The sequence below is a fragment of the Theropithecus gelada genome, chromosome 10 (assembly GCF_003255815.1).
Source record: "Theropithecus gelada isolate Dixy chromosome 10, Tgel_1.0, whole genome shotgun sequence".
Lineage (NCBI taxonomy): Eukaryota > Metazoa > Chordata > Mammalia > Primates > Cercopithecidae > Theropithecus > Theropithecus gelada.
In genome coordinates this window covers 17995709-18056656 of record NC_037678.1, presented here as the reverse complement: position 1 = coordinate 18056656, position 60948 = coordinate 17995709, and the positions used below count along the sequence as shown (strand labels likewise).

The window sequence follows — 60948 nt, the reverse complement described above, 5'->3', positions numbered from 1 at the left end:
CTACTACTGCTCCTTGGCAAGAGCTTTGACTGACTCTGGAGAAACTGATTAAGGGAGTAATGAATGAGTAAAATGTAGCCTTCAAAACAGAGGCGCAGGTTGAAAAATTAAGTTTGACAGGTTTAAAGAAGTCTAGACGAGAAGGGTATTCCAACATATTGGTTAAGACAAAATGACTGTACCTAAGAAGTCTAAATCGATAGGTCCGGAATATGGGCGGAATATTTCAAGGGATCCAGTCCTCACATCGAGTTTTATAGCAACATCTCTAATGACAAGGACCTTGAGAATTCACACCACATCTTTTCCCCAAAGCTCTGTGCCTAACACCAACAAGTCCAACAGTCCAGGCAAGTGGGTGGCTAGTTTTGCTCTGGCAGGATCTAGGTCACTGATGTGCTTTAAGACCTGCCTTGAAAACACAGAGATTATAACAACTCCTTAGTCCTAACCATGCTGATTTTGAGAGACAAGATAGAATTTTCTGCCACTGTGCTGGGTTCCCCACTGAAATGGAGACAAAAATAAGTCCAGATCACTGACCAACCTTCTTAACCTCGTTCCACAATACAAAACTAAGTAGGTGGTTTAAACCAACTCTTTTCTCTTTCTTATGGCTGTTTAGTTTTCACTAAAGCTTTTTGCCTAAGAAGCCTCCAGGTGGGACATCACACAAACAAACAAAGATACAGAAAATTCTAGGCAGACAATAATAATAACCCAGGATATATGGTAGCTGCCTGTTTAAAGTGTCCTACCAAATCTGGGACATCTCCAGTTTGGAGATCGTGGCTGGCAGAGACACGAAGTTTGTTCATGATTCTTACCTCAAGCCGAGGAAGTATCCAAAGCTGGAGAGCACCTTCAATTCCCTCTGCCTTTGAAGCTGATGTGTTCTCCACCTTGTGCCTTAAACTCAGCTGCTGTTAGATAATTAAGTCTGACTCATCTCAGTGGTGAATTTTTTTAATGCCTCTTTCAAAATGTGATACATAATTGCTTCACTACAATTACCCAATGGCATGAATGAACACTACAGTATCTACCTAGATGAACAGACAATGCCACCTATGCAATAATTATCTTCCTGCAAAATACACACACACACACACACACACACACAGCTTGTGAAATTGTGATGGCTACTTTACCAAAATGATTGCAAACGGTGTTAAACTGAATTGGAAGAGGAAGAATTTTCCTGTCTGGAATCATAAGCTGGTTCCTTCCGGTCAGGGTGCCTGCAGTGGATGGCTCTGCTACTGCCCAGAATACCTTTGGGACTTGTGGTGGATCATCAGATTCAGTCTGAAAGCATGAGGCTTGACAATCAGGCTGACCTAGTTACCATCTTTATCATTCAGGGTAGGACCTCAGTTGGCATCTCTCAGTGTCCGTCCGCTCCTTTTCAGAATGCTCTTAATGACTTCCTGTTCCAGCACTCCTTAAACGTAAGTTGGGTGGATGGGTTCATCAACTATTATGCAACTTAACATTTTTAGATTCCAAACCCCAACCCTACTCTCATCTCCGATAAATGCATTTTAGTTAATGTGTTTTATTTATTTTTATTTTTATTTATTTATTTTTTGAGATAGAGTCTCGCTCTGTCACCCAGGCTGGAGTGCAGTGGAGTGATCTTGGCTCACTGCAACCTCTGCCCCCTGGGTTCAAACAATTCTCCTGCCTCAGCCTCCCTAGTAGCTGGGATTACAGGAGTGCGCTACCACGCCCAGCTAATTTTTTGTATTTTTAGTACAGACAGAGTTTCGCCATATTGGTCAGGCTAGTCTCCAACTCCTGACCTCAAGTGATCCACCCGCATTGGCCTCATAAGTGCTGGGATTACAGATGTGAGCTATCATGCCCGGCCATTAATGTATTTTAATGGCCAGGGATTTGATTGTATGAAGTTCTTTTTTTTTTTTTTAGACAGTCTCACCCAGGCTAGAGTGCAGCGGCGTGATCTTGGCTCACTACAACCTCTGCCTCCAGGCTTGTGCCTTAGACCCCTGAGTAGCTGGAATTACAGGTGTACACCACCAAGCTTGGCTAATTTTTGTATTGTTAGTAGTGACAGGGTTTCACCATGTTGGCCAGGCTGGTCTCGAACTCCTGACCTCAAGTGATCAGCCTGCCTCCGCCTCCAAAAGTGCTGGGAATACAGGCATGAGCCACCGCACCCAGCCTGATTGCATGAAGTTCTTATGACTTATCTACACTTTTCTGGGTAAGACAGGGTGACTAACTGTCCTGGTTTCCCCCAGAATGCAGGATTTTCAGTACTAAAACCAGGACAGTCCTGGGAAAATCAGGATGATAAGTCAGTCTGGAAGGAACCACAGATGCTTTCACTTGGCATTGTCCATACCTCTCACAGCTTTTCAGAGGAGTTATACCTTGAGTTATATTTACTGATTTGAACTGAGTTTCCTTAGGGTAAAGTGGGTATAGAAATAGTAACTTCCTTGATAGGTTCTGGTGAAGAAAAACATAGTAACATGTGAGAATGTGCTATTAAAACTGTCAACTGCGTGAAATTCTACTCATTAGCATGTGGCCGTATCAATAATGATAAAGTGTAGAGACACTCTGCATGGAATCATTTATTGTCATTCATCATAGATGAATCCATTCATTCAATCAACAGATTTACTGAGCACCTAACAATGTGCAAAGTTCTCTTCAGCAAAACAGACGAAATCTTTGTCTACAAGGAGTTTATGTTTTAGTCGATGGAGACAAAATAAGTAAGCAAACAATAAAATAAACAAAAATGTATAAATTGTGACATGTACTATGAAGGAAATAAGGGAATGTCGTTGGTAAGGTGGTTTTGTAATTGGCAGAGCAATGCAACTGGGGGAGATGGGCTTATTTTATCAGGATGCTCTGGTGGGCGTCTCTGAGGAGGTGATATTTGAGCTGAGATCTGACCCTTGGAAACCAGGCAGGCAAAGTGCTGAAAGGAAAAGGTGGAGGGAACTGCAAAGGTGAGCCAGTTTGTCTGAAATGGAGTGGGGCAGAAGTTATGGTATTCGACATCTAAATGGTGATGTCAGGTGGGCAGAGTTCAGGGACGAGGTCAACTGGAAATACGAATGTCTAAGTCATCATCCAAAAGGTGGAGTTAAAGCCATAGAAATGAATGAGATCATCAGAGGCAGCTTCCCACGTGCATGTGCTACTGAAGGTGTGGAAGATGACTTCAGGTGCTATGCAGAGAAACTCTTGAAATTGTACTGTGCCTTAGAAAAAATACAGAGCTAGACATGGAAGACAAAGGACAATATGGAAGACCAAGGACAACATCACAAGCACTACATGGAAAAAAAAAAAAAGAAATCACAAAACACCTCTGCATCTTTCTACCTTTTCCTCACTATTTTCTCGAGTGGCAACATCAATTTCCTCCCCCGCCGCCTCTCTCTCTGTCTTTCTCCAGGATCCTAGGTCTCCCCTTTCATTTCTCTCCTCTCCAAAGCAGCTTCTTGGCTCCATCTTCTTCCCCAGCTACCACCTTCACTGTCTGGTCCCTGCCCGGCCCATCCCCTGCTCATTCTCAATTCCTTTTCTCTGTTATAGAAAGAAGCCAACAACTGGCCGGGCGCGGCGGCTCAGGCCTGGAATCCCAGCACTTTGGGAGGCCGAAGCGGGCAGATCACGAGGTCAAGAGATCGAGACCATCCTGGCTAACATGGTGAAGCCCCGTTTCTACTAAAAACACAAAAAATTAGCCAGGCGTGGTGGCAGGTGCCTGTAGTCCCAGCTACTCGGGAGGCTGAGGCAGGAGAGTGGCATGAGTCCGGGAGGAGGAGCTGGCATTGAGCCGAGATCACGCCACTGCACTCCAGCCTGGACCACAGAGTGTCTGTCTCAAAAACAAAACAAAACAAAACAAAACAAAAACAAAAAACCCAACAACTGTAAAATAACAGTATCTTTCCTGATGCAGATACTTTTTCTTCCTGTTACAAAAGACCTGAAAGTCTAACTATATCTTTGGTGAAAACCCCAGAATCATTGCAGTGTATTCCAGGAGTCTGCCACAAGATAGAAGAGGGAAGACGGCTTGGATGAGAATGATGAGGAGAGACAGTGCAAGGTGTAGAGATTCACCCTGCAGTCCTGAGGACTCTCGCCTGCCCTGGACCTGGACCTGCGCTACCCATTCCAACTCTGGGTCCTTGAACAATTTACTTCACTTCCAGGTCTCACAGCCATCACCTCTAAAAGTGGAGCTCACATTTACTTTGAAGAGCCACTGTGAGAATTAAATTAGACGAGGCGGCACCTACGCTTTTTTCACACAGTGTCAATAAATTAGATGCATTTCATCTATTTTTATTTGAAGTCAATAATTACAAAGGTATCTTAAACCAGTTTTGTTTTTAAGAAGTATACAAAGTTCAGTTTTCATGGTATTTACTTTTTACAGTTACCCTCTATTTGGACATTTAAAAAGTTTCCCCTTTATATAACTTTTCCGTTTTAAATGAGTTTATATACATTTTAGGAAGTGGGTTGATTTATGGGGAAAAATAGTAAATAATAGTACAGCTCACATGGGACATAGAATACTTTTTTTTTTTTTGAAACGGAGTCTCACTCTGTTGTCCAGGCTGGAGTGCAGTGGCACGATCTCGGCTCACTGCAACCTCTTCCTCCTGGGTTCAAGCAATTCTCCTGCCTCAAATCTGTTTAAAAGGAAACCCTAAAGAAGGATATCTAGGGTAGAGAAAAATAAGAGCTAACATTTATTGAGTGTTTGTTATGTTTTGGGCACCATCCATGTATGAATTCACTAAATCCTGAGTAACTGGGATTACAGGTGCCAGCACCACGCCTGGCTAATTTTTTAATTTTTGGTAGAGATGGCGTTTTGCAATGTTGGCCAGGCTGTTCTCCAATTCCTGACCTGATCCACCCGACTTGGCCTCCCAAAGTGCTGGGATTACAGGCATGAGCCACCGTACCCAGCCTTAGGACAGAATAATTTTTGAAAAAGGGGCTCAAATAATTAAAGCCTAGGAAACAAAGATCTAAGAAGAGAGTGTAGCTAGTCTGTTGTCTTTTATTTGGAAGAGGCCTTAGAAATCAGCTAATTAGCCTTCCTAATTAGCTGTTTAGGGCACTTTTGCCAAATTCATCTTTAAAAACATCAACAGCAAAAGCCAGCAGCACCCTATCCAGTTTCACTGTTTATTTTAGCTTTCCATATTTCACATAAGATTTGCTGGGAATGCCTGCTTCTTCAGCCTACTCACGATGGCAATCTAAAATGCAAGATTAATTATTACACTGTCAAATAGCTGACAGTGTGTTTGTCTTTGTAGATCGGGGAACACTCTTAATTAAGACTCCAAAAGAAAAATCATAAATAACTAGGTAGAAATACTGGTTCATTAAAGCGAGATGTCAAGAGACAGTGTTAGGGAACTGAGCATCCCCGTTCTTGATTTCTAGAATGTCTGAGCTATAACCATATAGAAAGAGCTAACTGAAGATCAAACATTTTTGAAATTGGAGGACAAATTATATTATTCTTGGTAGGAGACAAAAGTGGGAGGGAAGAGGGATTATGTGGATATGGAGGGAGGCGCCACATAAGGCAGTCTTGGGGCAAAAGACATTGTGAGTTCCAATCCCTTATTGCCCCCAATATTTGTGTTGGTGAAATCTAGTTAAAAGGAAACCCTAAAGAAGGATATATAGGGTAGAGAAAAATAAGAGCTAACATTTATTGAGTGTTTGTTTTGTTCTGGGCACCATCCATATACCAATTCACTAAATACTCTTCAAGACTGTATAAGGAACTAATGTTATTTCCATTTGCTAGGTGGGACAACTTGCCTAAGCTTAGACATTACAGCTGGTAAGTTGTGGAGCTAGGATTCAGGACCCAGGTGTTCCGTTTTCAAGGATCTGCCTTTTTACCACTATACTATGCTGCCCTTTTAGGAAGGTCACTAAAGGGCAACCCACAACCCAGGGTATGCAGAAGGTGGGAAGAGGGAAGGATGCTGTTGCTAGGCAACCCATCTGGTTTTCTGAGCTGCTAATTGAATCTGCACAGCACAGATTTATGTGTTTGTTTGAAATAACTAGTTGATTTCTAACCAGAAGCAGCTGCCTGGAGTTCATGTGGCTCTGGAGGTAATGAGTCATCCTACAGTTCACCCTGGGAGGGCTGGGGAGAAGTCTGGCAGAATCATCCTATCACCCAGCAGTAGCTCCTCCTCTTGTCCCCGCTCTGTCCCAGGCCACACACTCCATTGATGTCTGTGTAATGATATTTCTGGGTGGACATCAATGACTGATGCAGACTGTGACTCCTCACACCAGCCACGCTCTGGAACCATTTAGAGCGGCGATGCTCTCTTGGTTTTGACAAATGAACCTACTCACGTCGGTTCCTTCCATTGTTACTAGTTATCTAGAAGGGAGTCACATTATATTATTGCAGTTCAAAATGAATTTAAATTCATGCTAAAATTTAAATGCATATATGTATGACTTTTTGAGATATGAAGGGTATTATGGAACCAAACAAACAAGATAGTGTGATATTACTCTGAAACATTTGGGAATCAGTGGTGTGAGTCCAATTCAGGTAGACCAGGATTTCCCTACTTCGGTCCTGCTGGCATTTTGAGCTACATAATTCTTGGTTGTAGGGGGCTGTCCTGTCTATTATATAATGTTTAGCACGCCAGGCGCAGTGGCTCATGCCTGTAATCCCAGCACTTTGAGAGGCTAAGGCAGGTGGATCACTTGAGGTCAGGAATTCGAGACAAGGCTGGCCAATGAGGTAAAGACTTGTCTCTACTACAAATCCAAAAATGAGCCGGGCATGGTGGCACACACCTGTAATCCCAGCTACTTGGGAGGCTGAGGCAGGAGAATGGCTTGTACCCTGGAGGTGGAGGTTGCAGTGAGCTGAGACTGTGCCACCACACTCCAGCCTGGGCAACAGAGCAAGACTCCGCCTCAAAAATAAATAAATAAATAAATAAATAAATAAATAAATAAATAAATAAACGAACGTTTAGCAGCATCCCTACCACTACCTATTAGATGCCAGTAGCACCACAACTTCCTACCCTAGTTGTGACAAAACGTTTCTAGACTATGTCAAATGTCTCCTGTCAGGCAGTTGCCACAGTTGAGAGCCACCGAAATAAAGTATATTCAAGTATTCTATCTAGCCCTTGCAGCAGAAAACAGCATTTCTCACTATGATCAGATGCTAATATTCCTAATAACATTTTTCTTAAGTATCCAATAAATACGTGAACACATTCTTGTGATAAAAGATTCAAATAATTACTGAAGTTTACAGATCAAATTGGGAAAATTCTTACTGCACCCCCCACCCAAACTTTGTCCCTCTCTCTCCCTCTTTTTATTTCTAATTTTAATTTTTTGAGATAGGGTCTCACTCTGTCACCCAAGCTGGAGTGTAGTGGTGTGATCACGGCTCACTGCAGCCTCAACCTCCCAGGCTCCAGCATTCTCCCGCCTCAGCCTCCCTAGTTAGCTGGGACCACCATGCTCGGATGATTTTTTAAAAAATCTTCTATAGAGACAGAGCTGGTCTCTAATCCAGTGGTTCTCAAGGTGGTTTTTCCTCCCAGGGAATATTTGGCATCTTTGGTTCTTACAACTGGGGAGGGAGAGTGTTCTACCTGCATTTTGTGGATAGAGACCATGGATGCTGCTAAACATTCTACGCACAGAACCGCCTCTTGCAACGAAGACTTAAGTGATCCAAAATGTCAATAGTGCTGAGGTTGAGAAACCCTAATCTATCCCCCACATCCTATCATAATCTCTAGTGATAGATTCACATTACAGATCTGAGCCTGCCCCTAGTAGTTAGTGTACACCTGTCAGATTCAAGGCTTCCTACCATCTTTTGAATAGCCTTCCCTTTTTCGGGAGGAAATTCCAATATTCTACGTCTTGCCTCCCCGAGGAAGGAGTTCAGACCCCAAATTCCCAGTCTCCTTTGTAGCCAGGACTCAGGTGTGGGGCTCAGACTTCCTCAATCAGACACCCCTATGAGTTTTTGATGTGGAAGTGAGCGAGGGGAAGAAACAGGCTCTTTTGGAAGTTTAGCATTATGTAGGAGGCTGCAAAAGCATATGGGATTTGATGTTAACAGCGGCAGGGGCAGCCATTCCCTAGTGCGTCCCAGCAGTTGTGATGGCGGTTTCCTCCAGTAGCAATCCCGGTCATAGTAGTTTCCTTATCAGGCCAGTTTTCAGCTTGGTTCTGAGCTTCATTCTTGGAAGCTTAGCCTGGGGCCACTTCTGCATCCTCCCTAGAATTCCCTGAGCTATACAGCATCCTTTTAATACCTTTTCTGCTGAGCCAGAGTCAGCTTCTACCTAAGAACCCTGATAGTAAAGACCCCCTGCTACAAACTGTCTAGCGGCTTCCCATACATTCTAGAATGTGTCCCCAACCCTGTGCTTAGCCCAAGGCTCTTCTTTATCTGGGATGTACCTGTGCTGTCCATCACTCTGTTCACACAGAGTCATCCTGGTCCTGGCACCATTCCTCATTGCTCACTACTAAAGAATTCTATGGGCACGGCAAACCTCTATGTACACTCTTAAAACCAAAATTTATTCAAAGACCTGTGGTAACATTCTTAAATATCTGCTAGCCATAATAAAAAAGTCAATGCACTTTATGTTCTGAACTCCCACAATTTAGCCTAAATATTTGCCCTAACATACTTACACTAGTCCAAACAAACATTAAGTCACAGCCTGTTCCTCTTCCTTATTTAAAGGGGTTTTTACCTTTCTCAACATTCCACAAGTTACTTCCTCCTTCTTTTGTTCTCCTCTGCCTTTGCCTCTTTTAAACAGTTCTAAATTACTAGCCAATCAAGACAAATACAAAATATAAAGTCCCGTTCCAGCCAATAAAAACCAGACACAGCAGTGAAGTGGATGCGTCAGGTTATAAACGACCCTGTCTCCTTTGTTCAGTGTGCTCTCGTGACAAAACTGGTGAGTATACCCTTTCCACAAAAAGTAAAAATGGCCTTGCTAAAAAAATTAAATTTATATTCAAGTGCTGTTTCTTTACGACATCAAAAAAACAAACATTTCTAACAACCCCAATCCTCAGGTCTGTATGTCTATCATAAAGCAGACACTTTTTACACTCTACTGCAAGAGCTGATTCACTCAACTGTAAACTTTGCATGGACAGAAACGTGTCTTTTTGGTCTCTGAGTCTCCGGCATGTGCGGTATCTGTCAAAAAGTAGGCAATCAATACATATTTACTTGCAGAATCAAGGGCAGGATGTGGACAAGTGCTGCCACCTATTGGGAGAAACTTTATTTGACTCTAAGGATTTGGACTATGGTTATCATACAAGGATGAAACTTGATACTCTCTCATCTAAGTTATCATTAATTAGACCCTCTCTGGTAGCCAGCCTCCAGGATGGCCTGCAGCGATCCCTGTCTGTTGGCATTCATACCTTCGGGTGGATCCTCTCACACAGAGGGTTGGTTTGTAAATATGACAAAAGCCATATGTGACCTCTGGAGCTAGGTCATAAAAGACATTGTGGCTTATGCCTTGGTCTCTCTGGGATCACCTGCTCTGAGGGAGACCAGCTGCCATGTCATGGGGACACTCAAACAGCCCTATGGGGAGGTTCACGTGGTGAAAAACAGGTCTCCGGCCAACAGTCATGAGTGTGCCATCCTGGAGGCCGATCCTCCGGCCCTAATCAATAACTGCTGCCCTGGGCTACACTTTGACTGTAATCTCATGGCAGACCTGGAGACAGAACCACCCAGCCACGTATCCCCAAATCCCTGACCTCTAAAACCTGTGGGACAACAAATGTTTATTGCGTTAAACTTTGGGGTGATTGTTACGCAGCAACAGAGTTCTAATAAACTGTCGAACATAGATTACTGGCTACAAATAGTTCTACTTTTTTTTTTGAGACAGGGTCTTGTTCTGTGGAACTAGGCTGAGGTGCAGTGGTGCCATCACAGCTCACTGAGGCCTCGACCTCCGGGCTCAATCGGCCCTCCTGCCTCAGCCACCCAAATAGCTGGGATCACAGGCAGGCGCTACCACGCCTGCGGAATTTCTTGTCTTTTTTGTAGAGATGGGGGTCTCACCATGTTGCCCAGGCTGATCTCCAACTCCTGGGCTCAAGCGATCCACCTGCCTCGGCCTCCCAAAGTGCTGGGATTACAAGCGTGAACCACCGCGCCCGGCCAAGCCTAAAGATTAACCTAAGGCTTCTCAGAGCAGATGCCGCTGGAGCTGGGGGCCACAGAAGAAATGGGGTGACACTTGGTCCTGGGGAGTGGCGACTGTATTGTCTGTCTGCAGCATCCCTGTCTGCGCTACCGTTGTTCCATGCACACAGGGAACAAATACAGGCAGTCCCAGTTACCGCCGAGGCAAGACCGGGACGCCACCGAGCGGCCGCATCTCGGCGCCTGCGCACTGCGCCCGCGCTCTCAGGCAGCGCCGTTGCGAGCCGAGTCATCGATCGGCCGACCCCGAGAGGCCTGGCTCCTTTAGGCCGCCTGCCCGCCTCCAGCTCTCGGGGTCCGCTCCAGGCGGCGCCCTCAGGAGTTGGGCGGGCGCTCATATTCCAGAGCCCGACCGGCAGGGCGGCCACGGTGGCGGGGCTGTTTCCTCGTTTCGCCTCAGCAACCCCTCAGCTCCGGTAGTCGCCGGTCCGGGGTTGTAGCCGTTTGGGGCGAGAGCTGCTCGGCCCCGCCGCTGTCCCCGTCGCCGCCTCCGGGTCCAGGCCCCACGGGCCGCCTGCCGCCGTCATGAGGCTGCGGGTGCGGCTTCTGAAGCGGACCTGGCCGCTGGAGGTGCCCGAGGCAGAGCCGACGCTGGGGCAGCTGCGCGCGCACCTGAGCCAGGCCCTGCTGTGCACCTGGGGGTACAGGTACGCGGGGGCCGGGGCTGGGCGGCCTGCGGGGAGTGGGGAGTGCTGGGGGTGGGTGCAGGGCGGGTTGGCGTCATCTGTGGGCTGCAGGCGCGGGCGTGGCCTGGCGCTAGGCCAGGTGCGGGGACGCCGGGGGTGGGGGGACCTTCACTGGAGGCCTCGGCTCTTCCGGGCGTCGCGGAGCCGGGGGGTGCCGGCGACTCGACGCGCGGGTGGTCGGCTGGGGTCCCGCTCCTGGAGAACATGGCGCGGCCTCCCGGGGGCTCCGGTCCCCTCCTGGGTGAGTCATGGCCTCTGGTCTTGCAGTAAACGAAACCGGGGAGAGGAGGGAACGCAAAATTCCCACAACTGGTTAGATTTCAAGTTGGAAATGATGAGCTTGGCTTGGGTTAAACCTTTCTGGACTGTCAGGGGTCCGAGTTAATTTCTTCAGCTGTTGGGAGTATTTCAATGAAAAAGTTTGGAAATTGCTGGAAGTTAAAAATCTGCCCTCCATCCGAGGCCACCGGTAGCTTGTATGGCTGCTGTGAAGCGGCAGCAATTTTAGATTGTTATGTTCATGCGCCAGGCATCGCGGCGAGCGCTTGGACTTAGCCGCTGAAAAGTTTTAGAAAGTACAGCGTGTAGGCGTGTTTCAGCCCTTTGATTTTCTTGGGCGAAATGTTGCTTTTTTGCTAAAACTGAGGCAAACGTTGATCTTGAGAGCTTGCAGTTCGGGGGCAGTAAAGTTGAGAAAGGATCATATTCTGTTATTGGTTTATGGGACTGCAGATGAAGCTGCTTTGTTTCCCTAAAAGATACTTTTTGGGGAACAACAATTTGGGAGTAAAGCGGCACGGTAAGAGTGGTCCTCTTCAAATACTGAGCTAGTGGATTTGAAACTTGAGTGTGCTAAGGAAAAATAAAAATGATGTTCCCCGAGGATTTTTAGGTGAATTTTTCAAAAACAAAAACCTTCCTACATTTTCACCTTATTTTTAGGGAATTGGGTAAAATGATACCGTTATTCTGAACTTCTCGCCCTTTCATTTTTCTGGATAAAACATTATTAGATTGAAAGTAAGCCTGTTTTTTTCCTGATTAAAAAAATAAACCCTAAATAAGATGCTGACATAACTCCTTTTAAACATTATGGTAAGTGACATGCCTACTGTTATTTCTTGTTGTTAAACCTGTGTGTTTCACATACTGGCATCATTACCAGTAGGTTATGAGTAGAAGATTGAATAAATCTTCAGACTTAATCTTTTAAAGGTATTACCATGTGTGTATATATATATATATATTATTATTTTTAAATTAGGCAGTCTTGAAAGGATGTGAAACTCAGTATGACTGTTTGCATAAAAGGGCCCGTTGGTTTCTCTTTCAGATTTGTTTTTACGGTTGAGGCTGGTTACCTGGACAGAATGTAAACTTCAGCTTGTGAAAGTAAACTCATTTTTTCTGAAAATATTCTCATTTTCTAATAAATGTGCAGTTTTAAAATACGTCCATATGATATTATTTTTAAAATATCTTTACTGAGCAAGTGGAGCTAGGATTCTCATGAAATGCTTCTGTTTTGTTTTTGTTTTTTTTTTTACGAGAAAAGTGAAAGCAAGTTTATTAAAAAAGTAAAGGAATAAAAGAATGGCTACTCCATAGACAGAGTAGCCATGAAATACTTTTGAAAAGCCTGGAGTTTCTAGAATTTCATTTCCTGGAATTAAATACTTCTCTTAACTCCCCAATATCAGAGGTAGAATCCTGGAAAACTACATATTGCTTTAGAAATAGCTTTTCCCTTTTTCTAAAGTGGGAGGAAAAGCTGGTATATTTATTGAGCGGACCATGACCTTTTCTACAAACAGATATTTGAACGTACATTGTACTAGATACTGTTTTAAAAAGCAGCCTTTTGCTGTGACAGATGACCCATAAACACATAGTTCTTTGGAGGTGTTTTTCCTTTTTCTGCCAAAGTTGGGGTGGTGTTTTTGTGGGCAGATGGCAGATTTTCAACATTTTGTTTATCAAAGCATTTTGAAAACAGAAGCAGGGCCACTGTTTTCTAACAAACAGGAATAGCTTCTATTTCAGTAATTTTAATTTCTCTACCAAGGACACTTAGAAAAAATATATTTACGAGTGAAATAAAAACATGAATTATTTGGAGCACTTTTCAAAATGCAGCATTGTGAGAATAAACAATATAATTGTTAAAGGAGTTCGTCTTTTGTTAACGTCTCAAAAAAGTAATGAAATTAGTATTGCTGAGTGTAAATGTTTTTAAAAATGTTTTATAATGTTTTGTTATTCCTCACCACTGTGTGATGAAAAACATTTTATTCTTCTAATGTCAAATAATCTGTGATGCAGAAAGAATGGGAGTTTGTTGCTTCAGGCTTATTTGAATTCTGAGCTTGTTTAGCAGTGAGCTTTTGGGTTTGTGCTGTGTTCCACTAAAAGGCCTCATAACTAACAGTCAGTAGAAGGGTGAATTTAGCTTGTCATCATCAGTAAGAGAGATGAATTTATACTCAGTCATATACATATACTCCCCTAACTTTTTGTGATTATGAATATATGGATCTGGTTTTTTGGGACCATTGTGAGTAAACTGTCCTGTAAGGATATTGAATAGACATCCTTGATTTCACACTCATCTTGATCTTTCCAACTAATGTTTGGTGGTTGCATTTATTTCACAAATACTTTATTTGCCAGTGTTGAAGATATGGTTTGAACTGTTCAGACATGATCCCTGATCTTATGAAACTGAAGTTCTAGTGGCAGGGGTAGGGTAGACAAATAATAGATCAGTAGATAACGATGTTTTCAAGTAGAGCATAGCAGAATAGAGAGTGCTGGAGTCTGAATGAAAGGCATCTCTGAAGAGGTGACATTTGGGCTGAGACTGGAATGATGAGGAGGAGTCAGTCATTTGAAGATCTGGAAGAGCAAATGCAGAGGCCCGAAAGCTGCAATAAAGTTGATCTACTTTTTGGAACTGATGGAAAGCTCATGTGAATAGAGAACAGTGAGAGAGGACGGATGGCATAGGATGCAGTAGGAGAAATGGGAAGAGATCAAACGTTGAGCTTTGGAAGTTATGTTAAGGATTCCAAATAGAAGCTATTAGAAGATTTTAAGTGAAGGAATGATGTGATCTAATTTGCATTTTAAAGGTATTTCATTGAATCTTACATGCTGTCACTTGGAAGACACATTGTTTTATGTAACAGCAGGGGAAAAATGCTGTCAGTTGATATGTGATTGATTCTAGGAAGCATCTTAATTCCAAAAATGTCAAAATACAAAAAAGTACATCTTAGAATTGAGGAAAGCATGGATTAATGATAGAGAATAACTGTATCCTGTCCCCCAGGTGGAGAGTTTTGGCCATTAGAAATCTATAGATTAGGCATTCATTGATAAATAATTTTGATAATTTTCTCAAAACTTTAAGCTTGGTAGGGTCATTTGTGCCTATAGTCCTAGCTCGTCTGGAGGCTGAGGTGAGAGGATTGCTTGAGCCCAGGAATTTGAGGCTGCCATGAGCTGTGATTGTGCCACTGTGCCACTGCACTCCAGCCTGGGCAACAGAGTGAGACCCTGTCTCTAAAAAACAAACAAAAACAAAAATGTAACTGGACATGGTGGCTTATGCCTGTAATCCCAGCAACTCAGGAGGCTGAGGCAGGAGGCTTGCCTGAGGCCAGGAGCTTGAGACCAGCCTGGACAACATAGTGAGACCTTGTCTCTTCATGACTTAGTTCTTCTAGGGTCATACTGTGTGCTTATGTATGCTTCAGATGTGCTGTTGAAGGTAACAGAAGTAGGTAGCTCTTACTGTGCTTATCCGTCTTTCTTGGCAGTTCTGATACCCGATTTACAATTACATTGAACTACAAGGATGCCCTCACTGGAGATGAAGAGACCTTGGCTTCCTATGGGATTGTTTCTGGGGACTTGATATGTTTGATTCTTCAAGATGACATTCCAGCGCCTAATTTACCTTCATCCACAGATTCAGAGCATTCTTCACTCCAGAATAATGACCAACCCTCTTTGGCCACCAGCTCCAATCAGACTAGCATACAGGATGAACAACTGAGTGATTCATTCCAAGGACAGGCAGCCCAGTCTGATGTTTGGAATGACGACAGTACGGTGGGTATTAAAGACCAATATATCAAATAGAGTAGGTGATAAGTCATATTGAACACCTCAGTTGAATTCTGTTCCAGTCAGGATAATTATCATCAATAGATTGCACATTGTTTTTCATATATATATATATATATATATATATATATATATATATCACCTACTCTATTTTTTTTTTTTTTATATCTCGCTTTTAGACGGAGTCTTGCTCTGTCACCAGGCTGCAGTGCAGTGGCACAGTCTCGGCTCACTGCAACCTCTGCCTCCCAGTTCAAGCGATTCTCCTGCCTCAGCCTCCCAAGTAGCTGGGCGTAGAGGTGCACGCCACCACTCCCAGCTAGTTTTTGTATTTTTAGTAGAAACGAGGTTTCAGCATGTTGGTGTGGATGGTCTTGATCTCTTGACCTTGTGATCCTCCTGCCTTGACCTCCCAAAGTGCTGGGATTACAGGCATGAGCCACCGCGCCTGGCTGCAGATTATATTTTTATAGAATATATTTTTTTAACTACTAAATGACTATACCAGTATGGGGCTGGCATCCCAAAGTACCTAGTTTCTGCCTGTTTTGTTCACATACTGTCCATGAATTATCCCTTGACTTCTATTACTGTTCCTAAGCTCATGATTCCTAGCCTTGCTTCTCTGATCTGGTCTACTCATTAAGGCTATGGATGTGGTCCAATTATTTCCAAATGACTTGCAGGATATTTATACTTGCATTTTTAAATTGTCATTGCAGACTTTATATGTTCAACATAAATTTGGAAATATGTGTGCTCATGTTCCCTTCTTTGTCAGTGGCACTGCTGGTTTTCTGTGATTTTTGACTGCTTAAATCTAGCCCATTAATAAGCTTTGTCAGTTTTTCTTTTCCATTTCGGGTTCCAATGGCTTTATTCCTCAGTCTGTTTTCTGGGTTTGCCTTCTTCCTACATGGTTCTGATGCTATTGTTCCCTTGCTGTCTTTCATTAACTCTTTCTCATAAACTTGTGCTCAGAATTTTTTAGCTGAAAAATACCATGTATCTCTAGTTCAACCCTGTCATTTTACAGAAGAGGAGAATGACGTCTGTCCTCCTGTACCTGGTGCTCAAGGCTTTCTGGAAAGTTACTCCACTCAACTTTTTTAGGGGTAGTTTCTGTTCTTCCCTCCTTTAAACTGTCATCTCCAATCAGAACAGACCATCATTTCCCCCCACCCCCACCAGCCAGCACATGCACCTGCTTGCATGCATGTGCACACATACAACCTAGTGACTGCTTTTGTGACTTTGCTCTTACTGTTCACCCAGACTGGAACCTGTTACCTTTCCTCCCTCTCTTGTCTATATTTCTACCCATCTTCCTAAGCCCTTGCCAACCATAGCCCAATAGTTTTCTTTAATTTCTTTGTATTGATTATCTGATTATCTTTATTGCCTTGTACATGCCTCATCATTTTTCCCACTTTTTTTGTGTGTGTGTGTGACAGTGTACCACTCTCTCACCCAGGCTGGAGTATAGGGCACAATCTCAGCTCACTGCAACCTTACCCTTCTGGGGTCAAGCGATTCTCCCACCTCAGCCTCCCGAGTAGCTGGGACCACAGACACCACCACGCCTGGCTAATTTTTGTGTTTTTGGTAGAGATGGGGTTTCACCGTGTTGCTCAGGCTGGTCTTGAACTCCTGACCTCAAGTGACCCGCCCACCTTGGCCACCCAAAGTAATGGGATTACAGACATGAGCCACCATGCCCAGCCTTTATCCGACCTTTTAATTTTTTGAATGGTGCAAATGATCACCTTTATTTTTTTAATACCAATACACGTGCCATCTTGTTGATTGTTTTTTGTATGTACACTTATCACCTCAACTTAATTGCTGGCCTTAAACATTTTTGAGTATAAGTATTCATGGTAACTTGTCATGGCATTAAGTATAGACATATTAAAAAATACTTTTTAATAGATTGGTAAGTTGTGAAAATTATGTCCAGATATGTGGATTTCAATTTATTTTTAAAATTATTGTTGTATCAGTGTATTTCTGCCTCACAGAGGTAAACTGGGGAATGAGTAAGAATATTTTGCTGTATATTTAAATTATGTTTCTGAGTCTTTTTTGCTAATAGGCTTGTTCTGGGATAACTTAGTAGGGCCCATTACTTTTACTTCTGTGTACTTTAAAATTGTCTAGTAAGATGAAACTTTTCATAGTATTTGTGATAGTTGGCTAGTTTCCTTTTGGAAAATTTTGAGAAATTAATGTTGCTTAAAGTTACTAATTTCAGTTCTAAGATTTTGCATATTGTTTTGTATTCCAAGACTTGTAAAGGGTGACAGGAAAACCTTAAGAGTATGGAAACTGAGCTCGAGATCTCATAAATAATGCTTTTAAGTACATTACACTCTCTAATGTAGAATGGAGCATTAGAAAAGGAAAATAGATGCGTAAAACTTGATACCGTAGGAGGTAAATTTTACTCTTGTAATTAAATATCAATTTTCTTATTTCATCATATTTGGGAATTCATCCAGTACCTCTTAAGTCTTGAATGAGAAACGGGTAGCAGGTATCAGAATCTAATATTAGCTCTCATGCATCTTAGTCACTTGTTTTAGTCTTTTGTAAATGACATATGGCAAAATGATCTGTTCAGAGAGGTGTGGTGCTCACCATTTTTTTTTCATTTTCACACATGTGAAGAATTTGATAAATACTCATATCAGAATAGCTCAGAGAATGTCAGTAGATTCCCATAGAGTAGGAGTAAGGTTTGACAAGCCCAGCAGGGGATTTTGATATCTCCTTCTCATGTACTTCAGCCTAGGGTAGCTCTTTTTCATTTTTCCACATATGTTCTGTCCCACACAACTGCCAATAAGTAGTAAATGGCTAAAAGTTAGACATAGTGGTAAAGAAGCAAAACCTATTGTTTCATAGTTTAGCTTGATGTTAAGTGGTTTTTAATATAGTTGTTTCTATTTTCTCAGGAAATACGGAAATATTTTTGTGCCATACCTCATTTTTGGGTAGTGTGACTTCTCATTGGCCTCTAGGTTTTTACAAGTGACTTTGGATCTTTTCCATAAGCCATAGGGCTTAGGTCCTCAGAGATTTTGGAAGAACAGCTGTCACCTCTGGCTCCCTTACATTCCTCCAACCTTTTACATATACTGTGTAATTTTAATTTCCTTTTCCCCTTCTTTAATGGAAATGCAAACCCTAAAAAGAAGAAACTTATGCTTTGCATTAAGAGTTGGGCATATGCCTAGGAAACAAACTTTCTGAGCAAACTTAATATAGGTAACTTAGTTGTTTTTTTTTTTTCATCTCAAAGTCCTGAGCTGCAAGTTTGGAGATCTGAGTTCATTTCAAATTTTTATTAGTTGATAATCTGCATTATGTTATTTAATCTTTCAGATTTATAATTACAGGATCTATAAAAAGTGCAATACCTGCCATGCCTATTTTACAGGATTGTTATAAGGTACAAATAAGAAAACATTTTGAAAATAAAGACATTATGAAGTTGTAAGGTATTATCCTTCAGCATTTGTTCAGCAGACATTGAATACCTGCTTTGTGCTAGGTACTTTACTGGGGTTACAAAAATGAGTAACATGTAGTCTGTTTTTTTTATAAGCTTGTAGTCATGGAAGGACGCAGATATGTAATCAGAAAATTGCAGTACAGTGCGGTGTGATAAGGTTAAATAATCGAGGCCGTTGTAAGGCAGAGTTGTGGTCTGTGTTACCTCTTTTGAAGAAGTGGAGAAGATTGGGGTAAGAAGGCACTGGCAGAAAGTGAACTTGGTAATGAGTCAGAGATCAGGTGATGAAGGACTTCGTATGCTAAGGGATTTAGAAGTTTGGGCTTCATTTGTAGGCCTGCATTTCTCCGTGTCCTCTGAAAATCTAGTTTCGTGAGATGGTGTTACAGGGATGCTGACTGTTGAAGATGGAGTTTTTTGGTAAAGTGTTATGCACACACTATTATTACTGTTATTAGACTCCTCAGTGCTTTTATAATGCCAATAGAGTATTTTGTGACTATGGAGGGTGAAGTTAGGTGGCTGCAGCATGTAGCATTTTCCACACTTATTCCATGTGGACCACCTTTTTTCCTAAGAACATCTAAGGCACAATTGAGGGAAATGCTGTTGTCTGTGTTGGGGAGGTACTGGTGAATTTTAAGCTGGGACATAGTACATGATCGGAGTTTTAATTGTCAAGAAAACTGGCAGCAGGGGATGGGATGTATTGGAAGACAAGAAAGTTGAAGAAGGGATACTTGCAAGGGAAGCTCTTGTTGGATGTCAGGAAATACATGATGAGAGTCTGAAGTACCAATGGAGCAGGAAGGGGCAAATTTTAGACATGTTTAGGAGTTAGTTTCAGTGGAACTTTGAAGACTGATCAGATTTGGGACAAGGTTTAGTTAGGTAGAGGGAGGAGTCTAGGACGATTTCCAGGTTTTTGACATATCGGCTAGAATTAACAGGTGAGGAATTGAGGATGGAAGAGTAGGTCGCAGGCTTATTTATTTATAAGGACTCACTTAAAATGTCTCCCATTTCTGACCCCAATGATGTACTTTGACTTTCAGCACTTAGTTCACGTTAGGATACAAAAAATGTATTGTGTAAAAATAAGTCTTTTTAATTAATTCATTGTTTTGTTTTCCTTTTTCAGTTAGGGCCTAGTCAAAATTTTGAAGCTGAATCAATTCAAGATATTGAGGATATGGCAGAGGGCACAGGTTTCTATCCCTCAGAACCCATGCTCTGTAGTGAATCGGTGGAAGGGCAAGTGCCACATTCATTAGAGACCTTGTATCAATCAGCTGACTGTTCTGATGCCAATGATGCCTTGATAGTGTTGATACACCTTCTCATGTTGGAGTCAGGTTACATGCCTCAGGTAAGTACTGCAAGCAAAACACAAACATCTTATAATTGCTCATACATGTGGATGGTTCCTGCTCTCAAATTGCCCATAGTCTGAGAGTGGCAGAGATAGACAGAAATATAAAGCACTGTGCTATATTGGTGAAGTTCTGGGAGACACATATTCATATGTAGGATGCCAGGAATTCATGGAGGAGAACATTTAGAATATTGCTTTTCAAACTTTAATGTGCTTTGGAATACCTGGGGACCTTATTAAAATGCAGATTCTGATTTAGTAACTGTAGAATGGACCGTGTACTTCTTCATACTCCTGCATAATACCAATGTTGCTGGTCTGCGAGCCATGTTATAAGTTACAAAGATATAGAGTAATTTGGTGATCAGTGCACACCTGCAGCATGCCATGCACTGACCCAGAAATTAGGATATAAAAACATGGGGATATTTCCTGTCCTCAAGGAGTCCATACATAAATAGAGGAGAGAGACAAATAAAAAGATAATCAGAAATAATACAAGTAAACATAGATAATAATACAGTTGAAGTGTAACGGAAATATGGATAGAATGTTAGGGGACGAAAGGAAATGGCAAACAATTTTTCTTTGAAAAAGGCTTTACAGAGGAAGTGATATTTGATTATTTTGGAGTTTTAAATAATCATGTGGTTTTGCTAGGCAGAGAAGTGAGTCTTTGAAGAGAGAGATCAATCCCTGTTTCCATGACGCAATTTTACCTGTTTGAACAAAAATTTTGATTAAAAGTGTTGTAATATATTATCCTACAATATAAAATATAATGGCAATATTAATGATTTGATGCATTGTATTAAGAGGACTATGTGGAATGATTATTTCAAACAAGTTAGGAGTCTTTTGGATTTTTAATCTTTTTGAGAGTAACCCCTTTCTTCATTATTTGTTTCCCTTTCATTTCGTTCCCCAGGGCATCGAAGCCAAAGCACTGTCCATGCCGGAGAAGTGGAAGTTGAGCGGGGTGTATAAGCTGCAGTACATGCATCCTCTCTGCGAGGGCAGCTCCGCTACTCTCACCTGTGTGCCTCTGGGAAACCTGATTGTTGTAAATGGTAATTGAATAGCATAGTCATGGTTGCTCGTTTATGGATTCTTAGACGTTTCTTTCCAAATGTTTTATAGCCACTTCAGTGATTGGCTATCATGATACAGTTGTGAGTCCTTCTCAACTTTATTGAATTCCTAGACCACTGATAACATGTGTCTGGAAGATTATAGAGTAAGAGGTTGTTGGGTTGTTTAGGCCAGCACCCTTCACTCTTAGGGCATCCATTTTCTTGATGTCTTAATCTTTGTAATATTTTGCTCTGGGGGGTAATATTTAATATTATCCAATATAATATTATCCAATATTATAATATTAAATATTTAATATTATCCAATATTATCAGTATTTGATAATATGAGTGAAATGAGCCTATTATACATGAACTCTTTGGAGAATACTTTTTCTTTATGCCTGTGGATGGCTTTATTTTTTTAACGAAGGTCTTGAACTGAGACATGGGGAACTAGAGCTGGGGTCACCATTTATCCAAGTTCGCATCTCTGTGGCCAGCAATGCACAACAACAATGCTAAGTTTACTGAGGCCTTAGTAAGTGTGTGTTTTATTTGCTGGGCCTCCCCCAACAAATGTCACTCTGCATAAATAACTTTTCCTGTCTCCTTTTTCATGTTAAGAAATTTCACTGGAATAGCAAGGCATTCCATCTTTGTGTTTTAGTTCAGATACCACTTTGGTTCGTATCAACTCCTAGTGGTCTATCATAATCACACATCCTGGAGATCCATTTGAATGACTAGGAGCTTTCATTTTTATTCTGTTTTGTTTTTTGAGGTTTATCCTTTTAGTTAAAAAGATAGTGTGGTAAGATTGGGAGGGCTGCATTTGTTGTTTTGTTTATTCAGTATAGCTCATCTCTTTTGTTTAGCAAAGGAAGTTGCTTTGCCTTAGGTCAAAGGTTTAGGTCAGGTTTTCAGTATGTTCTACAGCTGCTCCTTTGCCTAGATGAAAGTTAGGTAGAAGCCTTATCACCACTTAAAACAGCGAAATGTTTATCTGTTTCATTTATTGAAGTTTTGTGTGAGATTCTGTTTGAAAAAAATGGTGTCTTTTTTTCCTGCTAAAATCTATTTTGAAAGCTACTGACTTATGCTGTCTTGATCTTTGAGATGTTGGATAGTTCTCATTTCCCTCTTACGAAGTTTCTTTTTCTTTTTCTTTTTTTTTTTTTGAGACAGGGTCTTGCTCTGTCACCTAGGCTGGAGTGCAGTAGCCAGAGCATGGATCATTGCATCCTTGACCTCCTGGGCTCAAGCGATGTTCCTCCTTGGCCTCCTGAGTAGCTAGGACCACAGGCGTGTACCACCACACCTGGCTATTTTTTATTTTATATTCTGTAGAGATGAAGTCTCACTGTGTTGCCCAGCCTGGTCTTGAACTCCTGGGTTCAAGCAGTATTCCTGCCTTGACCTCCCAAAGGGCTGGGATTACAGGTGTGAACCATGCCTGGCCTCTTAAGAAATTTCTATTTCTTTAGTCATAAGATTCTTTGAAATGTTATTTAAAAGTCTCAAAACGTTCGGTTTAATAGCTTTGGTGGTACTTCACGTTTGCCAGGACATGACTGTCTGATGACACTAGGACCTAGCAATGTCTATTCAGCAGTTCATCATAATTAGCAAATGTAGCTTTTAGTTTGGCATTCTCGTACACAGAGTGTCAACAGTTTCTGCCTTCATCTCATCATTCTGCTATATCACATCATAATTTGCAAGGTTGAAGTTACCAAATAGTCAATGTGTAGTTGCAAATTTTGCCTTGATTTCTTATAAAAGCACTTAATGACGTGTATAATAACCTGTATTCATTAGATTGAGAATACTTAATATAAAAAGAATAACTACTGAATGTCTTGATGATTTCTTAATTTCTCATACTTTGTTTCTTTACTGTTCTTGGCAAATCAGCTCTTGGCAGACTTCATGGCAGCCAGCCATTCCAGGATTGATTATTTGAAAAGAGCAGTGTGTCTTTAAATCTTTCCTTCACTCCAGGCATCCTGCTTGGTGCACATGTGCATAAGCACATCACTGGGCTCTTTCATGGAATGAGTTGAAGTGCGCCTTTGTATACATGATTAAAATTGAACCCTCTGGTGATGTCAAGAATATTGGTCCTTTGGGTCTGGAAGAGAGATGATGCTCTGAAAACTAGCAAGATTATTTTAATGAACAAGGGAAGACTCATTGCCAAGGGTTAAATAAAAGATAAATGGAGTTTTTAGTGACTTCATTAGAAATAATGTTTTATTGTGTTTAGTTGCCTCTGATTAGCCTTGTTGCGTATCTTTCAATTACTAATAAGCTGCTGCCTAGTAGATTTTATATAAAGATGCTTACTGTAGTTTTTAAAGGTGGTGTTGTAGAGTGATTTTACTTCATGTGATGCGAGGTTTACACTTTGAACTTGCTATCAGAGAAAGAAATAGGCGAAGAACAGTTTGTTTTGTATAATGTGTCCTTAGTATATTAGGAGCAAGGAAATGCAAGCCCATACTAAAAAAGAAAGGCAGTTGATGAAGTGACAGCATTTTTTATCATCTTTTGTTTATTTACAGCTACACTGAAAATCAACAATGAGATTAGAAGTGTGAAAAGACTGCAGCTGCTACCAGAGTCTTTTATTTGCAAAGAGAAACTAGGTAATATAAACATTATGTAACTTTTGGAGTGAAACTCTGTGAAATTCATGTAAGAAAAAAATCTGAAAGATAATGTTCAAAAGACAGAAAATTTCTATATGAGATTAAAGCATATTGAAGATAATGTGGTTTGCTTAAGAACGCAAAGGTTTAAAAAATGCGAAAATTTTGCTTATAATTTGAGGAGTTTGTTTCTTTCCTGTTTTTCTTAGAGTCATAGAGTGCTGAATTATATTGTTATGAGATAACACTAGTATGTAATTTATTACACTCTGATGATAGTTCATAGTTTCTGTACTAATCTTTGGAGATCTCTCTGGTATCATATTTAACCAATATGGAGATCTGGGTTTCATGGAAGTAATTCAAGTTCATTATTAAAGATTATTGGAGGAAAAACTGCAATCAAAATCTTTGTTTAAACCTACATAAATTTGATTGCTGTTTTATACAGATTGATACTTTACCAAAAGTTTGCATTCTAGGTAAGGTTTTGCCTAAACTCTATAAAATTATTAATAGATGGAAAGAAGACAGATTTTCCTTTTTATCATTTTTCAGTTAAACCAAACTGTGAGAGGCAGTTACAGGTGGTTGGAGGAGAAGAGATAAGGTGGAGGGGAACTGACATTTTTTAAGTGCCTGTTTCATTCTGTACTTGTGTCTGTACATATGTTATTCCATTTAATCTTCTTAGTAAACTTAGGAGGGTTTTAAGAGCCTAGTGGGAATGTTGTGGTACAGTGGGAAGATGGCATTTATAGCAGTCCTTTAGGAAAGGCTGGCTAGATTGACATCGTTGCTTTGAAGGTCTAAAGACTTATTCTTGTTCATTCCTAGGGGAGATCAGCCCTTAGAGATTGATTTATACTCACTAGAACTGATAGGAAAAGGAGACAGCAGAATACATATTTATAATGGTCTCTGGTTGGACGTAGAATCAGAACTTGGGCATTAGGTGAATTGAGCTTTTCTTTTTTTTTTTTTGAGATGCAGTCTCTCTCTGTCACCAGGCTGGAGTGCAGTGGTGCTATCTTGGCTCACTGCAACCTCTGCCTCCTGAGTTCAAGCAATTCTGCTTCAGCCTCCCGAGTAGCTGGGACTACAGGCGCACACCACCACGCCCAGCTAATTTTTTTGTATTTTTAGTAGAGACAGGATATCACCATATTGACCATGGCTAGTCTCGAACTCCTGACCTCGTGAAATTTTTTTTTGTATTTTTAGTAGAGACAGGCGATCACCATATTGGCCAGGCTGGTCTCGAACTCCTGACCTTGTGATCTGCCCGCCTCGGCCTCCCAAAGTGCTGGGATTACAGGCGTGAGCCACAGCGCCTGGCCGAGTTGAACGTTTAATGTCAGACTAGGCCAGAGTTTCTCAATCTTTTTATTATCACTTCCCAAAGGAGCCTTCGGAGATTTTTCCCCTCAGTCTCTCTCCTTCATGAAATTTAATACCACAAATATATTTTATTTATGTACTGTGACCCTTTGAAGGATCACAAACCAATATAATAGTTTTTAACCTGTCAAGGACCAGTTTTTGCCCCTGTTGAAACTGCATAAACTGGACTGATGAATCTGTATAGATGGCTTTTATCATTAGGGTCAGAAAAACTTGAAATTCCTTGGCTACGACACTCCGTATTGATCACCGTATAGGGAGGACCTTGTTATGGAGAGTAGAAATACTCTACACTCTTATGCCCATTTTCTAGATCAGGAAACAGATCTAGAGGAAGCTAAGTTACTTAAGAGTCACAGAGCTAATCAATGGTGAAATACAGGATTGGAATAGATTTGGCTGACTCCCAGCCTTTTAAAACAACTTTTACAGGAATGTAGCTCCGATTGCTATTCTTTATCTGCTTTCTCTTAAATAAGGAAAAAGGAAATGGAAGGGAGGAGGAATGTTAAATACTGTTAAGTTACAACTTTATGGACTGTTATAATGAAGTATTTTTAATAAAGTCTTTTACGTTGAGTAGGAATATGCTGCTCATTTGGCAAGTCATCTTAATGAATTTTTACTGTGGCTGATAGCACCTAGTAACTACAACTAGGCTAGGCACTGTTATTTATCCTTTTATTCATAAGTTTCTAATTAAATAGTTACATACCAGGTTGCTGAAGTAAAAAAATTCATTTAAAGAAAATCAGTTTTCACATTTGAAAAAAGCCCTTGAGCCAAATTGATTTTTAAAAATGATACCTTGACAGCAAATTTCAGTTCAAGATTGCAAGTCACACAACAAAGATTTAGACATTAGCTGCGTGTCTCTTTCCTTCTTCTTATCGATCCCGTTATACTGAGTGTTTTATTTGTTATAGATAGTGAAATACATAAATATGGAATGGGCAAGGAGCAAGCATAAATTGTCTACTGATACACTAGGCACTGCTCGTGGAGCTCTCAATTATAACAGCCTTATCGGGTGTAGTGGTGGCGTCTCCCTTAAACAGTGGAGCAAAAAGGTGAGGATCAGAGGGGCAGGTTATTTGTCCAAGGCTATACACTTGGTAAATAGCAAAACAAGTGGGAACCTCGGCTGCAGTTTGGTAGTGCGTCCATACTTTAATATGAGTCACACGGGGATCTTATTAAGCTACAGGTTCTGATTTGGTAGGTCTGCAGCGGGCCTGAGATTCAGTACTTCTAAACAGTTCCAGGTATTGTCAATTCTGGTGATCTGTTGCCCACATTTGCAGTAGCAGTGTGGTGGCTAAAAATGAGCGCTTTTGAGCCACACGGACTTGGGTTTGTGCACTGTTCTGCCACTAACCATGGGCCTTGGACAGGCTTTCTGTACCTTGACCTGTTTTTAAAATGGAGATAGTAATTACTTAGGAAAGAACTTCTGATGTGAAAGTTTGAAAAATGCTTGACACAGGTGCTGATACACAGTCATCATGTGATAAATGCTATTAATTTACCAGCTTCTAAGCGTTACAGGAGCAGGTCTCCACTGTATCCTCAGTGCCCAGCACAGATTGATAGCTATTCAGGAAATCTTCCTGTGTATGAATCTCACACAAGCTTTTTCTACAATTGCAGCCTATGAGCTAGAGAGGTTGGGCACAACTCTACTAATGTGGTAGCATGGAATTTTTAGCTTTTATATCTAAGATTCAGTTTTATCAAGTCTTGCACTGTACTTCTTCCATGAAGGAATTTGGTTCATGCTTATCTTTGTGAATTATTTGTGAATATTTATTTGCCATGTTGATTGTGTTTGGCAGAAATAGAGGACAGTTTTTCCACTTGATTTTGGGTTTTGATTTTTCATTAAAAAATATTCTAGGGGAACATGTAGCCAAGATATACAAAGATCTTCAGAAACTCTCTCGCCTCTTTAAAGACCAGCTGGTGTACCCTCTTCTGGCTTTTACCCGACAAGGTAAGAGATGAAATACTGTCTCAGTTCAAGGGACTGTAAAGAATATAAGTATACTTAGTATTCTTGGTGGGTATGACATCTGACTGCCCTCTTTTCTGCTCCTAGCTAAATGTTCCTCTTTTAAGACTAAGCTTAATATTCCTTAAGTGCTATTTACTTGCTCTTTGTATCTCAATGCTATTTTGTACATATTTTTATTATAGACTCTTTTCCATGGACTATAATTGTTGATATGATTTCTTTCCACCTAAGGTTGGGAATATCTCGAAGGTAGGGAATATATCTTACGTTTGTATTCTTGTTGTCTAGCATGGGGTCAGGTACATAATAGATGCTCTTTCTCTCTATACACACATATATTTATATTCTGGGCTTTTGCCCAGAAATTATATGTCACTTCCACTCACATTTTATTGAAAAAATAAGACAAAAATGGCCAAGCCTGATGGTAGTGGGGTGGGGAAGTATAATTATGTGTAGGAAGTGATTGAGAACCACAATATTTATATATATATGAGAACCACATATATTTATATATATGTGTGTATATATATGTATGTGTGTGTATATATATACACACACACACATAAATAATATATGGTCTGTAATTGGATCTGAGTTTTTTTTTTAAACCATTTATTGGAGGCTCTATGCAGGCACTTTGTTGGATATTTCACATGCACTCTTATTTACTGCTAATGACTTTGAAGTAAATTTTATGGTACTTATTTTATACATGATGAAATCATAATTCAGTAAGGTTTATAATTCACTCAAGATCCTTATATTAGCTTTCTCTTACTATTTTTTTTTGCAGTTAAAAAAATTTTAAATCTCAGTGACTTACAGTGACATTTACTTCTCGCTCGTGTACATGTTGTGTGTGGGTTTGCTTTGGCTGAAGGCGTTGTCTTTATCTAGGACGTGCTCCTCTTGTGGTGTGCCAGTGGCCCAATTATGTGTTGGTTCAACGCTTTTGCCCAGAAATTATATATGTCACTTCCACTCACATTTTATTGCAAAAATAAGACAAAAATGGCCAAGCCTAATGGTAGTGGGGTGGGGAAGTATAATTATGTGTAGGAAGTGATTGAGAACCACAATACAATCTACCACAAGTCTCCAACTAGTAGGTAGTTTCTGACTTATGTGAACAGATAGTGGCTTTTATTTGCTCTCTGTGTGTGGAGAAGTAAGTAACATTTTTGGTGTCAAGTTGAATGGTGGCATGTCTATTATAACAGTAGTCTTCTCTGTAGTTGGTGATGAGGGAAAGGAAGTAATGTCAATTGAAAAACACATATAGATATGTCTTTGTTGGATTTTGATTATTTTTGCTAGTGGAGAATAGTATCACAAATATTTTGAAGGTGCTGATAACCAAAACATAATTTTCACTGAACTTGGAACATATTATTTTTCTTTTCCTTTCTTGGCTTTGTTTCTGAATTTATCTATCTGTTTTTAGCCTGCTAGACTTCAGGTAATAGTAATTTGCTAACACTTGAGTGCTTATGCTTGGTGTGCCAAACATTGTTCTAAGCACTTAATACGTATTAATACGTTTACTTGTCACAACAACTCATTGAAGTCGGTGGGATGTAATATTAATCCATTTTACAGATGAAATTAAGTTAGAGTTTAAATAACTTGTCCAAAGGCACACAGTTAATAACTGGCAGGGAATCAGATATAAAAGCCAAGAATTACTCATTTTCTGTAGTTGAATAAAGAAATATTGTTGTATTGAATAATGTTTGAGACAGAAGAGGCCATTGGCCAGAATTTAGCAATTGTTATAGTTATTTGATTTATATTAAAAAGCATTTGTCTTTCTACTAAAACATCAAGGGAGTAAGGGCCTAGAGTTGCATGAGTTAGTAGTAATTATAGTCAAGCTGGGGTTAAAAATTCGTTGTAGATGATGCATACTTGGGAATAATTAAGAGTACCATCTAAATTTTTGCCACTTTAGAAAGGAACAAGTGGCAACTTTGTTGACTGTGTGGAGAAAGCCAGATGTTCTTTACTCAGTAATACCTGTTACTTCTCTTTTTTTCCTTTTAGCACTGAGCCTACCAGATGTATTTGGGTTGGTCGTCCTCCCCTTGGAACTGAAACTACGGATCTTCCGACTTCTGGATGTTCGTTCCGTCTTGTCTTTGTCTGCAGTTTGTCGTGACCTCTTTACTGCTTCAAATGACCCGCTTCTGTGGAGGTTTTTATATCTGCGTGATTTTCGAGGTGATTTCCATAATGACATATTCACAAGAAAAGGCTCTTTCTTATTGTCTTAATTACTCAGCTCACCAAAAGTTTTTAGTTGTAGGATTTTTCTGTTGCAAATAATTTTAATGGCCTTAAAGAGACTGACTCTAAGCTTCATATACCTTTGCCTGTGTCCCTAAAACCCTCTCGTTTTTGTATTTTGCACAACACAAATCGCTCATTAGTGTAAGAAGATTATTTCAGGATAGAAAAATGAAAGTAAGACAGGCTTATTTTCTCGCTAGAGACAATAGTCAACATCTGACTTAGAAATGAGCTGGCATTTCTGAACTGCTTTCATGGTTGAGACCAGTGTGTAAGTTAAGAGAGTTTTGTTGACCTGTTCCATGTTGCCAGGGCAGCTTTATTTCTGTATGGTCACATTATGGTGACCTGGTAATTATTGTGGCACTGATGATGGTAGAACTTGTGCATCAGGATTTCCTGCTACAAGGCCAAAAACCTGATTGTGGAACTTTTTTTCTGCTGCCACATATTGGTGTTTTCAGATTGTTTGACCCTGGGGTGGGTCATGAAATCCATTTAATGGGTCGTGTTACAAAAAAACCCACAATGGAAAAATCCATATTTATTTTATAAATAGCATTCCTATTTACGTTTTTTTCTTTTAAAATTTCAAAATGTAAGAAGTGTAAATGACCTGGTTTGTTCCTTTTCCTCTTCTTTGATTCCTGAGGTCCTCTTTTTCCTTTTTTTATGTCCCTGTATTTGACATTTAAAATGTTATTTTGTCTCAATTGGCAGCAAGAAAGCATCATCTCAAAAAATAATTCATTTTATTTTATTTTATTTTATTTTTTTTGAGACAGGGTCTAGTTGTGTTGCCCTGGAGTGCAGTGGCGCAGTCATCGCTCACTGCCACCTCCAACTCCTGGGCTCAAGTGATCCTCCCTCCTCAGCCTCATAAGTAGCTGAGACTATAGGCATGCGCCCCCATACCTGGCCAACTTTTTTGTTTGTTTATTTTTAGTGGAGACAAAGTCTTGCAGTGTTGCCCAGGCTGGTCTCCAACTCAAAAAAGAATTAAAAATATAGTAAAAAAGAAAAGGCAGAATGACTGATGTATGTGGAAGCACTGAGAAAAAGCAGGGTATGATATAAATACTCATAAAAGGAACAAATATCCTTTCACTTGTATATTCAAGTTTAGGATTAAAGCACAATTATTCTTTAATTTTTAGATTGTGGCCCACAAGCTCATTTGTAAGCTGTTCAGATTTTTCTATAGATACAATGTTATGGGGCCAGAGCTTTTATAAACCTTACTTCCTTGCTAATGTAGTAACTTGTAGAGAAGATATCATCATCTTTTGTCCAAACACTTTCGTATACTTAAAGTTGAATGGGTTTCTTTTTCCCCATTTCACATATTTCAAATAAATAAGTACATTAAAAAATACTTAGTTATGGTCATGCTTCTGATAGCTGAGTCATTCAGGACATGGTTGGGAGAAAATAGTGTAACCGGAATATGGATGAAAGACTAAGTCAGCGTGACCTCCAGTAATGAACATGGGCTGTAATACAGAAACTCTGAGGTTACCCAGTTTGGTATAACATGAGACATTGGATTAGAAGCAGGTGACACACCTAAATGAGATTAGGGGGAGAAGATACAGTGTAGAACCAGTTAATGGAGGAAGAGAGTAGCCACATGTTTCTCCATAGTCCCTGAGGAGTCACTGCATTGAATTACTGGGTAGCACAGAGCAGCGGTGATCACCCTTAACCATCAAGAAAGTGTTTGAATTAGATAAGAAAATACGAATGACATAGTGTGTGTTATATAAATGATTAGTTTTTATTTTCTTTTTTTCTCATGCTTAATGGGTAAGTTTCACTTTTCTTAGGAGAAAAACAAAACCCATTGTTTAATGCTGGATGAATGAAATGTTTTTAAATCCTTATTTTTCATTTTTCCTTTGCAGACAATACTGTCAGAGTTCAAGACACAGATTGGAAAGAAGTAGGTATTTTTAAATATTAAGGCTAATGTCCATAACACAGAAATGACTAGTGAATTAATATATTAAGGGTATATTTTCACTTTTATATGATGTAATGAAATCTGTTTTCATTTAATTTACTGCTAAATTTCAGTAAATGAAAATGTTTTCAACTTTTACTTTAGACTCAGTCCTTATTTTCTTATATGGAAAAAATGTTAACACAATGATTATTTCTCATCTTTACTTATTGTAAAACATTCTTTTGTTGCAACAAAATTTAAATGAATTGTCTTTGTGCTGGAGTAGTCATCAGCTGTTCAGCTAGTTAAAATAGTACCTTATGAAAAGAATATATTATACTGTTTCATAAGGTACTATTCTAATGTCTCCATAACAGAAACTGCAAGGTAGAGCAGCAAGTGCTGATGGAGAAGCTGCTGCAAGTTATACAGAAGATGTAGCTAAAATCACTGATGAAGGTGGCTGCATTACACAACAGATTTTCAATGTAGATGAAACAGCTTTCTATTGGAAGACGACGCCATCTATTTCATAGCTAGAGAGAAGTCAGTGCCCAGCCTCAAAGGACAGGCTGACTCTTTTTTAAGGGACTAATGCAGTTGGTGATTTTTGAAGCTAGTGCTTGTTGACCATTCTGAAAATCCTAGGGCCCTTAACAATTATGCTTACTCAGGCCTGGTGCGGTGACTCACGCCTGTAATCCCAGCACTTTGGGAGGCCGAGGCAGGCGGATTACCTGAGGTCAGGAGTTCGAGACTATCTTGGCTAACACGGTGAAACCCTGTCTCTACTGAAAATAAAGAAAATTGCCGGGTGTGGTGGTGCGCATCTGTAATCCCAGCTACTCAGGAGGCTGAGGCAGGAGAATCACTTGAACCGGGGAGGCAGAGGTTGCAGTGAGCCAAGACCGCTCCATTGCACTCCAACCCAGGAGACAGTGCAAGACTCTGTCTCAAAAAAAAAAAAAAAAGAAAAAAGGAATTATGCTAAATCTGTGCCTTTGCTCTGTAAATGGAACAACAAAGCCTGAATGACAGTACGTAGTTTATGGCATGGTTTACTGAATATTTCAAGTCCACCATTGAGGCCTACTGCTTATAAAAAATACTCCTTTTAAAATACTGCTCATGGACAATGCAGCCAGTCATCCCACATCTCTGATGGTGATGTGCAAGGAGATTAACGTTTTCATGTCAGCAAACACAACTGCATTCTGAAGCTTATAGATCAAGGAGTAATTTTGACTTTGAATCTTATTATTTAAGAAATACATTTTGTAAGGCCATAGTTGCCAGAGACAGTGATTCCTGATGGATCTGGGCAAAGGAAACTGAAAACCTTTTGGAAAGGATTTACCCTTCTAGATGCCATTAAGCATATTCAGGATTCATTGGGGGGGAGATGAAATATCAACATTAACAGGAGTTTGGAAGTTGATTCCAATCCTCATGGATTACTTTGAGGGGTTCAAGACCTCAGTGGAGGAGTGCAGATGTGATGGACCTAGCAAGAGAGCTAGAATTAGAAGTGGAGCCTAAAGTTGGGACTGAATTGCTGCAATCTCACAGTCAAACTTGAATGGATGAGAACTTGCTTCTTATGGATGAAGAGAGAAAGTGGTTTTTTTTTTTAAAAAAAAATGTCGGCCGGGTGTGGTGGCTCACACCTGTAATCCCAGCATTTTGAGGGGCCGAGGTGGGCGGATTACGAGGTCAGGAGATTGAGACCATCCTGGCTAACACGGTGAAACCCCATCTGACCTAAAAATACAAAAAATTAGCCGGGCGTGGTGGCAGGCGCTTGTAGTCCCAGCTAACTTGGGAGGCTGAGGCAGGAGAAAGGTGTGAACCCGGGAGGTGGAGCTTGCAGTGAGCCGAGATCGCACCACTGCACTCCAGCCTGGGCGACAGAGCAGTGAGACTCCATCTCAAAAAAAAAAAAAAAAAAAGTCAGTTTCTGGGTTACAGGTGGTTTTTGGTTCCATGGATAAGTTCTTTAGTGGTGATTTCTGAGATTTTAGTGTACCCGCCACCCAAGCAGTGTAAACTGTACCCAAGATGTAGTCTTTTAGCCCTTACCTCCCTCCCAGCCTTTCCCCCTAAGTCCCCAGAGTCCATTTTGTCATTCTTATGCCTTTGCATCCTCATAGCTTAGCTCTCACAAGATTTGGTTTTCCATTCTTGAGTTACTTCACTTAAAATAATGGCCTCCAGCTGCAACTAAGTTGCTGGAAAAGACATTATTTCATTCCTTTTTATGGCTGAGTAGTATTCCATGGTATACATATACCCCCTTTTCTTTATCAGTGGTTTCTTGGAATGAAATCTATTCCTGGAAAACAAAGGATTTCGAATATTACATAAATTTAGTTGACAAAACAGAAGCAGGGTTTGAGAAGGTTGACTCTGATTTTGAAAGTTTTACTGTGGGTAAAATGCGATCAAACAGCACCGCATGTACAGATAAATCTTTCATGAAAGGAAGAGTCCGTCAATGTGGCAAACTTCACTGTTGTCTTATTTTAAGAAATTGCCACAGCCACTTCAGCCTTTAGCAACCAGCACCCTGACCCGTCAGCAGCAATGAACGTGGAGGCAAGACCCTCTACTAGCAAAAAGATTGCAACTTGCTAAAGACTCAGGTGATTGTTAGCATTTTTTATCAATAAGTATTTTTAAATATTTTTAAGTACATTGTCTTTTTAGATATAATGCCATTGCACACTTAGTATAGTAAACGTAGGATTTATATACACTGGGAAACCAAAAAATTTGTGTGACTTGGTTTATTGCATTGGTTTGGGACTAAATCCACAATATCTCTGAGGTGTACCTATAGATCTTTACTATGAAAGCAAATTAGAACTACAGGGAAACATCCAGATCACTTACCTTATCTTGTTCTTTTATTTTTCTTTTTTCTACAGCTGTACAGGAAGAGGCACATACAAAGAAAAGAATCCCCCAAAGGGCGGTTTGTGATGCTCCTGCCATCGTCAACTCACGGCATTCCATTCTATCCCAACCCCTTGCACCCTAGGCCATTTCCTAGCTCCCGCCTTCCTCCAGGAATTATTGGGGGTGAATATGACCAAAGACCAACACTTCCCTATGTTGGAGACCCAATCAATTCACTCATTCCTGGTCCTGGGGAGACGCCCAGCCAGTTCCCTCCACTCAGACCACGCTTTGATCCAATTGGCCCACTCCCAGGACCTAACCCCATCTTGCCAGGGCGAGGCGGCCCCAATGACAGATTTCCCTTTAGACCCAGTAGGGGTCGGCCAACTGACGGCCGCCTGTCATTCATGTGATTGATTTGTAATTTCATTTCTGGAGCTCCATTTGTTTTTGTTTCTAAACTACAGATGTCAACTCCTTGGGGTGCTGATCTCGAGTGTTATTTCTGATTGTAGTGGTGAGAATTGCACTCCCAGAAGCCTTTTAAGAGATATATTTACAGCCCTTAGGGGTGGTGTGACCCAAAGGTTCCTTTGTGGCAAGGTTGGCCTTGGGAATAGTTGGCTGCTGATCTCCCTGCTCTTGGTTCTCCTCTAGATCGAAGGTTGTTTTCTGATGCTGTTCTTACCAGATTAAAAAAAAGTGTAAATGACATGGTGGTCTTGATTTTTATTACAGAAAGATACGTAATAAATATTCAGAACAGATACACAATGTTATTTGGACATTTCAGAATTATCAGAACATAGCATAGGCAGATAATTTTTGTAAGGGGTTTCTGTTTTTTTGTTTTTTTTTTGTTTTGTTTTGTTTTTTCATTTTAGCAGTGCTCTATCTTTTTCAAAGGCCTGATTTATGAACTAAATGAAAGCAGCTAGTTTGGTTGAACTGGACTTGGGGTGGGTGCTTTGGCCACACACCCACTCAGGCCCACCTCTTCTCTCTCTGCAGCTCTTTCTTGGGTTCTGTGGTGGAACTTTCTGGGCTGTGAAGCAGTGTTGTTCAAAGGCCATTTGGTATTAGGGACTCCTGTTTGCCACTCAGGCCCACCTCTTCTCTCTCTGCAGCTCTTTCTTGGGTTCTGTGGTGGAACTTTCTGGGCTGTGAAGCAGTGTTGTTCAAAGGCCATTTGGTATTAGGGACTCCTGTTTGTGGCTCCTGGGATGAGGTGGTTATGATTTTGTTTTCCTTGTGTTTTGAACACTTAGCTCCTAATTTGTAATTTAAGTAGATGATATCTTTTAAAAAAGTTTTACTGCTTTGAGTGCTAATCAGGTATTGTTCTTCAAAGATAGCCTCTTATTTGAAGAACATTTTGCTTTTCAGACTTAAATACACAAAATTCAAGATTTATTTTTTCTACAACAAGAAAAAGGCCAAACACAAATGACTTATACAAACAACTATAGAAACATGCTATAGTGACAAAATCTGATTCACAACATAGGAATAAACCACTACTAGCATCTACAGAAAATAGGAATATTGCCAATGTCTTCCTGCTTTTTTAAAAATTGTTTTGCATATAAGGAAATGGCTTGGAATGTTAAGTGCTGCAAGAATATTTTGAGTCCTACATACAAGTGAATTTTTTTTTTTTTTTTGCTACACATGTATATTGAGTTTTTTTTTTTTTATCATCACAGTGAAGAAAATTCAGTCAATAATATGATTTTCTTGAGGCCTGTTACTTTTAGTAGCTTAATGTATAGTAAAGGATTGGAGTTGTTTACATTTGTTTCTGTGGTATTTTGTAATATCTGAGCTACAGGACAGCCTTTTAAAAATGTGTTCACTAGATGCCATATGGCTTTAATTGGGTATAACAAGGTCCTCCTGAAGCTTTGTTGGGTCCATATACTAGTTCTCTGATACATTTCTTTGTGGCTTTGCAATGTTGTGTTGCACTATGCAAGGGATGTGTGTATGTGTGTAATGGGTGTGGGAGGACATGGTGACGACCAGAAGCACCAAATACTATAAAACAACAAGTGTTCAGAATGCAGTCTTTTTTGAGTGGCCCTTGAGAACTCCATGGATGGTGCTGGTGTCCTGTGGATACTGGTGCTGCTTTCCATCCTCACCTCAGACTAACTGGCAGACATTACAAATCTCGCTTAGTTTAGGATATTGGCAGTATGCCTAAACCTAAATTTGCAGATCTCTCACAATAGTTTTTTTTAATAATTCTTAAGACAATCCTCAAAGCATTTCCTCTTGAAAAGCTGAATTTATAGTTAGAAGCTTGTGAAGTCCTACATTCTTGTCATTAAACTGAGACTGTTGAGCTGTATGTATTGCTGGTGTATAATGAGAGGAAAATCGTAGTTTCGCAGTAGCCTGTTCACTGCACGATTTTCTGAGATCACCTGGATGTATTGTAATGGAAGCAAGCAAGAGTTTAGAGTGCCACAGCAACGCATCTTAGTAAGATGTGGTTCGACATCATTGATATGTCCTACGCCTTACTGTAGCCCCTTATTTTCCCTTTACTCTTTTTTTTTTTTTTTTGAGATGGAGTCTTGCCCTGTTGCCAGGCTGGACTGCAGTGGATGACCTTGGCTCCCTGCAACCTCTGTCTCCTGGGTTACAGCGATTCTCCTGCCTCAGCCTCCCGAGTAGCTGGGACTACAGGTACGCACCACCATGCCCAGCTAATTTTTGTATTTTTAGTAGAGACGAGGTTTCACCATGTTAGCCAGGATGGTCTTGATCTCTTGACCTCGTGATCTGCCCGCCTTGGCCTCCCAAAGTGCTGGGATTACAGGTGTGAGCCACTGTGCGTGGCCTCCTCTTTTATTAACAGGAGCTTTCTCTGCCCCATTCCCCTCATTTATAAATGGAAGTTTGATGTGGCTGGGAATCAAATCATGGAAGGTGTCCTTCCAACTTAAGATTTTGATATTCTTTGTGTAAAAACTGTTGAATTCTGACTCTTGCTTGGGTCTTTCCAATTCCTGAGACCACTGCTTTGCTTATTACCTCTGTTATTCTTTCATGGAGCTGGACGTTTCTTCTTTTGCTCACTAGACTCAGGGCCCAGCACTAAGGCTTGCCTCTCTCCTACTCTAGGCAGTAGCGGCCCAATTACAGAGCTTCAGAGAGGAGCTGGGCGGGTCCAGTGCTCTGCTGTGCCATATGCATGAGCAGTGCTTCTTTGTGTAGTCTTCAGTTGACTGTAGAAGATGACTGGATAAGATCATTGGGAAGTACTGGGTAAGTCACATAGAACAAGGATTTGATTTAAACTGACTAGCTTAAATGTCACTCCTGAGATTCCCCAATAGGTTACAGCATTTAGTTTCTGCTAATCCATAGCAAAACATAGTACGTTAACTGAGTGCCAAAGAATTGTGATCTTGCTTCTGCTCTAGACTCAGTGAAAGACCATGGAGAGCAGACACTTAGAATGTGAGAGGATGGAAACAAATTACAGTTGGGAAGATTAATCAGTGTAAAAACAATGAAAGGGATTTAGGATTTTCAAGGATTAAAATGTGTAGCCAGGTGCAGTGGCCCTCACCTGTAATCCCAGCACTTTGGGAGGCCTAAGTGGGAGGATTGCTTGAAGCCAGGGGTTTGAGACCTGCCTGGGCAATATAGCAAGACCGTGTCTGTATATTTAAAAAAAGTATATTTTATACACATGTTGTAGAAAGAATGTTTAGTTTTAGATTGATTTCCCTTACAGGAATGCCCCACCAGTTCCAAAAAATATTTCCCAACCACTTTCTTCTTTTCCTCTTGGCCAGTCAATTCATCTCAATACAAGGTCTAAGTGTCCACAGCTCATCTCTTTCAGCTGCGTGGAAACAGCCAGTGCATGGAAACAGAAGGGAGCCTCTGTGTCTCTTAGGCATTGTGTTTGATAAATGGACAACTTTAACTTACTTGTTGCCCAGCCTTCCAGTTTGTCTCTTACCAAACCAAAAGTGCTGCCTTCTATTAGAGTCCAAATATTAGGCTGAAACACTTATATCAGCAGCAACTTAGGAGCCTAGGACAGCTTTTGATGGTATAATTAGTAACCAGCCAGCTTGCCCTCTAGGATAAAGGAAAAGCAGAGACTCGTGTGAAAGTGCTCTTAGGCAATGAGCTCTGCCTCCAGGATAATTAAGCTGCCACTTGTATCTGCAAGGCTGACTTACCGAGCTTAACCCGTGACCAACCTGCATCCTTTCACCAATTCAAAACACATAAAATAAGCCACCAGTGTTTTACGAAGTTGAATAAAGCATTAAGAGATTAGTCTGCCCTAGGGCACTGGAAGGGGCAGGTCCTGAAAGGACATGGTGTGCTCCTGGGCCGGTTCGAACTGAGGCCGTGCTGTTTGGAAACCGCTGTGTTTGTTGTGTGAAGCACAATCTGTGTACTTGCTTTCCTTGGCCCTGGACCTTTGCTGCCGAAGCTGTGGAGTTGTCCTGGTCTGCCCACTCCAGCCTCCCTGACCGATGCTGACAATGGCAACTCCCCTACAGCTCACAGCCCTGCAGTCACCTTAACCTTCTTGTAGACCCCGAGGAGTAGTCTCATGTTCTCATTCTGCCTCCTCCCATTCCTCTTCAGATTCAGTTTAGAAGAGGTCTTTTTGAGGTGGAAAACCTGACATTGATTTTCTGCTGCTGCTTTCTCAATTATCTCATTTTACTGGGTTTCGGTTGGTTTGAGTCTATTCTTGGGCAAGTCACTTCCATATATTGATACTCTTAGAAAAACATCCTTTTATTTCAATCTTAATACTTTTGTTTGGATTTTATTTCATAGTTTTCTAGGAGGGCTGAGCTAAAACATGTCCTGAACACCTGCTGGGTGCCAAGCAGTGTGCTCTGAGCTTCACTCTCTTGACCCGTGCACAAGATACCTGCACTAGCTTGCCAGATGAGAACTTCCAGAAGGCAGTTGATGTTCAGTTTTATGGGGTTTGCTGCTGTGTTTGTTACCATGCGAGTGAAGACCTCTCATCCTCTTAAATTTTGGAAAGATAGAACTGAGTGTAAGTTCTATCTTGAATGTATCTGAATATTAGTTAATTCAGCAAGGACTGAATGTTAGGCTACAGAATGTAGTAACGAAGAGAATCTAGGGAACTGATGGAAGAGAAGGGATATTCTACTGTTCCTGGAAAGCTGATTTTACATTTAACCAAAGTATAGTACCATTTTATCATGCTGACGGGAGGAAGATCTGGAAGAACTTTTCTCTGGCTGGTAGAGCTGTCCACTAAGGCTGCGTTTTTAAATCCCTGTTCATTGTGCACAAATCAAATAGGTCTTTGTTGTGTTTCAGCTTCCCCGAGTCAGCTTGGAGGGAAAATGCTAGCCTTTCTCTGGCTCAAAGTTGCGAAACAAAGCAAAAAAACAAAAAAACAAAACAACGAACATAACATTTTAGAGTCTATATAGCATGACTCCCCTCTCCCTCCTTTTTGCCCTTTCCCATTTCAAAATGTCACAATTATTAAAGGTTACATATTTGGAAGGAACACGTGCTTGCCTGTGTGACAAAACAACCATTTTGGGGTCACCATGAGACCTATGTGCCCTTGGTTTCTATGTTCATACACAGACCAGTGGGGAAATTATTTAAACATGTTGACTGTAAACTAGTGTTATGTCATGGATCTGGATATATCTGTGCATGGTTATAAAAATCAGGATACCTGCTGATTTGGAGTTTGGAAGGAGTTTCTGCTGCTGTTGTACGCAGATACTGGAGTATCTGGGAGCTATCCTTTGAATGCGGAGGTGTGTCTGAGGACAAAGGATGGAATATAGGAATATGGGAGGATTTAGGCCATGTGGTCATTGTTCATGGGGCCATTAGTTTTGTTCACTAAAGGAGTGGGTTCTTAGCTGTGCTGGAGACTATAGCACACCCATACCAGTACTGTTTCTCATGCAGTGGCTTTCCCACACAGCCCAGCTCAGGTTGCTGGTCTCACTTCAAAGTGCACTCAAAGTGGGGACATTGACAAAGATGCAGGTTCTGGGTCCTGTGACCAGAAATTCTGACTCCTTTGGTCCGAAATGAAGCTTCATCGGCCTTTGTAACTAGCTCTGCCCATGGCCATGGCCCACACGTTGAGAAACTTTGGCCAGCCTATTACCATTCAGTTGTGTGTTTTGAGCTGTCTTTTATTACTAAGTGAAAATTGGGTGAGATTGTTGAAGAGGGACGATTGCCACAGGGGTTTCCTGTGTTCTTAATCTCCTGAAACTTGTGGACCTCGTGGTTACATCCTGCCCTACAAGTTTTCTTTTACCCGTTTATTCAGGATGTCGCATAGCATTATTTATTAATATTTGAAAGGTCTACCCCTGAGAAAGGAGGGTGGATATATTTTTTTCAAGTGGAAGGAACCAAACTTCAACTCCTATAGCTCTCTGTGCTTGGATCTTGTAATAGGCTGCTCTTATAAGCAGTGCCCCATGTCCTTCTAATGGGGAAGCCTCACCTGCCCTTGTCAGGAAAGAAGGCGGAAGGGCCCAGGAACCCTCAAGTCTGAGAGGCTGATATTCTGGTTCTCTCATCGTGTGACTTATACTAGTGACCCCTATCTTCTTGGGGACAAGTCGGGAAGCCATTCTCTTGAAGCAGGTTTTCAGACAACTGTGAACTGATCACGAGGTGACAGGATTTTAGGATGTGCATTTGTCAATTCCCAGTTATTATCCAGGCATGTATGTGTATGTGTGTGCGTGTGTGTGCGTTTAAGTAATGGGACTCCTAGAATCATTGGCTAATCATCAAACCTTACGTTAATCAATATTTATACTCTCTTCTGTTAGATTTCTTTTAACAGAATAGCTTTAAAAGGTACCCGCATCTGACGTTTTGAGTTTCACCTCCTGTCTCTTTTCCTCATGCCCCACTTGGCTTTCTTCAGAAGCTGCAAGGGAGCAGTGAAAGGGTTAAGTGAGCAGCAGCAGGAGGACGAAGCAAAGTTCTACCGGATTATAAATGGTCTGATCTATTCCTTGCCATCACCTGACCTCCCCCAGGCATGACTGTGGGATATTGATCCCAGGACCCCCACCTCCACCCACTTTGGGGGTCTAGAAGAATATGATGATGAGAGAGTGATGCCTGCAAAGCAGCAGCTTCATGTGTCTGACTGCCCACTGCATCATTTCAGCTGCCTCTGCATAGGATTCTGGCAGCTCCTGGCCAGACTATTCTGTTGCATTGAGCAAAAAGAAGGGAGATGTGTTACTGGGCAGAGTGAGCTCCAGACATGCAGGGACTGTCCTATAACACGGAACTCAGCCGAGCGTGGAGATAGAGTAAGGGTGGTGGGCTTTTGGGCACTAGAAAGAGTACAGGGCCTTCAGCTGTTCACTTCTCACCTCACACAATGGCTATTTTATTTGCTGCGGATCCTCACCAGTGTTAATCTGACCTGCGCCTACCAGTCTCCACCTGCCAAATTATGGCTCCCGATGGTCACTGGCAATTGACTTATCTGATCTTTCTTATGCCAGGTCTGCTACTTATTATTGAATCCCAGACCAAGGGTCTTAAACAAGAGGAGAGAGAGGACTTCTGAATTTTCCTGGGGTCTGTTGCTCTTAAATCCAGACCTGATCATGAGTGAGGGAAGAGGGCAATGTGAAGAGGACCGCCCTAAAGGCCAAGTGGCTTTCTGACAGCCAGAAGCACAGCTAGCACTTTCGATACTGAGCCAGTCTCCAGCCAATAACCTGTCAAAAGCCAGCTTGAAGGCAGGCTTTTCTGAGGTTGAGAGTTCTAAGTGACCCAATGCCCACAGAAGGAGAGGGTCTCTGGCCCTGATGTCACCACTCCAGTTTGGTTTTGGAGGACCAAAAAGGAGATGATTGCTTTTATGCTCCTGGGAACCTGGATGGATCTCAGCTGATTACCAAGCAATCTGCATTACTTGCGCATAACTAGAAGCTGCTCCAGGCCAGAGCCACTTCCATTTTTACCTCTCTCTCTCCCTTCCCCGTGGACAGCAAAGGGAAGACATATCTCGGGTTGCAAAGTGGGAGGCAAGGGGCTAACATAGCTATGTTCTAATACCGTGGGCTCTCTTCGAGACCAGGAGGCTGCTTCTGGCACCTACTATGTTTCTAGCACCAGGTGCTTGGTGATTTAGGTCACCCCGAACCCTATCTAAGCATGAGGGGCAGGCTGGTACAGGGGAAAGAGCACTGGGAAGGGAGTTAGTCTACTTTTTCCAGTTCTGCAGCTAACTTACTGAGTCAAATCAGTTTGGATTTAACAAAGCTGATTTCTTTCCTGCAGGAATTCCAAAAGCCTTTGACATATATTATATACAATGCATCTCCAAAAAAGAAATACAGACAGTAGTTCCTAAACATATTTGACCATGGGGCCTGTTTTAAAATTGAGTAACCTGCCAACATCTTTCTGTACAGAGTTTGTGAGATGCCAAACTAGAAGTGACTGCCATTGCACTTCAGATCCTACGTCATTCATCTGTTGCTTCTCTCTGGTTCCCAACAGATCCGTAAAAAGGAAACGGCTTTCCTGGTGGGAGGCCAGAGAGACCAAACAGTGGTGTAACAGAATGGGTACAGGATCCTAACCTGACCCTTTCCTTGGGAGGTCCCGGGCCTCTTTCTCCTCTGTGAACTCGTCTTTATTCCTAGAAGAACCTGTGATCTGCTCTCGGCTGTCCAAATAAGAATAATGCTCTGAGGATGAGTGGCATTACCAGGACCCCTCTGTTTCTGTTGTGTTCTCAAAGACCCCACTTGTCATACAGGGTCTCATTTCTTTCTTGGCTTCAGGACCCCACTAGTGGTCAAGTGTGACGGGGGCTTTTGCCTGTCTGGTCTAAGGGCAAGTCTTGAACATGGATGGAACTAGCGTGGGCAGGTGGCGAGTTCCCCTGGCTGGGATTTTCTCTTTTCTTGTTTGCAAAACACTGTTAAAAGATTATTGCCTCCTATATTGCTGAGGTCCGACTACAGTGTCTGCATTTGATGGAGGTAGGGCAAGGCCTAGAGGGGGCCTTTGCCCAAAGGTGAGCAAAACACTAATAAGGATGTGAAAACTAGCCACTCGCAGACATCTCACTTGGTTATCTGGCAGGGAGGCGGGGTATGTGGGTAGGCAGAGGGATGTGACGCCCGTCTCTCAGGCCTGTTTTGAGGAACCTGGAGGCTCTCAAAGGCCCACCTCTCAGTCAGACAATGCTGGAATGTCACGGTAAAGGGAAATGGGAACAAATATAATCAGTTCCTGGGTCAAAGGCATTTAGAAAGTATGTTCTCAGGCCCTCCATTCTGTTCCCATCAGGAACCAAGGCTGAGAAGGAAGATGAGGCAGGAGAGGGACGAGTGTAGCAGAGCACTCTTCCCCTCCCAGCCTGGATGGTGTTAGTCAGAGAACAGGCTGGCAAAAGACTTCCTCAGGTTGCGGATGGTTTCGGCCTTTGCCTCATCTTCACTTGGGGTCCCACGCTGGGAGGTGTCAGATGTGCTGAGGCTGTTAGTCAGGGACTGAGATTTGCTGAAACAGAAAGGCAAGGGGGTTGAGGAAGACAAGGCATAGACTATCAAAGAAATGGGTCTTGGGGGCTTGCCTGTGAGCCAGATGGGCTACCCCAATCATCATAAGGTTATTAAGGTCAGAAACCAGGCATTCCAATGCTTAACATGATGTTAGGTACATTACACACATAATTTGCAAGGTGGTTTGTTCCTCACTTCTTAGGTTCAGGAATAGGGGTTCACAGAGTCAATTAACTTGCTCAGGTCCTCACAGCAAGTAATGGGGGAGCACCCAGAGGTCACATTCTTTCCATTATGCCAGGCTGTTGAGGCAGCAGGCATTGCTGGAGTAGTAGCTTGGCTGCTCTCCTGCCTGTGGGTACAAACCCACTTTGTAAACTGCAATGTGCTGTATCAACATCAGGTTATAGTTATTTCCAGCACTAGTTTAGGTATCAGGAGGCCTGTATTCTAGAACCTTCTCTGCTCTTTGATGTCTGTGGCCTTGGGCAAGGAACTTACCTTCTCAGGGCTTTCTTTATCTCATCTGTAGAGCGAAGGGTTCGTCCTGCTGACCCTCAGGCCTCTTCTGGCTCTGACATTCTGGACTTCAATCCCCATCTCCTCTCCAATGTCTTTATGGCCAATTCTGCCCCCCACCCCCTTTTGGAATTCTCTTAGTGCCAACTTTTTGAATGGCGGGTGCCATTCTGAGTGCTTCCCAAATGCCAGCCTGTAGCAACTGCTTGTTGAGCACTTCCCCCGTGCTAGGGGACAGGGGTGTAAGATGAATATGATTCAGGCCCTGCCTCGGGAGGCTTACAGTCATAGGAGGGGAGGCAACAGACATAGGAAGAGATGATGTAAATGTGTCAAAAGTTTAAGAGCTCTGCATGTGATGCGGTCATCACATTAAAAACGGGACTTTAAAGCAGGGACTGTCTTTTACTCCTTCTTACCCCTCGGAAAGTCTTATCTAGAACAAGGCACAGAGTAGGTATTTGGTGAATACCCGCTGACTTGAATTGAGCCAAATTCTTCAAAGCAGTAAGTCAGGAAATTTACGTGTTTTTAGCTAGAACACTGTAAGGTCAGTGACCAAACCTGGTTTAAGGCCCAGAGCCCTTGTCTGTCCTGTGATTAGCTGGACTGACCTTCTTATGTGGTGACGGGCTGTACACAGATAAGCCTCTATGGTGCCAGCAGCATTGCAAGAAACTCGTTGCAATCCTTATAATAACCCCATGGGGTTATTGTCCCCATTCTGCACGTGAGGAAATTGAAGCACAGCGAGGTTAGGCAACTTATGTGAGGGCGTATCTTTTTTTTTTGTTTTTTGTTTTTTGTTTTTTGAGACGGAGTCTCGCTCTGTCGCCCAGGCTGGAGTGCAGTGGCCGGATCTCAGCTCACTGCAAGCTCCGCCTCCCGGATTCACGCCGCCACTCTCCTTCCTCAGCCTCCCGAGTAGCTGCGACCACAGGCGCCCGCCACCTCGCCCGGCTAGTTTTTTGTATTTTTTAGTAGAGACGGGGTTTCACCGTGTTAGCCAGGATGGTCTCTATCTCCTGACCTTGTGATCCGCCTCTCGGCCTCCCAAAGTGCTGGGACTACAGGCTTGAGCCACCGCGCCCGGCCAGTCGTGTAGTTAAGTGGTAGAACTAGGATTTGAACCCAGACAGTCTGACTCTAGAGTCTGTGCTGTCAGCTACTATTCCATATTGCCAGGAGGGCCATTTGCTAGTGTCTGTCAAACTAAAAATACATTTATCCTTTGATCCAACAATACCGTGTCAGGTTATTTTCTCTAGAGTGAGTCTTGCAACTATGAAAGTATATGTTAAGATTTATTAATTGCAGCATTATTTGTAAGATCAAACCAAGTTTCTATTTGTGGTGGATTAGTTAGATAAATTATAGTACAACTGTACAGTGGAATACTATATGGCCATAAAAAATAAAATTCCAAGGAACTGGGGGTGCTCCAGGATTTATTATTAAACATGAAAAGCAGTGAGCAGAATGGTGTGGAGAGTGAATACTCCTGTGTGTGTAAGAAAATGAGGGCAAGGAGCTGAACATTTTTATTATTTATGCAAATATTTTTTATTTGCATAAGGAAGCACTGAAAGGACACATAGGAACTAACAAAAGTCATTTCTGGGGAACAGGGCAGCAAAGCATTGGATGAGAATCAGGCAGCAATGAGGCTTTTCAACATACATCTTTGATTTATTTATTTACTTATTTTTTGAGATGGAGTCTCACTTTGTTACCCAGGCTGGAGTGCAGTGGCACAATCTCAGCTCACTGCAACCTTCACCTCCCAGGTTCAAGCGATTCTCCTAGCTCAGCCTCCCAAGTAGCTGGGACGACAGGCGTGCACCACCACACCCAGCTAATTTTTGTATTTTCAGTAGAGATGGTGTTTCACCATGTTGGCCAGGCTGGTCTCGAACCCCGGACCTCAGGTGATCCACCCACCTTGGCCTCCCAAAGTGTTGGGATTACAGGCGTGAGCCACCGCACCTGGCCTGATATCTTTTAGATCTTTGAACCATGTGAATATATTACCTATACAAAAAAATAGTTGTTAACATGATCCCTGGACTGGATGTCCTGGGTTTAATCCCAGCTCTTTTAGTTATTAACTGGAACCTTTGGAAAGTTATTTAATCTTTCTTTGCTACTTATCTGTACAATGGGGATAAGAAATAGTTATTAACTCCTAAGCTTGTGAGAACTTAAAAAAACCCAAGTAAGTAAAGTGCTTGGCACATAGTAAGTGGACAATAGCTGTTAGCTGTGAACTGTGATGATCAACATTTGGCCTTGAAGGAAGGTAGAGCTTTCCAAAGAACAGTTACTTGGGACCTCTCTTTAGGACCTCAAACCAAGAGATGGGCCTGAGGGGAAACAGGATGTATATGCGTATTGTGATGGATGGCTTACAAAAATGACTGCAATGATTCCTCTTGTCCCTGTAGCCTGCCCTTTTGAGATGTGACTTCATGGCTCCTCCCACCAAGAGTTTATTTCCTACCTCTTGAATGTCGGTTTGGCCCTGTGACTTGCTTTGACTAAAAGCATGTGATAGAATAACACTTCATAACTCCCAAGGCTAGGCCTCAAGAGGCCTTGCAACTTGCACTCTCTCCCTTTTTAAAAGCAGTTCTACCATGTGAGAGAGCTTGGCTTAGCGTTGGGGAGGATGAGACCCCATGGAGAGAGAGAGGCCCCAGCTGACAGCCAGCACCAGCAACCAGATGTGTGTGTGAGGCCTTCCTGGACCATTCAGCCTCAGTGAAGCTGCCACATGACTGCAGTTGTATGAGTGATCCCAGGAAAGTAGGGTTGCCAGATTTAGCAAATACAAATAGGAAGATAAACGTGCATTTCAGATGAAAAGCTAAGACTTTTCTTTAGTGTAAGTATATTCCATGCAATGTTTGGGGCATACTTACACTCACAATCATCTGTTTTTTATCCGAAATGTAAATCTAACTGGGTATCCTGTGTTTTATCCTGTAACGCTATAGGAGACACCAGCAGAAGAACCTCCCAACTGAGCTATACTCAGAACAGACAGCTGAACCAAAAAATTACGGACAAAGAAAATGATTGTTTTCTTCAGCCACTAAGTTTTGGGGTGGTTTGTTATGCGGCAAAAAATAACTGATATGTGTATACATGGAGGGTCACGGTGGTGTCTAATCTATACTCTCACCTTCTTGGGCCTCCCCAGCAAATTCCATCCTCTAGTCTTGTTTTTACCTATTTGAAGTCTAGGCAAGGCCTCGTTGGGTCTTCCTTTGTCTCCAAGTCCCTAACCCTGAATCAGCCAAGCCCTGCCTACACCCCAGCTCGATCCTATACCTTTTCCAATTCCCAAAGCACTTACTTGAGATGCGGATGGGGTGGTGCTGGCTTCTTGGACTCTTCACTCTGCTGGGAGGTGCTACGGCCCTGCACAGGGGGCCGGGGCTGTGAGGTGAGGGTGGCACCTGGCTTGGAGGCCTGGTTTGGGGAGCTGCCACTGGATGCCCGGGATAGCTGTGGAGAGCCTGGTGACCTTTGCTGCTGTGGAGATCCGGACTGGGGGCTCAGGGGCTGCTGGCCTTGTGGGGAGAGCCTCTGCTGGGAGGGGCTTCCAGATCTCTGGGGCTGAGGAGACTGAGCTTGGCGAGGGCCTCCTAAAGGGCCAGAAAAAAAAAGGTTCAGTTCAATTTTTTTTCTTAGGATAGATATGGCTGTACATAAGTAATGTTGCTTCAAGGAGGTTCATTACAGTGTTTCTTATAACGGTGAAAAATTGAAAGCCATATAAATAGCTAAGCATAAGGAAGTAATTAGGAACATTAAGATACATCTGTATAATGGAATATGCTGTGGTCATCACATAGGATGTGGCTGACTAATATTAAATGACATAGGATACTGTTGATAACATATGCTAAATATTATACTGCTGAACAAAATAGCTTAGAATACAGTACATATGGTTTTATTTTGGCACATATGTAAAAACATATATAAAAAGGACTGGAAGATTGTACACTAAAACCAGTGTGTCTCAGACTTTAATGTGCATATGAATCACTGGGGATCTGGTCAAAATCAAGATTCCGATAGAGTGGGTCTCGGGCTGTGTTATGGACTGAATTGTGTTCGCCCTGTCCCAATTCATATGTTGAAGCCTTAACCCTAACCCTCAATGCAATTCTATTTGGAGATAGGATCTTTAAAGAGGTAATTAAAGTTAAATGAGGTGATAGGGTGGGGCCCTAATCTGATAGGCCTGGTGTCCTTATAAGAGGAGAAAGAAATATCAGAGTGTCATGTACACACGCAGGCACAGAGGAACAGACACAGGAGGATACACAAAGAAGGCTGCCATCTGCAGGCCAAGGAGAGAAGCTGTACCAGAAACCAACCCTGCCAGCACCTTGATCTTGTACCTGCAGCCTCCAGAACTGTGAAAAAATGTCTGTTGTTTAAGGCCCCACAGTCTATGGCATTTTGTTATTAAGGTGGCCTGAGAAAACTAATATAGGCGGGGTCTGCGATTCTGCATTTCTAATGGGTTCCCAGCTTATCCTACTTTGAGTAATGAGACACTAAATAATCATTAAAGTGGTGAGATTATGAAGGATTTTAATTTCCTTTTTTTTTCTTCTCACGGGTATTTTCCACACTGGAGATGTGTTTCTTTGGAAACAATGACAAGAATTAACTCTTACTTTTTGGGTTGCTCTCTCAACTTTTCCAAGAACTTTTAAAAGCAACATATCACTCGATCTAGAGAGGTCAGTAGGGAAGATACCACTCTTCTCACCACATAGAGGTGGAGACTGAGTCTTATTAAGGTTTCCCAATTGGAAGAGGAGCCACAGAAAGCTCAAAGAGAATCTTGGTTTCTCTCTGTCACCGCACAGGGCACACAGGCTTTCACAAGCAAGCCAAGGGGCTTCTAAGCTTGGGGATGTTGTAGCCACTCAGAAATGACTTTGAGTAGAATTCCAAGGCCCCCAACAATCGAGGTGCACTCTCCTCACCCTCAAATTCTGGGTGTCAGGGCTGTTGATGGTGAATTGCACTTTGCCAAAGCCAACTGTCTGCCCACTGATCTCTTCTCCCTGCGACACGCCGCTGCTGGGAGAGTGGGGTTGGGCTGGGGTGATTCTTGCCACGTTTTTTTGAGAACACTATGGGCACGTTAGGAGACTGAAAACTAAAAGGTGCTGGAACCCACCTCTGTGACTCTGTAACAATGGGGCCTCTACTGAGTATCTATTATGTCACCAGCTTTAGGACTGGGCAGTCTCACAACACCTCTGTGGGTGAGGCATTATTCTTCATCCCCTACCCCCAGCCATGGGAGTGCTGTCCCTGGAACTCTAGAGACAGCCACGTGTATAATTATACATTTTCTAGTAGGCACATTTTAAAAAGTAAAAAGAAATAGGTGAACATAATTTTAATAGTGTGTGTGTATGCATATATAGGTATGTATGTATAGATATAATTTTTTATAGAAGAGATGGGGTCTCTGTCACCCAGGCTGGAGTGCAGTGGCATGGTCACACTGCTGCAGTGAACCCCTGGGCCACCCTCCTGTCTCAGTCTCTAGAGTAGCTGGGACTACAGGCCCAACACCACTTTTTCATTATTATTATTATTTTTAGAAATAGGGTGTCGCTATGTTGCCCAGGCTGGTCTTGAACTTCTGGTCTCAAGCAATTCTCCCACCTTGGCCTCCCAAAGTACTGGGATTACAGGTGTGAACCACTGTGCTTTGCCCCATTTTTACAGAGAAACTGAGACCCGGATATATTGTGACTTGCTTGAGATGTCATTACAAATAAGGGGACAAGTCAAGATTCAAACTTAGATCTCTTTGACTCAAACGCCCTGTCTTGTTTCTTTTTCCTTTATGAAAACTACACCACGCAGGCTCCCCTGAGTCCTCATAACATCTTTTTTGCTAATTAAGAAAAGGCGGCTTCCTTCAGCGGAAGCAGCTCTGAGCCAGATGCCAGCGGGGCAAGGACTAGATTTCAGCCAGCCTCCCCTATCAGATGCCATGTCAGCTGAGCACATTTTCAGAGGACATGCCACCTGTGTAACCTCCATGACCTGTGGAGTCTGGTGGCCCTGACTCCACATTGGCACCAGGAGCCTCAGGTCCTGACTTAAGCCTTGCCATTAACTCGCTGTGTGACCGAGGGTAAGTCACTCCCCTTCTCTGGGCTTCCGGGCCCTTGTTTGTAAAATAAGGCCATTGGACTGTACATCAAACATCCCTCCTGATCTGAACATTTTTGTGAGGTTGCGGAACACTAAATTGGATTAAATTGTGGTACCAGTTTAGCATCTGATTGTATTACATGGCTTTGATTCATTACCTCTTTCATGATTGTATATCCCAGTAGATGGGCAGTCACATTTATTTCAAACACCTCTAGGGCCAACTAGGTACGTAACTAAATAAAGCAGGCAAATATATGAAAAGTAATGTGGCTTTCAAAAATTTGCCCACTTGAGACAAAAACATTCCAGAGAACTATTTCTCTAAAGAGGTGCAAGCATACAAAACATAGCAATTACCCCTCACTGTCACTATAGAAATGAGGAGTAGGGCTGGAGGCAAACACAGGAGCCCCTAGGAGCCCTTGCTCTGATCAAGGGAGCCGCTATTAGTAACACCAGTAACGCTGTTAGTAACCGCTGTTAGTAACGCCTGTGTTGCTGTATAGAAACGCAGGCCCATTGTTTCTAGAGCTTCTGTGCTATCAAGAGATGCTGGAAATCTAGATGTTTAAGTAACACCTCCTGATTTTTTTTTTTTTTGAGACGGAGTCTCGCACTATTACCCGGGCTGGAGTGCAGTGGTGCGATCTCGGCTCACTGCAACCTCTGCCTCCCAGGTTTAAGGGATTCTCCTGCCTCAGCCTCCCGAGTAGCTGGGATTATAGGTGCCTGCCACCATGCCCAGCTAATTTTTTGTATTTTTAGTAGAGACAGGGTTTCACCATGTTGGTCAGACTAGTCTTGAACTCCTGACCTTGTGATTCGCCCCCCCACTTCAGCCTCCCAAAGTGCTGGGATTACAGGTGTGAGTCACTGCGCCCAGCTCATCTCCTGATTTTTTTTTTTAATTTATTTATTATTATTATACTTTAAGTTGTAGGGTACATGTGCATAACGTGCAGGTTTGTTACATATGTATACTTGTGCCATGTTGCTGTGCTGCACCCATCAACTCGTCATTTACATCAGGTATAACTCCCAATGCAATCCCTCCCCCCTCCCCCCTCCCCATGATAGGCCCCGGTGTGTGATGTTTCCCCTCCCGAGTCCAAGTGATCCCATTGTTCAGTTCCCACCTACGAGTGAGAACAAGCGGTGTTTGGTTTTCTGTTCTTGTGACAGTTTGCTAAGAATGATGGTTTCCAGCTGCATCCATGTCCCTACAAAGGACACAAACTCATCCTTTTTTATGGCTGCATAGTATTCCATGGTGTATATGTGCCACATTTTCTTAATCCAATCTGTCACTGATGGACATTTGGGTTGATTCCAAGTCTTTGCTATTGTGAATAGTGCTGCAATAAACATAAGTGTGCATGTGTCTTTATAGCAGCATAATTTATAATCCTTTGGGTATATACCCAGTAATGGGATGGCTGGGTCACATGGTACATCTAGTTCTAGATCCTTGAGGAATCGCCATACTGTTTTCCATAATGGTTGAACTGATTTTTAAATGTTGGTTACTTTTGGGTTTTCTAAACCCACCGCAGTTCAAATAAAATATTTGTTTTCTACTTTTATCTTCAGTTTTCCCTGACTTGCCCCCCCTTCCCAGGCTGATATCTTAGAAAATCTGGATACCCGTTCATTAATTCAGTAACTCTTTGTTGAGTCCCTATCATACACCTGGGATTTATCAAGAGACACCGTAGTTACTGGATTCAGTGACCAGAGTGGTAACCATTACCATTGCCCTAGTTATTTCTTTCAGCTTCTTGGCAAAGCAAACAATTTAATATTTTTTATATGAGCACATACATACACAAAATATTGACTTATATATAGAAAGTATTTGCCTAAGCACAGAAATGAAGCTTATTAAAAGAAAATTTCACTTTTACTGAGTTGAAATGAACAGCAAGTTCAAAATAATAATGTGATTTGTTAATTGGGGAACTCAATGAAAGCGTTGTTTTTAATTAGCCTTATTTTTTTTAATCTGAGCGTTAATTCACTGGGCATTTTCTTTAATTACCTTAATTGGTTTTAAATTGATTGTTTTTCAACTCACTAAAAGTGTGTTTAGCCTCATTTCCCTTAAAATAATATCTCTTTATCAAGCATGTTTTACTCTGGGCCAGAGAGGAAATCAGAATACAGTAGCTCTCTGTTTTAAAATGGCTCTGTTCAAATGTGCTTTTAAAAAGTAGGTCCCAGGGCAGAGGGGAAAGGAGGGTGTGGGGCAGAGGCACAGCCAGAAGCCTGGTAGAGAGAGGAATATGTAGTTTTGGAACACTTATTACTACAGAATTATTGCTGGGTAAGGGGGCACTGCGTTAGTTATAAGGATTGTTAATAATAACCAAGAAAAGCAATATAGATAAGACACACATTATTAATAGTAAGCATTATGTCATAGTTATTAATAGTAAATTATTAGTAGTAAGAACTAACACCTTCTAAGCACTATCTCTGTGTCTGATACTTTGCTAATTGCTTCACCTGCATTTACATGGAAGCTGTTATTTCCTCCTCTACACTGAGGAAACTGAGGCCCTGAGAAGTAATGTGACTTGCCTAACGCTGCAAGGACAGTGAGACATGGAACTGGATTCAAACACACTAGATCTGCCTGAAGGAGAATACTAACGTGTATTTATACAGGTATACCTTGTTTTATTGTGGTCCATTTTATTTCAATTTGCAGATACTGTGTTTTTTCTAAATTGGAGGGTTGTGGCGACCTTGCATTGAGCAAGTCTGTCAATGCCATCCTTCCAACAGCATGTACTCGCCTGGTGTCTCTGCATCACATTTGGCAATTGTCACAAATTTCAAACTTTTACATTATTATTATATCTGTTATGGTGATCTGTAATCAGTGATCTTTGATACTACGATTGTATTCGTAATTGTTTTGGGGTGCCATGAACCACACCCATATAAGACAGTGAACTGGTTGGGCGTGGTGGCTCGTGCCTGTAATCCCAGCTGTTTGGGAGGCCAAGGCAGGTGGATCATGAGGTCAGGAGATCGAGACCATCCTGGCCAAGATGGTGAAACCCCGTCTCTACTAAAAATACAAAAAAATTAGCTGGGTGTGGTGGTGCACACCTGTAGTCCCAGCTACCTGGGAGGCTAAGGCAGGAGAATCTCTTGAGCCCAGGAGGCAGAGGTTGCAGTGAGCCGAGGTTGCACAATTGTACTCCAGCCTGGGCAAAAGAGCGAGACTCCATCTCAAAAAAAAGAAAGAAAAAAAAAGACAGTGAACTTACTTGATAAATGTGTATGTTCTGGCTGCCCCATTTACCAGCCGTTTCTTGTCTCTCTTCCTGTCCTTGGGCCTCCCTTTCCCCTAAACACAACAATATTGAATTTTGACCAATGAATAACCCAAAAATGGCCTCTAAATATTCAAGTGAAAGGGAAAGTCACTCATCTCTTACTTTGAAATAAAAAACTAGAAATGATTAAGCTTAGTGAAGAGGGCATGTTGAAAGCCAAGACAAGCTGAAAACTAGGCCTCTTGCACCAAAAAGTTAGCTAAGTTGTGAATGTGAAGGAAACATTCTTGAAGGAAATTAAAAGTGCCACTGCAGTGAACACATAAATGATAAGAAATCAAAACAGCCTCATTGCTGGTATGGAAAAATTTGAGTGGTCTGGAAAGAAGATCAAACCAGACACAACACTGCCTTCAGCCAAAGTCTAATTCAGAGCAAGGCCCTAACAACTTTCGGTCCTATGAAGGCTGAGAGAGGTGAGAAAGCTAAAGAAGAAAAGTTGGAAGCTAGCAGAGGTTGGTTGGCCAGGTCTAAGGAAAGAAGCTGACTCCATAACAAAAACTGCAAGGTGAAGCTGCGAGAGCCGATGAAGAAGCTGTAGCAAGTTATCAAGAAGCTCTAGCTTAGATCATTGATGAAGGTGGCTGTGCTAAACAGATTTTCAGTGCAGATGGAACAGCCTTCTATTGGAAGAAGATACTATTTAGGGCTTTCATAGCTAAAGAGGAGAAGTCAATGTCTGGCTTCAAAGCTGCAAAGGATAGGCTGACTCTCTTGTTCGGGCTAGTGCAGCCAGTGACTTAAAGTGGAAGCCAGTGCTCATTAACCGTTCTGGAAATCCTAGGGCCCTTAAGAAGGATGCTAAATCTACTCTGCCTGTGCTCTGTAGATGGAAAAACAAAGCCTGGATAACAGCATAGTATTTACAATATGGTTTACTGAATATTTTAAGCCTACTGTTGAGACCTACTGTGCAGAAAAAAGATCCTTTTCAAAATATTACTGCTCATTGATAACGCATCTGTCCACACAACAGTTCTGATGGAGAAGTACAAGATAATTTTGTTTTCATGTATTTTAATACAACATCCATTCTGCAATTCATGGCTCAAGGAGTAATTTAGAATTTGAGGTCTTATTACTTAAAAAATACATTTCGGCTGGACGCAGTGGCTCATACTTGTATGCCTGTAATCCCAGCACTTTGGGAGGCCAAGGTGGGTGGATCACGAGGTCAGGTGTTCAAGACCAGCCTGGCCAACACGGTGAAACTCCATCTCTACCAAAAATACAAAAATTAGCTGGGCAAGGTGGCGCGTGCCTGTAATCCCAGCTACTTGAGAGGCTGAGGCAGGCGAACTGTTCGAACCAGGACCTGGGAGGTGGAGCTTGCAGTGAGCTGAGATTGCACCACTGAACTCCAGCTTGGGCTACAGAGTGAGACTCTGTCTCAAAAAACAAAACAAAACAAAACAAAAACAAGATTTCATAAAGCTATAATGGCCATAGACAGTGATTCCTCTGATGGATCTTGACAAAGGAAATTGAAAACCTTCTGGAAAGGATTTACCTTTCTAGATGCCATTAATAATATTTGGGATTCTTGGGGGAGATCAAAATAGCAACATCAACAGGAGTTTGGAAGTTGATTCCCATCCTTATGGATAACTTTGAGGGGTTCAAGACTTCAGTGGAGGAAGTAAGTGAAGATGTGGTGGACATAGCAAGATAACTAAAATGAGAAGTGAAGCCTGAAGACGTGACCGAATCACTGCAGCCTCATGATAAAACTTGAATGGATGAGGAGCTGCTTCTTATGGATAAGCAAATAAAGTGATTTCTTGAGATGTAATCTATTCCTGGTAAAGATGCTATGACGATTGTTGAAAAGACAACAAAGGATTTAGAATATGACATAAACTTAGTTGATAAAGCAGCAGCAGGTTTTGAGAGGACTGACTCCAAGTTTGAAAGAAGTTCTATTATGGGTAAAGTGCTATCAAACAGCATCACGTACTGAAGAGAAATCTTGTGTGAAAGGGCAAGTCAATTCATGCAGCTAACTTCACTGTTGCCTTATTTTACAAAATTGCCTCAGTTACCCCTTGCTTCAACAACCTGTACCCTGATCAGTAAGCAGCCATCAGTATTGAGGCAAGACTCCATCAGAAAAACGTTACTATTCACCTAGGGCTCAGACGATTGTTAGTAATAAAGTGTTTTATAATTAAGCTATGTACTTTGTTTTTTTCCAGAGATAATGCTATTGTACACTTAAGAGACTACAGTATAGTGTAAACATAGCTTTTATATGCACTAAAAAATGTGTGTGACTCACTTTATTGTGATACTTACTTTATACTGGGGTGGTCTTGAACTGAACCTGCAATATCTCTGAGGTATGTCTGTACACAGTTGTGTACAATTATACAATTTCTCTTTTCTTAAAAATACCTTCTGCTTTTCCAGAAAGAGAAACACAGATGAAAAAAATGAATGGGGCATTTTATCTAAGACCTGTGGAAGAGAAAGCCATTCGGTGGCCAAGGTTGACTTTTTTTCAGGAAGTAATGAATCTGTTGCTTTTAATCATAGTGACTGGGAAGGTCACAACATGACAGTAATACTTTCTTTCTGATATATATATATCTTCCTTTCTGATATATATTTCTTTCTTTCTGATATATATATATATATATATATATATATATTTTTTTTTTTTTTTTTGAGATGGACTCTCCCTGTATCACCCAGGCTGAAGTGCAGTGGTGCAATCTCGGCTCACTGCAACCTCCACTTCCTGGGTTCAAGCGATTCTCCTGCCTCAGCCTCCTGAGTAGCTGGGATTACAGGTGCACACCACCACACCCGGCTATTTTTTTTTATTTTTTTTTATTTTTAGTAGAGAAGGGGGTTTCACCATATTGGCCAGGCTGGTCTCGAACTCCTAACCTCGTGATTCACCCACCTCGGCCTCCCAAAGTGCTGTGATATAGGCATGAGCCACCGCGCCCAGCCTCTGATATGTTTTTAAGAAGATCCTTAAAAGACTGCAGCGAAACTGCCTGCTTTGGTTTCTTGGTGCACAGGTGCTCTGAAGCTCCTGCTGGTGCCTGAGTGAGTGTGTTCAGGAGGTTTTGATTGCAAGAGAGGATATGGGGCGGATTTGTCTCCAGACCCGCATGCAAGAATACCAGAGCAGCTGACATTCTTTGAGAAAGTTAGCTATTGCCATGATTGCCATGATTGCTTTTCATCTTTTCATCAATAGTTTGTCCATTCTCTAATAAGTGGTGGAAGGCAGTAATGCTGCAATATATTCGAGGAAGAATTTCAATGGCCAAGGTTTTATAGATGATGTTCCATTTTTCTTTCTTTCTCTAGCTGGTTGACTCACAAATCTATCATCAGGCACCACACATTGCTATGAATAAACGCTTTCTAGAAGGTCTGAAAGGCCAGACTTGTAAATCTACTATTTTCTACCTCCTTGGGCAAAGCCTCAACATTTACCTCGCTGTAAAAAGGCTCATGCCTGTAATCCCAGCACTTTGGGAGGCCAAGGTGGGCAGATCACCTGAGGTCAGGAATTTGAGACCAGTCTGGCCAACATGGTGAAGCACGATCTCTACTAATAATACAAAAATTAGCCAGGCGTGGTGGTGTGCACCTGTAATCCCAACTACTTAGGAGGCTGAGGCAGGAGAATCACTTGAACCTGGGAGGTGGAGGTTGCAGTGAGCCGAGATCACGCCACTGCACTCCAGCCTGGGCAACAGGGCAAGACTCTGTCTCAAAAGGAAAAAAAAAAAAAAAAGGAAATACTGACGTTTATTTTCCCAGCGATGGCTGGGAAAATAGGTGGGACATTCCCTGGCACAGTGCTTGGTGCATATTAGGTTCTTAATAAATTAACCGTCTATTTCCCTTCTCCTTTCTAGACTTTTTAAAGAGGTTGACCAACCCCATAGTCTGATTCATTCTGTGGATAAAGTATTCAGATGCATTTTCCCGGAGCCCCTTGTGGGAATCACGTGTGGATCCTCAGTGCATTTCAGCACCCTCACTGCATGCTTTCTCACAGTGGCGCGTCCGGGGTCGTACCTTGCGGAGGTGGGCGTGGCTGGGGCTGTCCTAGCTGAGGCCCCAGCTGGGCTTGCCCTGGGGATTTCGCTGATTTAATCTGTGGCGCCTAGAGCAGAAGAGAAAAGAAGCCTGTTGGTATCACCACAGCCCTTTACTTCCTGGGTGAGAGGGCAACATTTATGAAGATCTTTTTATCATTGAGAAGAGACTCGTACACATAAAGTGTACAGTTCTGGAGTGTACCGTGTAGTGAAGTTCTGTATGTGTACACATCGGTGTAACCGCTGTCCAGATCAAAACACAGGCCATTTCCCACGATGAAGCCTGCCTCATACCCCTTCCCAGACAGCAGTCCCCCAGTATAGTAACTATGATTCTGATGTCTGTTATCATAGATTACTTTCCATGGGGAAATCTGGGGTGGGAGGTGGAAGTTTGGGGACTTGCTTTTACATAAAGCTGAGGAGCTGGCAAATTCTTTGGACAGCAGTCTGGTCATCCATGGTGGGAACTGTGGAGGGGAGGAGCGACGTGAGAGCTCATCGAGGTTGGGGGAAATGGGAGACACAATAGCGTCCATTGACCGGTTCCCTGGGAGCACACAGAGGGCTTGTGTGTCCATATGCTGTCGCACACGCACGCACACACATCCTGCTCAGGCCCAGCACCGAGGGCACAGAAGGGACAGCAGTCAATCATCTCTCCCCACAGTGCCCAAAGGCCAATTGAGACAAGATTGTTCTCCCCAGGATGGTGAAGAAGGGAGGGAGCCCCCGAAAGCCTCCTAAATTCACCCACTGGGGCAGGCTGTGGACGCTCTCCCTGATGTCTGGCCTTCACCCACACCCCCATTCCTTCTCCCCAAGGTGGTTTCTTCCTGGGGGTATCTCCTTTGGATCCAGGGGCTCCCCATTTCCAGACAGCCTGGCATTTCTCATGGCTATAAAGTCTCCTTTGATCATGAGGGTCTTACCCAGGGTCTCAGGGGCGAGGGCGCTGTGCCTCCTGGCATCAGGAGCTGGCTCATTTTGGAGACAACAAGGTCGGCCATCAGCTGTTTGTCCTCTTCCACATGCTCTCCAATCAGCGGCATTGAGCTGTCCATTACCTGTGGGGAGGACGGGAGAGCTGAGGGACCCCCATGCCAGGAGAGACTGGCCGTTGGGCATCACACCCCAGAAGTGGGGACTCAGGGCTCAGGACAGAAGTGACCACCAGATGGCGATGTCCTCCATGCAAACCACCTCCAGCTGGGACTGGCCGGCAGCGACACCAGCTCGCTTCGGTTCAGTCTCAACCACTCCCTGGATGTAGTTCAATTCGGCCCACATTTGCTGGATGACAGCAACGCGACAAGGGCCAGGGAGCCTCTGCCGACCTTTTCTGTGCTTTTCTTTGGGGAGCCGCTCTCCGTCCCCTCCTTTCTCACCCTGGCCCCCTCCCAGGGTCGGGGCTGGCCACCTCTCCTTTGGCCCTAGCTCAAGGCTTTCCGCAAAGTAGAAACAGTAAAGGTGGGGGCCTTGATCATGACAAAAATATGACATAGAGTTGACCCAGGGTTCAGAGGAAAGAGGAAAGAGGAAAGGTCTGTTTTCCGGGGCCCTGGCAAAACACAGGTGGGAGGGAAACGCGTTCCACAGGGAGCTGGGCTGTTCTCAAAGTGCTTCTATGGGGAGGAGCCTGAGGGATCCTAGTTTCCCCTTCTGCTCTTTTTACAAATAGAGCAACTGAGGCCCAGAGATGGGAGGGGACTTGCCCAAGGTCACAAAGGCCAATGCTCCACGTGATTCTCTGGGCATGGGAAGCTATGGGAGGTCTGGAAGGGGTGTCTCTCAGGCCTTGTCACCCTCTCTATTCCACTGCAGGAGTCGGCGGCCTGCATTCACCCACACCACTCCATCAGACTCACCGTCTTGTCTCCCTTGTTCCCACGGTCTGGACTCATTAGATTTTCTCTCTCTTCCAGGTTCTTTTTTTTTTTTTTTTTGAGACGGAGTCTGGCTCTGTCGCCCAGGCTGGAGTGCAGTGGTGGGATCTCAGCTCACTGCAAGCTCCGCCTCCTGGGTTCACGCCATTCTCCTGCCTCAGCCTCCCTAGTAGCTGGGACTACAGGCGCCCGCCACCTCGCCTGGCTAGTTTTTTGTATTTTTTTTTAGTAGAGACGGGGTTTCACCATGTTAGCCAGGATGGTCTCGATCTCCTGACCTCGTGATCCACCCGTCTTGGCCTCCCAAAGTGCTGGGATTACAGGCGTGAGCCACCGCGCCCGGCCTCCTCCAGGTTCTTAAGTATTCCCTCTACCCACTCCTTACCTGGCCAACTCCATTTCATCCAAGAGGGAACCGCTAACTAGGTCTTCCTCGAAGAAGCCCTCTCTGATGGTGCAAGCTCTGACGAGCCACCTCGCATCTGTATCCTGCCGTCCTCACCTGGTTTCACACTGGACAGCTTATCCACAGCACTGTCACCCCCTGCTCACTATGTCTCCACCACCAGACTGGGAGCCCCCAAGGTTAGGGATGGACCCTGTGTCCTGCTAAACAGATGTGCCCTCCACAGACACCTGTTTAGTGGAGGAATAAGAGGCCCTTGCGATAAAGCCCGGCTCATAAGGATAAGGATAATGAGAAGCGCCGTAATTTATTGGGCACTTCGTATGTGCTATGCACTATTGTAAGCATCGGGTGTGGAGGATCTCTCATAAACCTCAGAATAGCTTTTGAGGCAGGTACTATTATCCTCATTGTAATGATGAGGAAGCAGAGGGTCAAAGAAGTGGCAAGGTCAAGGACACAGCACTGGCAACCCATGGTCCTCCCACTGCATCAGGCTAATTCCCAGCAAGCATTGGAACAGCACAACAGGGTAGGAACTGGGAAGAGGGAACGTGGGTTCCAGGCTTGGCTTCTGCGGTGGACTTGCTCTGTGATCTTGGTCAAAGTTTCTTTTCCTCTGTGGGTGTTTTTTGTTTTTCTCAACAGTGAACTG

The 60948-nt window shown here is 42.4% G+C and overlaps 2 protein-coding genes across 4 annotated transcripts in view; one reads left to right on the top strand and one right to left on the bottom strand.

Annotated features, from left to right (window-relative positions):
• The first annotated feature begins 10513 nt into the window (after positions 1-10513).
• FBXO7 (F-box protein 7) lies at positions 10514-35011 on the top strand. 2 transcript variants are annotated; one of them, XM_025398720.1, is made up of 9 exons: positions 10514-10956; positions 14817-15111; positions 19785-20012; positions 20947-21088; positions 23659-23742; positions 27047-27142; positions 29210-29386; positions 31360-31397; positions 34328-35011. In XM_025398720.1, exons 1-9 carry the CDS (start codon positions 10835-10837, stop codon positions 34712-34714), a joined length of 1569 nt encoding a protein of 522 aa, XP_025254505.1. In that variant the 5' UTR covers positions 10514-10834; the 3' UTR covers positions 34715-35011. The 2 variants fall into 2 exon arrangements, with proteins under 2 accessions (XP_025254505.1, XP_025254506.1); XM_025398721.1 differs by lacking the exon at positions 10514-10956 and adding an exon at positions 11075-11236 and having other exon boundaries at positions 14969-15111; positions 34328-35009.
• Positions 35012-43588: 8577 nt separating this feature from the next.
• Positions 43589-60948, bottom strand: part of SYN3 (synapsin III) — a 548825-nt gene continuing 531465 nt past the window's right edge. For both annotated transcript variants that reach the window (XM_025398719.1, XM_025398718.1), the window contains exons 11-14: positions 58934-59068; positions 57979-58066; positions 47739-48030; positions 43589-43859 (exon numbers count right to left, since the gene is read on the bottom strand). In XM_025398719.1, the coding sequence (XP_025254504.1) occupies positions 43727-43859; positions 47739-48030; positions 57979-58066; positions 58934-59068 (648 nt within the window). In that variant the 3' untranslated portion in view covers positions 43589-43726. The remainder of the gene's footprint in view (positions 43860-47738; positions 48031-57978; positions 58067-58933; positions 59069-60948) is intronic.

Excerpts from the sequence above, each read along its gene's own strand:
- FBXO7 (XM_025398720.1), top strand. The coding sequence starts at position 10,835 with ATGAGGCTGCGGGTGCGGCTTCTGAAGCGGACCTGGCCGCTGGAGGTG. Across the intron at positions 10,957-14,816 it reads CTGTGCACCTGGGGGTACAG|TTCTGATACCCGATTTACAA; the intron begins GTACGCGGGGGC and ends CTTTCTTGGCAG. Across the intron at positions 21,089-23,658 it reads AAACCTGATTGTTGTAAATG|CTACACTGAAAATCAACAAT; the intron begins GTAATTGAATAG and ends GTTTATTTACAG.